The sequence below is a fragment of the Homalodisca vitripennis genome, unplaced genomic scaffold (genome assembly GCF_021130785.1).
Source record: "Homalodisca vitripennis isolate AUS2020 unplaced genomic scaffold, UT_GWSS_2.1 ScUCBcl_2411;HRSCAF=7150, whole genome shotgun sequence".
Classification (NCBI taxonomy): domain Eukaryota; kingdom Metazoa; phylum Arthropoda; class Insecta; order Hemiptera; family Cicadellidae; genus Homalodisca; species Homalodisca vitripennis.
The window spans coordinates 1-71,330 of record NW_025778534.1 but is presented as its reverse complement, the minus strand read 5'-3'; the positions used below and the strand labels follow the sequence as shown (position 1 = coordinate 71,330).

The window sequence follows — 71,330 nt, the reverse complement described above, 5'->3', positions numbered from 1 at the left end:
CAAGCCACACTAACAATACCTACTCTAGATCAAAACACTTCTACCTTAGATTTATCATTTTGTGTCACCCAATATGCACTCAAAGCTAGAAAAATTGGGAGATAATGCAAGATACTATGGGTAGTGACCATTTTCCTATAGTTATAAGTTTTTAACATGACTAACTTAACATGTAAATATAACCTAGATTGGAAAAAATATTAGTCATAACAAATTTAATTTTAAGAAAGCAAATTGGCTTGTTTTTTCTAAGACAGTAGAAAATAAAGTTTATGAATTAAAATTTTCAACATCCTTTAAATAAAATGGATGAGCTATATAATATAATTACAGAGGCCTGTGAGACAATCCATACCTAAAATTAAAATGCCAATAAACAATAGTAGAGGGTTTTCTCCTAAACCCTGGTGGACAGATAATTGTTCCAGGGCTATTGCTCAAAGGAGACTGGCATTTACAAGATTTAGAAAACAAATGACGGCAGTAAACTACCGTACATTTCAGATAGCTCAGTTAAAAGCCAGAGAGGAAATTCAGTTGGCCAAAAGATTGAGTTGGGAAAAAACGTGTCAGGATATAGGGGAGAAAAGGACAAGCTCATTTGCCTGGAAAATTGTAGGCAAGTTAAAAGGTAACAAATGTCATAACAGTAATGACACTTTTATAAATAACAATGAAAAATTATGTGAAGGTTTTATGAAACACATAGTCCCAGACTATGTGCCCCATGTCAATGAATTGCAATATATTGACAGGAAATTGTACAGACCTTCTGATGATTCACTAGAAAAAGACTTTTCTTTTCAAGAATTACTGATAGCTATCAAAAATAAAAATAAAGACACTTCTCCAGGTCTTGACGGTATATCGTACAGAATTATTAAAAAACCTGCCAGAAAATGCCCTTAAAAAAATGCTCCTTGCAATATTTAATGAAATATGGAATGGACATATAGACATACCCACAACATGGAAGGCATTTCAGGATTATTGCTTTGCTTAAACCTAATAAAAATAAGAACTCAGAAGAATCATACAGACCAATTTCGTTAATATCTTGTTTAGCTAAGCTTATGAATTCACTAATTAAAATAGGTTAGAATGGTTGGCCGAAAAACTCAATTTGGTCTCTGAGACTCAATATGGTTTCAGAAAAATGAAGGGTTGTAGTGATTACCTATTACATTTTGTAACCGACACTCTAACAGCCTTATCATTTAACGAAACAACTGTTGCTGCAGCATTAGATATTTCTAGTGCATATGATAATGTTTTTATACCGGCATTGATAGATAGATTATCTAGCCTAGGTATTCCATCTAAGTTCTTAATATACTGCCACAACTGGCTGATAAATAGAAAAATTAAGCTTTATTAATCCTAAGTATACTTTCACTAGGGTAGTAAACAGAGGCTTGCCACAGGGCTGTGTTCTCAGTCCCTTGTTATTCTCCCTTTATACATCACATATAAAATATGCTTTACCACCTCAAGTCAAATCTGTGCAATATGCAGATGATATACTGCTATATTCCGCACATAAAAATTATGACATGGTTCAAAATCATATGCAACTAGCTATTAATGGGCTGGTTGAATATTTCGAGATCCTACACATGGACTTCAATGCAAAAAAATGTAATATACTAGTTGTATCTAGAAAAAAAAATAATGACCCTAATCTACAGTACTTTATAAAAGATCAGTGTTTACCTGTAGTAGACACAATTAAAGTGTTAGGCATATACATCGACAATAAGCTAACTTTTAAGACTCATATCAATAGTATTCTTCAACAATGCTGGAAAGACTTGAATATCCTTAAATCTGTCAGTTTGCAGAACTCAGGGAGCTCACCCTGAATTTATATTACAGATTTATAAGAGTGTGATAAGAAGTAAGCTAGATTATGGATGTTTCCTCTACGGACATAGCACTAAAACTGAGTTGAATAAGATTGATAATTTACAAAATCAGGCACTGAGAATTGCCCTTGGGGCTTTTAAATCTTCCCCTATTTGTAACATTACATGCAGAAGCATCTGTAATGCCTTTAAACTTAAGGCGACAGCTACTAGCCGATAGGGTAGTTTACAAAATAGTTTCGCAAAATAATCACCCTGCTTATACAAGTTTAATGTATCTTAGCTCCAATATATACTGACATGCAATATTGGGCAAACAAAAGGGTCCCTTTATTTCTACAATCCTTGAATAATATTAGTCAGATTAATATAAACATAATTACTGATGTAGTATTTAAGAATATTTGGGATTTTGATGAACCCCTCTTTTTAATAAATAGAAAGGTAAAACCTACCAGTAATGCATTTATACTAGACAACAAAATTATCAAGAACCAACAAAATGAAAAGGTTACAAAACAAATAGTAAGAGACAAACTAAAACATAACCTTCAAAGATTACATTCGTGTTTACACAGATGGATCCAAATCTGTAGAAGGGGTTGGCTCTGCCTTCTGGATACCACAAACTTAATATCTCAGCCAAATATACTTTAAATAAGTACTCTTCAAGTTATACTGCGGAGTTAGTAGCAATTTTGAAAAGTATTCAACACATAAGTAATCTAAATAACAACGATTTTATAATCTTAACTGATTCTCAAGCTGCAGTAATAGCCATAGAAAAAAAGCATGGAGGGGTCGAATAATGATAATCAAAGTATTATTATAACAATAGTTTATGAAATATTAGTGACAAAGAAAAATATCATTATACAGTGGATACCGGGTCACATAGGTATCGCTGGAAACGAAAAAGTGGACAGTTTAGCTAAGGAAGCAATAACAGATGGCATCAGACTAGTAGAATTTAAACATACCATTTGACGATTTTAAGGCGTATCAAAAAATACTATACCATGCTAAATTTAATGAATACTTTTTAGGTTCAAATAAAGCAAAATGGTACAAACAAATTGTAGATTCAGTCCCAAAACAAAGTTGGTTCAAAAATGTCAAGTTTAAAAGATGGGAGATAGTTAACCTACTTAGATTAAGAGTTGGACATGCTAATACAAATAGTAGTCTTTTTACTATAGGTAAGTATTTTACGCCGTTATGCTTAAGATGTACTTTGGGTAATAACGAAACTTTAGAGCATATATTTTTCAGATGCCCGGCAAATGACCATGCTAGAAGCACAAAATTTCAAATTAATTAGTAAAACAATTTGGGTGTAAATAATGTGAACTTATGTAGAGTATTACAAACAATGATAGTCAAATTTTCAAAGAACTAAATAGTTTTCTAGTTGCAATTAAACGAAGGATATAACTAAACTGAATTATACACAACAGAAATCAACATACTACATACATGTAACCTTGGAATAGGCACTTCAACCGAGGCCCTTCCTTTCGGGATAGGAATGCCTGATGGGCCCCTGGCGAGAAGCTCTCCTAACACCCCACCATTCCCTATCTTCCCACCTATGTCTTAGATTCCCAAACTCCCATCTTTTGAGTGACTAACGAAACACTACAGTACACTACTGAAACATTCATGTATTACCATTAATATCTTCGATTATGTCTATTAGATATACATGTATATGGACTGACTAATACTGCTGAATACCTTATTAACATGACAAACCACAGAATAATAGTTATCGCACATCGAGGCTTCATGGATTCCCCAAAGCCTATTAGCCTTAACGCTAAACAAAAAGATAAAAAAAAAAAGAAAAAAAAAGGGGAACCTAACCTCACTTTCTTGGTTTCGCGCGTATTCAATATGGCTGCGCCCATGATGAATTGGCGGGAACAGGGTAAACCTAACCTCACTTTCTTGGTTTCCCGCGTATTCAATATGGCTGCGCCCAGTTGGCGGGAACAGTAGAACATAACCTCAATTGTGAAATTGGCGGGAACAGTAGAACATAACCTCAATTGTGAAATTGGCGGGAACAGGGGAACATAACCTCAAATGTAAAAAGGGCGGGAAAGTAAACTAAACAAGAGAAATAAAGACGAATCGTACCTTATTGTGTGATGCGGTGAGTCGATGTGGGCCTGGATGTGGTTTCGGAACATCCGCACTACGTATAGTACCCAGGTTAAACATTATCCAGTATAAGAATCGGTCCAGAGAACTGGTAGACATCCTACGACTGGATAATGTCCCGTCCCTTTGGAATTTGGAATATAAATTTTGAATGTGAAGCCAATTGAATAATTAAGATAGAGGTAGAGAGAGATCTACCTGGGGAGATATATTGTGAATCTTCCCACAATCAGCTCACGGCACGTGGGGCCATCTATCCCCACTCTGTTGGAGCATGGACGGCAGAGTGTATGCCCACACAGTCGAAGAGCGATTGTTGGTAGATTCGCAAAGCAAACGGGGCCAGGACACTTCGCGGGGTTGAGTGGCAGGGGTTGATCCGTTGGACGGCACAGCGGTGTTTCTACGTCGGGAGTCCTCCTCCATGCGGGTAGCTGTCTCGTATAGGAAATCCGCGAGGATGCTACGGATTTCCTCCCAAGCGGCTGGAGCGACGGCACGGAACTCCTCCTCGGGTCTCCGCACCATCCACCGTTCGCGGGTTTCCTCCCAAGCGGCTGGAGCGGCGGCACGGAACTCCTCCTCCTCGGGTCTCCGCACCATCCACCGTTCGGTGTCGTAGACGGCCCCCTCACTGATGCCCTGCACCTGAGCGACTATACTCAGGGACCTTGACACCGCCCTCATTGCCTCCCATTGGGGATCTATGTCCTGTAACATAGGTAACGAATTAAACAGATGAAACACTACGTAGTGGCATGGATAATGTAGGGAATGAAACGTACTGCAGATGGTGAGAGGAGGGGTGGCGAGCCGGCAGCCACTTCCATGGATATGAGGGACTCCTGTGAGGTGGGGTCGGGGGAGAAACCAGAGTGGAAGGAGCCACTACTGATGGGCGAGACTGTTGGTGGAGTAGACTGATTCAACCTCCGATAGAACTGAGAGAGATCCTCAGAGGACTGTCTCCGGGTCGAGGGGTTGCGTCGGAAGTCCCAAGAAGTACTCAACTGTCAACAAGAAATATCCATTTTTTGATTCTGTAAACAGAGCGAAACCTGCAATATAATATGAATGCCCTATATACTAACCGAAATCGCCTCATCTGAGCTGGAATTAGATTCCTCCATCACCACCCTTTGAGTCGCCTCGTCGGGAAAAGTCGACGCCTCGGCTATAGCCCTATCGGCAGCAGCGATTAGACTCTCCTCAGAGATGTCAGAGGGGAGAGTGATGTTTGGGTTAGCATCACCGGTCCACCCGAGAGTCGATGGTTGAGACTCATCCTAAAGCACAAGTGAATTAATACATGGCGGGTCCCGCCACCGGTTGCGGGACTTAGCAGACACGAATACTGCACGAATGGAAAATAGGATAATGGTAATCACCTCTTCAATACCGGCGCTTATGACATGCAGTCGGCCGCGTCGAGTGGTCACCCATTGCCCAGACCTGAACATCCTCTGGATCTGAGCCTCGTACTCGTTCTGAAATAGAGTTCGATTATAGGGACTGCAGTAATGCGTAATTAGTACAATACAACGGTAACAATAGTGTACTGACCCTGGTCACCTCACGCTGAAGGACAGGAAGTGTAGCCCGATCATCACCATTATTCTGAAAAAGAGAAAAATAAAGTTAGAAAAGCTGCCACACACCTAAGGAGTAAAAATTAGAGTATTGAAATGTGAGCTAACCATATTCAGATGGACTATAGACCCGCTATCCGTAGTAAAGTATCGATCCCGGATAGCCCCGGGCACAGGGATCGGTTGACTCCTACGCAAACCGTTTGAAGTGGATGGTTGTTCCTAAAAAACACTTTACAAGTTAGAAACAGTGTTGAGGGACAACTCGATAGAACAATAAATAATCAAAACAATAATTACCTCGAGATCGTTGCCAGCCACCACCAACAGCAACATGAACGAAAACGGTAAAACTAGTTTGCCACAGACATAGCAAAGCTATCACAGCAAGTGCAGCTGCAGCCGATGCACCGCGCTTTTATACGCGGACGCCTCTCCCCCACCGAGACTCGCACTTGCACCGCATTAACTGCAATTTGTGACCCACGTTTCCACACCACGGTAAGCCAGAATGGCTAGGCCGTAGGGGTCCCAGTGCGTTTTTGATTATAGTGAAGTTTTCCCCAGTAGCCTATTCTCACTCTTTCACTTTACTAATCACTTTACTCGGTGAAGCCTTTCAATGTGACCAGTATTTGTGTACAGCCCCAACCACCGCTGTACACGATAGCGATTCACTCCATTACAATGTATCGCTCCTCAACATATTTTTGTCTCCTGTAAGTTTCAATAGCCACTTTACTCGGTGAAGCCTTTCAATGTGACTCAAAAACTTACCGGAGAATTTTACATTTTTTAAATTTTTTTATTTTTTACAGCATCTAGAGCGAGGTACATACCCTGGACTTACGGAGTTTAGGCCTGCCATAGAGGTATCTGTCACACACACACACACACAACTGCTCCCGGTCTTACGGAGTTTAGGCCTGCCGTAAGAGCAGTAAAGAGCCCCAGGACTTACAGGTTTTACGCCAGCCTTAGGAGCTTACCAATCATTCACCCCGCTCTAGAATTTTTCGTATCTAACCTACAGTCAAAAGTCACTTTACTCGGTGAAGCCTTTCAATGTGACCCGTCGGCGAGTCCTTTCAAGCCAACCACGTCGGGATTCTCAAACTAAATGCCGAAACCCCTCCGCCCCTTTACTAATCACTCGCCGATACTAATAAGCGTTGGTATTGTGCAGCTGTTTGTTAAGGATCTCGAAACGGCACTTTGCTGCAATCATTGCGCATTTCACATTGGGATCCTCGGTTGACGTATGTTGTGGCAACGAGCAAGCAAACCTGTGTGTTGTTTTACAGCTACACGGATTGCCGGCCTCCTCGCACACTATATCGTCCAGTTCACGGACATCACTGTGAAACTTTCTCAAGAACTCTGCCTTCTCCAACCCGCGCGTGTAAATCACGGCAAAGGGTTTGCATAGAGTGCGAAGTACATTAGCTCTGTAGGGATAATCACCCTCCTCCCAAGAAATCTTATGGTAGTTATCTTCAAGCCAGCGAGCTGTTGTACGATTTTTGGCGCTCAACCGTTCTCTAGGAAAAGGTGGTTTAAATATAATTTGACATTGAAAAGAGTTTCCCACGATCGCGAGCTCTTTAAGAATAAGGGTTTTTTTATTGCCTTGAAATGCGTGAAATTCAAACTACTGCCACATCCATGGGGCCAACGTTTGTACAAGGCCACTTCAAGAGCTAATTTATGAGCTGTGGAAACAGAGGAGTCCCTGACTATCTGCTTTTGCAAATACGTCCTCCTCTACCAACCCTGATGCTAGTGCGTGAATAGTAAACCGTACAGACTCTTCGATAATAAAATTGTCTCTGAGAGCAATGTACATCAGAGGAAGGCTGTTTGTAAACTGAGTCCATTCGGCCTCGTTAAGCGTTAAAGTATGCTCCCCGTCAAAGAGAAACACGTGCATACGACCGAAAACATTTGTGACCTTGATATCCTCCTCCGTGTCCGATTTAATATAAAATTTGGTTTTATTCTCCAGAGCCAGGGTTATGGAATTGAAATGAGGAGTGATTTGATTGAACACATCGTGTGACCAATAAAACGCATCCCTTTTTACCCTTAAAGAGAACCCGAGAGAGTCACCCCGATTCTTAACAAACCCTACAATTACGCATTTTGAAAGATCACTATCCAAAAAGTAGACAGATCTAAGAAAAACCCCGGTTAACGCATTGATACGCTCTTTACGTTTTGGGAATCCGCGTGGGTTCCACGTCCATAGTCTGCGACTCCATCTCAACGTCTGACGTAAATTCTCAAAATTTTACTTTTAGACAGGAGCATTTCGACCAATCAGAGACGCGCTTATTTCGACCAATGAGATTTTTTAGCAGGTGGTTCTTCCCCCTCCACCTCCTCCTCCTCCCATTCGCATGTGTAAGGACTTATCAAAAATGAGACTTGAATTTTGTCACAGTCCCTCACATCCCAAGCGACGCCATGGGATGTTAAATTAGTACAGTCGAGGGTTTTAATTGTTTTCAATTTTCCGTCCTTCGACAAGAAAGCGTATACTCCGGCTTCGATACCCTTTTTATACCCATTCAGCTTCACATCATCCTCTCTGCAAAATCTAACCATAATTCTGTCAAACCCCGTCACATCATAAAACTCGCTATTAGATGTGAAATTAGTACAGTCGAGGTATTTACATGTTTTCTTTTCTCCGTCCTTCCACAAGGAAGTGTACACTCCGGCTTTGATACCCTCTCTATACCTATTTAGAGCCTGTTTAATAGGATTATCTTCATCATCCGTGTCGTATTCCTCGGGCTCATCGACTACCTCAAAAACAAACCTCAATCCTGTTAAAGTCCTTAACATCGTAAAAGTCGGCATAGGATGTAAAATTAGTACAGTCGAGGTTATCCCAATAATTTCCCTCTCTTCTTCTTCCTTATAACTGTAAATGTATAGCGCCATCGTTGCGAGAGTGTTCAACACTGGGTAGGTAATGTACGTCGGCGTAGGAGTCGCTCAATTTATACAATTACCCCACCCTAACAATTACCCCCACCCTAAACAATTACCCCCACCCTAACAATACAGCCCCTGTGTTGCGGTATCACGGAAGGGTTCAAGTAGAACCTGTAATCTCGAAAAGAAACGGATCGTTCATTTCAGCTAACTGATCCAAAATCGTAATCGATCCCCTAATGTATGAATCCATATAGTGACACTGACAAGTGTCAGGACCTGACGTAGCGTCGGGTCGTGCCCACGCGCATTCCTTGAAATGGCCGTATCTATAAGAGTCACTGGGCACTCTAACTGTAGGTCTAAAGCGAGCAAAGAGTCTTCGCATGCCCTCGACCTTGTAGAGTAGTTCGTTCTTTAATGTTAGGTATCGAGTCGCCTCGACCGAGTCAGGCTCGTTTAGAAAAACTGTTTAGCTTCTCCATGACACAGAATGAGACACATGTACAAAATTTAGCTACTTATAAGTGTTTACCCCACCACCGCTCCTACACCATCCGCTTTAACGTTACCCGTGAGCAGAGTGTATGCCAGGTGTGAGTCATATAGTACTAAGCAGTAAGCCGCAGTGTTTGCAGCAATAGCGTTTTTAGTCTCAAACTCCAGACGCACGCACGTCTACGGGGCCAGTTTTTTATTGAATCATTCTGCTTGGAGCAGTCAATAACATAGAGAGGTACGTTACTTTTAAACGTGTTGAAAATCAACTGTAGGGGCACCTTGTATCTGGTAGTATGAGCTCTGGAATCTGGTAAACATGTCGTAGAAAATGCGTAGGTCACCATGGATGTTATCGTACGGGAAGTACTGTGAATTCAGAAACAGTTTGATATTGAGTAGATCGCAGTGATCAAAGCTGGAAGCGTCTTTTTTCAAATTGTTCTTCCTTCCAGTCTGGAAACCTAAAATCACGTAACGAGGTTTTTCAATTTGGTACTCGTTTTTTTTATTGTCCAACTATGACGTGTTGTCAGCGGCAAACTGGGGTACTCGTGAATTTCCCATGATCGAAACGGAAGGTGAATCAGTGTATCTTTCTCGACCATACGCAACAGCTTTAACCTGTGGCTGTCTGATATTGTAATGTAAGGAACCCTCCAGTACAAGTCAGTTATATCAAGATCAACAGTAGCAGCGTCAGCTGAAGTTACAGCATTGTTATCAGAGGCGGCTCTCAGAAGAACCAACTCTTGTTTACTGTTTAAACCACTACCTTTTTGTAATCTTCGAAAAATCCCATCAATGTCCTAACGGGAACGGCGTAATTGAACTCTTTAACAGCGTCCTGCGGATTTATTCGCCCCGAGCCACCCTCCGTTAGCCAGACTCATTTTTTCATTTTCCTTAAAAGATACCAGTCCTTTGATCGTCGTAGTTATGCCGACACTGCGTGTTTTATCGATTACTTGACCGTTCAACTCGTAACGAATCTCATCAAATAAATGTGCCATCGAGTTGTTCACTAGATTTACATTGCAAGCCACTGCCGTCAGCTTTTTTTAGCCTGCAGCGTCCCTTTAACATGTATGAAGCTTTCGAACGGTGCTGTGATTATGTCTTGCTGACTAATCGGTATTCTGATTTCATCGTTATTCTTAAATGTAGACGAGGCGTTACGGTTTATGGGTATGAAATTCCCACCCCGTTACGACTTCATCGTACATTGCTCCGGACTCTATCGATAGAAGCGCCATACTTAAAGCCTAGAGACTTTAGAAACTTTATGTTCTTTGATGTTAAACGCTGCCACCTTTCGGTGATTACTGATCAGTGTGTGGCTCGGCAACTCTCTAAATACTAGACCCATTATCGTTTTCTTATATGCAAGCGTAGTGTGAGACTATCTCGTCACGGAAATTAATCAATCTGCCGTCCTGGTCCTTGAGTGTTACGGAAATGTTGTTCACTCTACGAACGTTCACCGGTAAAATAGATAACATTGGTGGGTTTCTCAACTATTTTATAGCCTGGGGCCACTTTAGGATAGAACTCATGCAGCACGTGTACCCTCTACACCGTTTGAAAAGGATCCTCGTGCGATATTGCATTCAACGCGTATAGTATTTACATTCATTATGTTTATGGGGACATCGGATGTGTGTACCCTGCCTGGCTCAAGTGGTTTTTTACTGAACCCTAGTAGGGGAGCGATTGTCTGTTCTCTGTCAAAGTGTATGATTTTATTACAAGTGATTTCGGATTTTAGCGTATTATTGTTTCCTTTCAGACTAAATGTCACATCCGCGCCTAAATGGGATTTGATGTATTCTTCGATATTTTCAATTTCGTACGACCCCTCTGCTATCTTGATTTGTTTATTGTCACCGTAATAAAACATATCGTTTATTCCCGTTTCAATATTTGGAATCGTATAGTATGTGGAGAGGTCAACTAGACCAATTTCGTAATCACCATCGCTCACGTCCATTGGAGGAAATACCTCGCATGATACCTGTGGAGCAGGACCGCTAAGTGAAAACATTACTGCTGAGAAACTTTAAACACAAGTGTCCGCAGACTACTGAGCCCTCACTCTGTCTTCTCTCGTAATTATACCGTACGTTAACGTCTGGTCCTAGGTATGATATAAGCTCTATTGGTGGTCTTAGGTTACCAAAACTGTCAAAGTAGTATACCCTGTTACCTAACTTCCTGTAACACACCCAATGTGTACCTTCACCGGCCGAGTTATCCAGATTAATTATGGCCGATTCATACGATCGTGGGCGTTTGGGTAGAGCGTCTCTCATATAAACTCCACGGAAATTCGGAATATTAAGTAGTTTCGCGTAGTGTACTAGCTCGTAATTTGATAACGGTTTTACTGGTATCGACGTTTTTTTTTATTGCAACACCCCCTCTTCTTTTTCTTACCCCACCGCCTCTCTTTGGATACGGCTTGAGGTACATACCCTGACCTTTACGTTTGGGCTTCCCTCGCTTGCTCTTCCGCCTCTTCCCTCCACCGAGGGCTGTTTTGGTCTTCATGGCTCCTGTTACAGCTAAGGCTGCGGCTCTTTTCCCCAATACTTGCGTCTGCCGATTTGACTCTTTCCCAGGCTCTTTTGGCTAATTCTTTGTCGGCTTCTCTTCGGTGTTCGGAATCCCTGTATTTTGAGTACGCTATATCGTGATTTTTACAATATTCGTCCAAAGGGATTTATACCCTTATCACCCCTTGCCAATCTCACCCCTAATTTCGTACCTGGACCACAGTATCGGTACCCACCAGGTAAATGGAGTTTCGACAGGTAGAGCGTCAATTGCACGGTTCAAAAGATTTCCAGCGACCGATCCGTGATCCGGCGTTTTGCAAAGCGCTCGAAACCAGACCTCTTCCTCGCTTGACGGTTCGTTTCAATCTGTTTGGCTTTACTTTGTGCTTTCCCATTTTATTCCCTTATATACCGTAATACGTTATAGAGTTGCCTGAGCAGGGTCTCCCTAACACATGTGATCTGCAATACGTCAAAGATATCCGCCTCGGATCTTGTAACCACTCCTGTAAACTCGTCGTACTCCAGAACGTGACTGTCTGTTATATAAAGTACAGACGGCCATTTATATATCTGAAACCTCCTCTAATTCCATCAGGGACTCCTGGCAACACGCTACTGGTCATACCCAACATAGTGCCTCTGAGAGTGCATTCGTTAAGTTCTACAACAAATTTGTCATCGGTAAAAATAAAGGTCCTACCTGTATTACTGTTCAACGCTGCGTTCACTTTATTTATTCTGGAGTGTAAGATTGTATCAATTCTTTTCTGTCTTAAAAGTACGAGTGACGGATACTCAATAATGTACAATGTCTTGTCCACAATCAAAGCCACCTCTCCGTTCGGTCTTTGGTACACAGCCGAAATGTTTGTAAAGTCTGACGGTAAAAAACGGCAACCAATCGGTGATTATTAGAGGATTGGTAAACTCCTCACGTGTTCTAAGCGCGTGATTCAGACTCAGAGCCCATACATACTTGCCGTAAAATGCGTACAATCTATTTTTTACAATAAAAAATGTATTGATTCTATGTCTCAATGTACAAATGTCCAACTCTGTAGGTATTGTAGGGGACGTAGAGGTTGACGTGGGTGTGGTGGTACTGGTAGTAGTGGTAGTCGTGCTCGAGGTTGTTGTAGATGTTGTAGTAGTAGTGGTGGACGTGTATGGAGGAACAGGTAGTCCGTAAATATACTGTACTGCCAATTGATCATCTCTGTCTAAATCATATTGGTAAAGATTTGAAATACCATTGGGTACAAAATAAAAAGGATTACATTATAGACGACGAAAGTGATGAATGTTGCAAACCTAGAAGCGTGTCCAATTTTCGTGTAATAGAACCAAAAAGAATGAAACTTTTCCAGGTGCAGGTAGATCCATTGTATAATCCCAATCTTCGTCACCGTCCATATGAATATCTGTCTGGTTCATCCCCAATATAGGGAGAAAGGCGTGACCCACTAAACCACCCCTACCATCAAACACTCTACTGCAATTTTTCCGTAGATAATACGAAAGATGTTTCCTGGGAGCGATACTTAAAATGATTGTGGGGTTTATAGGGTTCCGCCGGAAGGTCAGGTTTGGAATGTCTTGAGAATAGGGCGAACGCATCCCGGACATAGTTGGTCATACTGATAATTACTACCGTACATAAACCAGGTAATATCGTTTTTTTTTTCCGCCATCCGTAGTTTGGGTTTGCAGTGAAAGACGCTATTAATTCGTCCGAATTGCCGCATCTGGGCTGGTTCATTAAGTTAGTCGTCTCCTCATTTACATATCCGGTCACATTCAAGCCGAACGTCTCCTGAAACCTAATGACCGCCTGTGTAATGTCTGTGGATAGCTCTGAGGTATTAGTATCGAGATAGCCGTATCTCTCCAAGTACAACAAAGTTTCATTAGCAGCTATCAGAGGAGCTACACATAGAATAAATACCAAGAACCTCATCTCGCCAGGTTCCAAAGTAAACTGGCGGTAAAAAATGTCAGCTGCTCACATATAAATAAAACCATCACGGTTTCGATCTCACCCTGCTCACTGGGTCTTTAAAGTATGGTTCGACAATGTTGAACCTAATCCACTCGTCTTTATCGGTTAGGTGTATAGCGTCTAGCGTCGGAGCCAGTAGTTTGTACATACCGTAAAAGACTTCACTCACTACTCTCACCAGATAATTAACAGACACAGCGTCACTCATGTCGACAGGGTCGCCCACAAGTTTCAATCTTTTATTCCTACAATTCCACGTGTCACCGTCGAGTATCGGAGTGTTCACTTTAAGGTATCCTCTATTAACAGCATCTCCGTCATACAGCGGAGAAGCTACTTGACTTAATCGTTTACGTCCAAATAAACCATTTATCCTTATCCGTATCCGGTGTTCTTTCCTTCACATAATTTACAGTGCAAGCGTCGGTACCTTTCTTTAGGTTCGGCAACATTAGAAACTCTGTAATTATTAAAGATAACTGTTCCGTCCGCAATAACTTTTAGTAGCAGGCAATAGATTTTGACACTGAGAGAGTGTAACGGCATCGTTTGGTCCTTGACCATCGGCTACATTCACTAGTCTCCTCTTTTTTAGCGTCGATCGTGTCCTTGTCTATCGCCAGCGTTTTTTCATTCAGTTTCCTGTTCAAAGTCTGTAGGTTTACACCGTCGCCAGCGAGAAGAGGATCAGCCATCTGTCCGAGTCTTTTGTTAATCACATTCCCAGACTTTACCATCACTACTTCTTTTTAGAGTGTTCGTTTTAAGATATTTTAGCGTCACTGCATCTGTATCCCCAGTGGGATCACCTATCATGCGCAACCTGTAGTTGTCAAACCTGTAATATTTGCTGTTCGTGTCCTTATAGGGTACCTCCCTAGCAAGACGACGAAGAGTCAGAGCATCGGTCCAGAGTAGAGCATCACCTATGTTGCTAATTCTGTTACCTTTAGCGTCCATCACATTTTTCTTGGATACAAGCGAAACGTCAGACACAGTCTTGAGGGACTGCGCTATCCACATTTTTTTTCAAGGTCTGCAGGTTTATAGCGTCTAGACTGTGCTGGGCGTCGGCCACGTTACATAACCGCTTGCCCTTGATATCGTAGTTGCCGTCGACTGTGAGACTGAATCCTTGTCCAGGCGGACCTCTCTTACTTCCTTCACGGACCGTATGACCAAACTTGTCAACACTCATTGTGCAAGTGATGAAGACTTCCTCCTGTACATTGCTCTTTATAAATATCTTATCCCAGTCAATATATGTGTTTTCATCAACATCTAAGACGCCGTGGAAGCGAGCTGGAGGTACGGTAGTGTGTATCTTATTGATCCAGTGAAAATAGTTGAACTGCTAGACGTCTTATAACTTCTTCATTTGTATTTTGTAAGCTGTTTATTTGATTCTGCTGAATAAGCGCTTGATTCTGAAGGATTGCAATTTGAGAGTACAGTCTTCTTACATCTTTCTTTAGATTTTTTGTTTACAGTATTCGTAACTCTCTGAATGTCTTGCTTCTTCAGAGATTGTGGCCTCTGACCAAACTTATTGACGGTCATCTCATCAATGATCTGAATCTCGCGTTACCATCACCTGATATAGTCTTTGATTCTTTGAGTTCTTCGATAATGTTTATTATTTCGTTCCTATGTCCCGTGTTACCGATCTCTGCTGAGGACACGAGGAGTCTGAGTCTGTCACACAGTTCGTTTGGGTCATCATAGTAGATAGGGTCTGGTGCTCCTACATCCTTATACCCGCTACCGGTCTTTGGGAAGAGTTGAGAAATAATGACTTTGTATTTCGTTGAAGCGTTACGGTTCACGTGATTTTTATAATTGTAACTTCTCTTGTGAGCAGACGACAGTGTCAATATATCCTTGTAAGCTCTCATATCGTTTACGTTGTAACGTTTGTCATCAGGCAGACGATTAAAAAGCAATTCATAAAGTCCCTGTGTAGGTCTGTAGGACCGTTCACCTACGAGTATGCTACCGTCATCTCCAAATGATAACTTCTTATCTCCTACCATTAGCGTATTGTTGTCGTAGCGTGGTCCGTACGTATGGTCGATCTTACTATGTTTACCTGACATATCCTTCATCATACTTGTCATGTACCTTATGGTTAGTGGATGGGAGAGAAGAACGTGTTCTGTATCCATGCAGATGCTGAGAGTTGTGTCCTTCTTTCGTGCTGAGTATATCACTGACGTCTGGTGACGACGGTCCTGCTTCAAGCACATCATCGTCCTGCAGGAACGCAGGTGTTTTGGGGGTTGACATAACGTCCGGAGTGAACTGTACGGCTGCCTCATCTTCATTTTCCTCTTCTTCTTCTTGCTTTGGTTCGGTTTTCGGTTCAGTTTTTACAGATCCTGTTGTTTTTCGTAACTCTGACAGGATAGGTTTGTACTGTTTTTTCTAGAAATACGTCTGTGGCCAGAGTTCCTTCTCTGAACTGTTTATACTTTTGCTTTATAGCTTTCCTCAAACGAGTTATACTGAGAGTAAGGTTCCTTCTCCTTTGAAGCCATTGTTTAAACTGACAATGTGACTCGGTTTTAGTACTTTTAATACTAACTACTTTATGGCAGTTCAACCTGTCTAAAGAAGAGGGCTCGTTTTTTATGCTTTCTTAGAAAGCGTACGACCTGCTTTAGTGACACCACGGTACCTAGCCCTCTTAGGTAAACTGTTCTCGGTATCTGTACAGGTCTATCAGGGTCCCTGAACACACAAAGGTCCTTTTCCATCCGTCTCTCCACTGGGGTATCTCAGCTACAGTATACTTGTCACTCTCCACGTGCTTTTCCATATATTGTTTCAGATGCTCTATAGGTCTGTTCACCCTACTGTGTATGTGAATCATGTAAGAGTTGAGTAACCAGAATTCACTTGGATTAGCTCCTGTAAAACTCCTCCAAGCCTCAAACTGTTTGGTATTTGTAATTGAGTAAGTCCCGTCACGCAGTGTTATTCCGAACTTATCGCAGTACATTGGTACGGTCGGTAAAGCCAATTTGAGAAATTCTGTCGTAAACAGACTTTGACAAAGATTGTTTACACCAGCAAAATCTTTCTTCCTTTGACCTCGCGGTAAACCGTCTGGGACGGGGCCGTAACCTACGTTGTAGCTAATGTCAATGTAGCACTTTGAAGCTAGAGCACGATTGTAGATCTTGACAGGGTTCCTGATTGGTATTGTTCTCTCTGTAATGAGAATACAGCGAGCTGCATGCGGTATGTTACACCCGTACTGGAGCATCCTTATACAGGTCTGCGCAAAGTTTACACTACCATGAGCGTTTCTCAACGGTACGATTTGACCGAATTGATCGGGAAAAACGGTCTGAATCTGGATAACATGTTCTGTGGATTTCTTACCGTACTATTTAGCATGTCCTCGTGGTACACCACGAGTTCGAGCGGTACCCCTTTGTGTTTGACTTCTTTTCACAAACTCTATCCATATATCGCGATTGTAGAACCGTTCGCTTGCTGAAATCATTAACAAGATTACGGGTGGTAGACTAGCACTGTACATCCCTACACGCTTATGTCTCCAGCACCTCCTATTGAAGAGAAAACCATGTGGTCCGCGTCTGCTACAGTAATTACCGCAAAACTTTTTCTTATCGGCATAGTACCAGGTGCACAGGTTTGAATGGACTTTGTTGGATCTCTGGATTGAGAAAACCTCTGAGGTCATTGTAGTGGTATATCCTTACCATCATAGATCTTGAATGAAACTATCGATTCCGATACGATACCTGCCTTTATCAATGTCACAGTCCTTGCATATGACCAGGAAGCCGTGTCTGTCTTTCCACGCCAGAGCACACATTTGTTTAAACTTTTCAAAGTCTATATCGGTATTGACGTGGTCACTGTATGCATGGTGAAGGTTTGTTTCGTCTTGTTTGAATAGTACGATAAAGTTGGCATTGTCTCTAACGAGCTGTTTGGGTATATGGCTGTAGGTCTGACCTAGGTAGAATGTGTCAATATTCTTGTGTCTACCCATGGTGAAGTAGTTTCGTATATTGTTATGTTTTTCACAGGCTATGTCGTCGAATATCATTACTGAATTATGTTTAGCCTCACTCGGGTGTATGACAGATGCATTGTCATCATACGCGTGGTATCCGATCTCTTTCGGCATAATCTTGGATAGTAGCTGGTACTTTGGTTGGTAGAGTGATTTTGAAAAACACGTAAACATTTTCAAATCTCAAACCGTTAGGATCTACCAATAGGTTAAACAGTACGTTCGTTTTAAAACCGCAATTGGACGGTCCAACAATTAATCCGCGAATCGTGTCAGGTAGCAGAGGACCGTTTTTATTTGTACGATTCATACCACCACCTACAAACTCGTCAAAGTTTCTCACTGGTAATTTCACAGATTGACTAATCAGTCTCATTGTCGAAGATAAACTAGTTGCACATTATTATGACATAGTATATAAAGTAACAGAGCTGAACTGGTAGCCCTCCTGGACGTTGGAGCGCACAGCTGCATCCGCTCCCACGCAGCGGCTGGTGCAGCTGCATCCGGTCCCACGACTGCAGTTGCAGTCACACTCAGTGTGTGGTGATGTCATGCTTGCTCACCCATGTGTCACTGTTTTTATCGAACCCTTGCCATCTAACAAGTACTTTGTCTCCTTTTCCTTTCCGCCTCAACACTTTCTCAACTAGATATACATTACCAGTTTTGGACCTGAGGAGTTCTTGTTCATAAAACCCACCTTTCAATACTTCACCTTTAGAGTCTTGTAGAATGTACGTTACGGGTTTTGTAGGTTTTATTGCATATACTGTAAATACTTCATTTGTCCAGTTAGGCAGATAACCTTTTTTAAAAACTCCTTTGTATTTGCTAATCCTTACCTTATCGTTTAGCTTGAATTTAGTGATTTTAATTTTTTGTTTTCTTTTTGTGGTTTTGTTTAAACGGACAAGGATTTGTTTTACGTGTTTTCTGTTTAACGTCTTTTGGTTTCATACCGATTGTTCTGTGGACATTATTATTGTACTCCTTGACTATATCAGAATAGAATACTGAACCATTCGTAACTTCCACGTGTCGTGAATTTTCTATATACATTTTCTCTTTTAATGTTCTGTTTAGGACGCTCTACAATAGAGCTTTTCAGATGTGAGTAGGTCGAGTAAAGGTTTATTTTATATTTGTCCATTAGCTTTTTGACGTGAGTGTTGTACCACTCCTTACCCTGATCAGTCTGAAGGTTTTTCATCTTGTGTTTAGACAGTATAGGTTCTAGTGCATGCGCGACTTCTGCACCGGTCTTGTTTTTTAAAGGAATGGCAAACGCAAGTTTACTAAAGCAGTTTATCATTGTCAATATATACTTGTAACCTTTGTTCACCCTTGAATACGGGATCATCTCTACTAGGTCAGCCTGGTATAGATCATTGAGTCCCTTCAGCGTAACCCCTGCGTCTGGGATAGTTTTTTCCTAGCCGGTTTGTGCAGTTCTTTCGCTATAGCGTCCATTTTGTAAATGAAGAAAAAAATCTGTATACCGGTATTTATATTAGTCTAAGTGGTGTGGTTTGGAACACCCACATCGAACACTAGCATGCTCGATGCCCAGGTTAAACAGTATTTGATTTTGAGGGCCAGTCCAGAAGTAACTGGTTGTCGCCCAGTGACCAAATACTGTTCCATCCCTTGTTGCTTAGACAATGGAATAATCGCACATGCAACGCCCGGTCCTATAGTAAAAGAGCCGATTGTTACACGATGTGCACTCCCATAAACTACGCATTGTGTAAAATGTATCTTCCGTGAAGTAATACGCGGTCGACGATTCTTTTTGCCAAACAGCTGAACGGTCTCGAGCACACATATGACAAAGTCTGCGTAGTCCGCGTCCGTCGTAAACTTCTTTGTATCTGACTACCAATTCAAAGCAGCATTCGCGATGTTTAGATTTAATTTCCGACGGATGGATTCGGGGGATCTGGATATATCGTAAGAAGCGAATAGGATGTTGGGCAATTTGCCGCAGACAAAGGTCATAGAGGCTCTTTGGGTTCCACGCCATGATTGAGAATGAAGTGCTCTCCCACCACCACCACTGCCTCCACGGTTACTCTCCCACCACCGACTCCCCCACTGAGACCTCACACTTTGCACAAAGATAAGTGTTTACAACAGTATTTACAATTTTACAGTAATATCAACACTATATACATTTGTAATCTGCCATGGCTGATCCGGGTCCATCACTATCTCCCACACATTCACACTCGATCCCAAGGAATTATGGGGTTTAGTCCACCTGAAGGATCACATTCACACCCCCAAGGCCACGAACCTCTCGGCACATTCACGGCAAGAGTACATCTATGGGTTTTAGCCCGCCTCGTTGCCACACACATTCACACATGATCCCAAGGAATTATGGAGTTTAGGCCACCTGAAGGATCGCAACCACTCCGTCCGGGACCTCAGAGCCCATACACACACACACTCAGGCCTTTGGGTCTGCGAGGGCCGGTAGCAAGCACAGTGACAGGAAGGTGATTTTGGTCTTGGACGCTGTGTGGTAGTGGGGGTACACGGTTGCGAGGAGAGCGTTCAGTCTCGGTCAGTGATGGAGGAGAAGCAGCATCTACTCGAGCAATCGCGGGAGAAGTTAAAGAGGATGAGGGGGAAAAGCATTGACCTACGAAGGTTATTGTTTGTGGTGTCTGTGTTTAGAAGAGTGAAGGAGGCTGTATTTACACCTACTGTAAGTATACTACAATATACTAATATTTAGAAACTTTACTATAGCCATACGGTAGTGTCTCATACTCTCCTTCCCGCTTACGCTTAGGACCGGTAATTTTAAATAGTTTAGTCTCTTCTACGGTAACTATGTTTTTTGTCTTTTGTCCGTCTAATACGGTTTTCTGTTATTTCTAGAGTTGGATCCGTTTCACTAAGCACCATTTCTTTTAATTTTTCAAAATTTAGACGTTTACTAGTTTTTAAATTTAGAGTGAGACCTTTAATTTTACAGACTTCAACTAACGAATTTTTATTTGTGGACCACACTAAGTAGGCATAGGTTTTAGGACCACCAGAAACGAATTCTACAATGTATGACCCGGGACCGTAGTCGACCAACTCATCGGTCATCTCCCCGAGGTAGTCACCGGTAGGAACTTTATACATGCCGTTTTTATGTATGTACAGTACACTGTCTGTGTCATAGTAAAGGACTTGAGATTGTAGCTGTTTCCAAGTGTTCATACAGTTTTAACCTCGCGTGAGATGTGGTAAAAGCGGCCAAGACGACGTTGACGGTTCTGAGGGACTCGCTAACCTCTTCTATGTTTTGCCAATTTACGAGGAGAACCTCTTCGTTAATTTCTTGAACCGTATTTACTTGTGTCCCGGGACTGGTTAGTAGTAGTTTGAAAAATGTGTCGGGTGATCGTATTATCGATGTCTTTGTCTGGTTCTCTCTCTGTCCGAATTTTCCCCAAAACGAATTTAGCATTAATTTTGCTAGGGAGCGAAGGCCCGCGTTCTTTTCAATTTTTGTTTGGTCAAGTCTGATACCTTCATGTTCAAAATATTTTTTAATGTACGTTTCTTTGTCCTGATCAGTGAGACACCAGGAAGGGTAGCCCGATGCCTCCTGCTTGATTTTTAAAAATTTATTTACAAAGTCTGTGAAGAGTCCGCCATCCTCATAGGTCACTACCTCGTATTCCCATAATTCGTACATTTCTAAAATGGTATAGCTTTTTTCTACAGCTTTTCTAATTTCCTGCATCGTCCATGTCCCTGTCAATGCTCTCTCTTCCGTGGTGTGGGCACAGTCACCCGAGTACATGTCCTCCCCACACGTCCTACATAAAACAAACATTAATTTATCGTTCATGCGTGTAGGGAGAACCGGGTGATACAACTTTAGCGGAGGCAGGACTTTACATTTAAGAAGACCTTCAGCCTGCATGCCTCGCCCCCTACATTCTCTGTCACCCACATAGATTTTAGGATGAGATTTTACGTACATTTTAAAATTTATTAACAAAAGGATAGAGAGAGCATACGTCCACATACTGTATAGACTCCCCCTCTGCACACTTGTGGTATGTTCTTGCGTTGCCTGTTCTACCACCAAAGAAGGCGTCTCTTGGATTAAGTGGGAGCGTGTTTAGAATTGGTAATGAATTTAGGTATGCCAATCTAGGATCTTTTTTTCATTTTCTTAAATTCACACTCCCACATCTCGATAACTTCATATCCGGAATTTTGGAGTTTAGCTATTTTGGATTTGGTCCTTTCGTACCTCAGATGCAAAGAGTCTGAGGGATCATCTGATAAGGGCACTTCCCTCTCATACTTGTAACATTTAGGGCACCCGTGGAAATAACAACCCTGAAATTCATACACGCGTTCACCGTCGAAACCGTCTACTTTCATACCGGCAATTTTGACTTCTCTTTCCCGCCCTGCATGCTGAATTCGGACGCCGCGCTGATCCTCTCCCAAGTCAGCCACTGCAAAGCGATGGGAGATTGCATGTCAACAAGTCTGTATCCATTGTTAGGGACCAGGCCAATAGTATTGGGTTTTAAGAACTTACGTCTAAACACCAAGTTACAGGCACTGGCTATGGTCACGGCTTCCATGAACGGGTCTACGTTACATTCTTCGAGAAACATTGCTCTGAATTTTATACACGCCTGCGCCAATATGTCTACATCTGAAATACAATATTCAATAAGTTCTTTTGGAAATCAAACACTACGTTTTTGTCGACCTGGTCATTATGCCAATTTTCAAAATCTGTATAACTTTTTTCGAACATCGATTCAGGGCAGTAGTATTCCTTGGGTGGGATGGGGCCTACATAGTTTTGGTTTGCCAGAGTGTTAAACAAGTGAGGGAAGTAACCCTTCTTCTTCTCTGGGGGTAGATCAAAGGCTTTGTTGAGTGCTGAGGAGGGCCATGGGGAAATAGTTCAGTGAGTCGATAAATCTCACGTTGTCCAATTCCATGAGAATGACTTTGGTGCCACGCATAATTAGCTCTGGACTGAATTTTGTCTGTTCCAGTACGTATTTTAAGATGAACTGAAAATCAAAGCCCTGACCGTTATGAGCCATTACACAAACGTTTTTGAAATTTTTTTCTAACATCCATCACATAATCCATGAATTTAACTACAGGATCTTGTCTGAAGACTCGAGTGCGGGTATTACAATGTTCACAATTTCCACCACCGATACATTTGAAACAGAATTGTTGCGAGACACATAGATTTACTTTATGAACTTTTTTATCATCAATGTACTCGTCCTGTCTTGTTTCCAGATCGAAAATATGAATAGATAATCTTCTGTTTTGGGCTTGCCTGTGTCGACTCGCATGTAGCACTGGTGGTTTGGGGCCTTGAAATCATTACAGATTTTACAGAAAACTTCCCCCGCACACGTGTTTCGATTTACGCTGTTTCAGAAATACGAGTCTTTGACATTGTTTGCATTTATTAACAGATTTACACCGTTCACCCTGGTGAGCCGCGAAACATATTTGATTTTTTAGAGTTATGTTACAATTTGGACAAACTATTCCTCCATGCTCCTCTTTACAGGGCGGAGAAACTGTCTGACACGCAGGACAGATGTTTGAGCATCTGTGATAACCTTTGTGGTCGTAAGGGACATGGCACGCCTCACAATAGAGTTTTACAAGCAAAGGCTGCAGTGAGGGATGTGATCACATTGTAGTGGCCGTTATGATACAGTAGGTTAATTTTATACAGAGCACTTTCATTATTACCGTTTAAAATACACGTCCCTACCCTTACTGTTATAGTTGTAAACTGTAATATTATATTTTTTGAGGTGCTCTTGAAATTTTGAAAGTTCGTGGACCCCCGCTCCCTGTTCAGAAATTTGGACCCCGGCTTTGGTCATCAATTTTTGGGCTCTAAGAGTTTGTCGCTTACCCTTGTCCTGCCTTATTGCTTTGAACTGAGGATATTTTTTGGCGTAGGCTTTTGCTACCACTATAGCTCGGGGCAGACACAGATTGTCCACATTTTCTATCGATACAATACCTGTTCGTGCTTTACATTCTTCGTGAAAATTATTGTACAAGCCAGGTCTTCTGGAACCACCACTACCAACAGGGAGATTGACACGCGTACATTCGACTTTGAACGTATCGGTAGATTTTACAGAGTCCGCGTTACTTTGAATTATCCCCCCGAAAATTTCAAAAAGGACATCGTCTTTGACCTGATCAGCTGGTCGAAATGCCACGTAGCCCGGATCTTTACTTTTTAAATTTAGACTATGAAGTGTAAATCCGAGGTAGTCCGAATCAGTGCAATTTGCTTTCATTTCATTTACAATTTTAGAAAATCCCGTCCTTAGCCAATCGATTTCATTAATGTTTTCAGGGACGGGATTGAATTTAAAGGTGGTCTTAGTACCGTATAACCCTATATTTTTTTATGTAAGTCTCGTTTTTACCTAGCGTTTTTACAGGATCCAACTCCATATCCATATATACAGGTTCAGAATCTACTTCAATATTTTCGTAAGACATGTTTACAATATGGTATTATAGAAACGATATTACGTTAGAAAAGCAACTAAATGATTAAAAAGCTTAACTGCTACTAGTAACGATAATTTCTATTTAGATTAAGAAAAATAATTACAAGAATAGTATTAACGGTAATTGAAATAAGTATTAGTAAAAGTAAAAATATTTTAACGTATTAGATTGAATTATTTTACTCGAGTAATATCAAAAGATCGTAATTGTTTAAATAATTGTGTAAAACTCAGAGCGACACACGTCCTATCTCCCTGACCTCCCGCACGGATCTGACGGGGAGAGAGAGGAAGGAGTGCCGGCCTCTCAGGTTCCACCAATCAGAGCGCTTAGATACTATTTACATCCAATCAAGGACGCGCTTATTCCAGCCAGTGGGGAAGCGCGGAATTTTCTTGTTCAGAACTGGCTAACTCAGGTCTATTTATGTTACAGACTTCCTCTGATGACGTCACCACCACATATTGCTATCTGTGTGGCGGGAGTGAAGAGTGCCAATGTGGATAGTTGTTTAGAAATAGTATAATAAATTAGTTTTTATACCCAAAAAAATGTTTTATTTTAAAACTCCTGGAACCCCTATGCTCAGCTCTAAATCATCACACAATAAGGTACGATTCGTCTTTATTTCTCTTGTTTAGTTTACTTTCCCGCCCTTTTTACATTTGAGGTTATGTTCCCCTGTTCCGCCCAATTTCACAATTGAGGTTATGTTCTACTGTTCCCGCCAATTTCACAATTGAGGTTATGTTCTACTGTTCCCGCCAACTGGGCGCAGCCATATTGAATACACGGGAAACCAAGAAAGTGAGGTTAGGTTACCCTGTTTCCCGCCAATTCATCATGGGCGCAGCCATATTGAATACGCGCGCGAAACCAAGAAAGTGAGGTTAGGTTCCCCTGTTCCCGCCAATTCATCATGGGCGCAGCCATATTGGAATTCCCTCCGTCCCTCGTTTCTCCCTCACCGGACCCAACAAATCACCGATTTTACCGAAAAACACCGATTTTCACACCCAAAATCACCGATTTTACAGAAAAACACAGGTTTTGGACACCCCAAATCACCCCAAAAACACTAGGATAAGAGTGTGAGCAGGGAATTTCTCCCGCACATGAGGGAATTTCTCCCACACCACTATTTTTTGATCACGTGATACATGGGCGCCGCCATCTTGGATCACGTGACCCCCTCTCGACCAATCAGAGCGCGGGGCTAGATCGGGCGAGGTCTACTTATGAGGACACAGATGGCGACCACCGTGTAAGCCATCAGAGTTTCAATAGACATCATTATCAGTTGATCCAGATTGAACAGAGAACCAGTTATAGCTGCAACAATATCAGGAATATATCTAACGTTTTACTATAAAAGTAACCTGAGTATGAGGACACAGATGGCGACCACCGTGTAAGCCATCAGCGTTCCGATGGACATCATGTCTATCAGCTGATCCAGATTGAACAGAGAACCAGTTATAGCTGCAACAATATCAGGAATATATCTAACGTTTTACTATAAAAGTAACCTGAGTATGAGGACACAGATGGCGACCACCGTGTAAGCCATCAGCGTTCCGATGGACATCATGTCTATCAGCTGATCCAGATTGAACAGAGAACCGGTTATAGCTGCAACAATATCAGGAATATATCTAACGTTTTACTATAAATTTTAACCTGAGTATGAGTACATCTTTGTTATCTTTTAGGTGTGTTAATGATATCAACTCTTTTAGATCAAATCACACCGTTTCCAGAAATCCTTGAATACTACGCGTTATATAGCATATATCTGCAAATATTTACATGTACTACGTGCGTTCTAACTTTTCATTTGGAGTTCTCGTCTAATGATTACTCAAAGTTAAATTTTTTCTGAAAACGAAACTTTTTCTTCAAAATTTATGTAACATGTAATAAAATATACTGTTATTAAACAGAATTTTCTCATGACCACAACCATCTAAAAATATTTTTTGTCAGACGCTTAAGTAATGGTCCCGAAAAACAGTAATAGTTCAAAGTAAGTTTCGTATAAAAAAACTATACCTAAAATTTCCCGATTTGCATTATTTACACATTTTTATTATCATTAAAGCAAGGTTAATAACGCCGTAAAGGGGGAATAACTTAGTTTGTGACTTTGAAAAACCCTTTTTAGGACGTGCAACTTCTATCCAGAATACTAAGCAGCATCATACTATTTGTATGGTCGCAGACATTCGTATTTAGGTTACCTAGAATTTTGATGATACTTCTGCAGTGAGAGGTGGTCGCTTTATCGCCTTATTCTATTCCTTATCTTACTGTCCAGTTATATCTGATTCAGTCGCTTGTTATAATTTTATTTCTTGCTTGTTCTTTATTGTTGTTTTGCTTCCCATAATGTTTTTGGCAATATTCAAAATTATGAAGTAAATTTTCCGGGTCTTTTCTAATATGTCCCCGCATTCACAAAGATCGTAATTAAAGCGGTTAATTCATTGTCAATTGAAAAGCGGGAAATCCTGAAACTCTGGTTGGTCACTTTTAACTGACGAATCACGAGTTTGGCCACCTCCTACCTATATAAGGTGCGTTTTCCACTCGTCTTATCTTATCAGTGATAAACGCGCGCCGCTTGATCTGGGCTTGGACTTTGCAAACTCGAGTTAATTTTTTTTTCTGAAAGAGCAAGCAGCGCGAAGCGCTGGGAAGCGGGCAAGCATCGCGTGATCTAACCCATTCTGAAAATTTTGTTGTTCCTACAACAGGAGCACACACACACAGAATCGAATCGCTCTGGGCGTCGGCAAAACGGCGTAATAGGAACGAATGCGGTACAAGTCGCAGACTCATACTTGTGTGAGTTTCTGTGGAAACATCGCCACCAAAACACAGATTTGTTTCGAACAAATCCTGGAGGACATTAAAGCGTTCTGGCCACCAGAATAGTATATTATTTTAAACATCTTTCATTACTAATTTGTGTTTTTTTCGTACAAATTAATAAACTCGTTTTTCAATTGTTTTTGCAAATTATTGTCAAAAACCTAGCTTAACCTAACCTCAATTACCTTTAGAAATTACATTTGTAGCTCTAGTAACGTAATCTAACTTATAGAAAATTAAAATAGAGAATGCGGGGACATACTAGAAAAGACCCCCATTTTCCGTATTATCACCCATCTCCTATTATCTCAAATAAATATAGTACTGTGTGAAAGACATATTCGAGTTTAATATAAGCTGTATGCGACTTACATTTAGGTGATGTTGGTATTTGAAACCTTGGTAATCCGTAAATTAACAATCGAATGCCGTAAAAGAACGTCAATGGTTACTTGAAAAAAAAAAAAAAAAAAGAAAACATAAAGGACTTTGATGCTAGTTAACAACCAACTTTAAGGATGCGAATAAAATAAGCGACTGCGGCACAATAAAATTATTAAAAATGTATATTTTAATAATTTAGTTGCTAAGACAATTATTGTCAGTCACGGATTATCAAGGTTCTCTGTTTACATATTTTAAATTATAAACCTGCGAGGGAGCCCGCCGAGAGAATCGCCAGCAACGGAGTGTGAGTTCTTGCGTTTAGTTTACTGAAGGCGAAGAACAGCAATTTGTCTTTGCCCATCGCATAGAGAACTCGAGGCACAGGAAATATACATCCTACCAAGCTGAAACACGAATTCGTTTATTTTTTTATTACAAAATAAGCTTGGTATATAATATTAAGCTACCAAGTTACTATTTTAATCGTCTATCTGAGTATGTGTTTACATTATCACACATGTTAGTTTTATGTACATACAGTATCTTTAAAATGTCGATTTGTACTATTTAAATTAATAATCGTGACATGCCAACGAAGCACAAATTATTAAAAAATAATACAAAACTAAGACATTGTTTGATTTTGTTCATTCTTAATAATTTACTATATTGGTTACTTAAGTTTGTTTCAATTATGTGCTTCAGTTGTTATAGATATATTTGCTAACCCACACAAAACCTGTTAAAATCTTAAATGTGAAACCATTACACTGAAAGACTAGCAACCTTCGGGCACCACTGCTGCCAACATCTGCTGCCAAAAATATAACTGAAGAGTCGAAGCAAACCGATCCCGGTCTAACAATAAAATACTTTAATTTAACAATAAAATACTCAATAAAAACAAAATGCACTCTTAAATCTATACTGTGTATAAAATTAATAATATACTGGAAAATAATATTGATAACCTTTAAACAGAAATAAGGTTAATACGTAATATCAAATAAAAAAAAAAAACCATTTTTTTAATTAAAAGTGTTTACTTTCACTCACACATTCATTCTGTCTGCATAAAACCAAGACTAGCAACCTTCGGGCACCACTGCTGCCAACATCTGCTGCCAAAAATATAACTGAAGAGTCGAAGCAAACCGATCCCGGTCCTCCAAAGACTTTAAAGGAGCTGGGAGGAAATTCCAAAAACGGCAAGCTGGTACTACAAATGATTTATTGAAAACAGCCGTTCTGTGCCACCTTTATGGCGACAAAGACAAAAGAAAAACATCCTTCTACTCAACCCCAAACAAGGATGTAAAATTCTGAAAATGGACTTACAACCCCTCATAAATACAACTTGACTGATTGTTTCAGTTTAATCCCCATTGAAAGATAATTTATTAAAAAAATCATTACAAATTAATTAACATACTAAATGTTTAGTATTTAAATCAATGGTCGCATTATTGGTTGAGAGAGGGAGTAAGGGTTGTATTGTTTTGAAAATATGTGTTGGCTGACTTTTAAGGATGGTTTGTGACTCACAACTTGTTTTTCTGGGAAGAGCATAAGTGACCAACACGTTTCTAATATTGTCAGGCTTCTTGAATGTTGCTCATACTTAATTGGAGCCAATATAAATACTTCTTGTAAATATACAAAACATGTCTCCGTTCAGGGTATTGCTCCATAAACCTATTCATACATTTAAGATGCAAGCTATTAAGGTCTTTGATTTGTTTACTGGTTCCGGGGTCCTTACCGAGAATGATTTATTTATTAGAAGTTTTTTTACGACAGAAGGATTGTGAAGGAAACAGGATTTTGCCGGACATTTAACATCGCTTAATGACACAAAAAAATTACTAACACTACGTTTCGAGACCTGCAATCTGAGTGTCACAACGCTTTTGGTATAATTTGTTTATTTTGACCTAGTTTGTAATTGTGCCAGGTTACCTGAAGAAGAGATCAGATTGCAGATATCGAAACGTAGTGTTACCAATTTTTTGTATCACTGAACAATGGCAAATATTCGGAAAAAATCCAGGTTCCTTCTATTTACGTAGATGGAAGAAGAGATTAGATTGCAGATTTCAAAACGTAGTGTTACCAATTTTTGGTATCACTGAACAATGGCAAATATTTGGAAAAAATCCAGGTTCCTTCTATTTACGTAGATGGAAGAAGAGATCAGATTGCAGATTTCGAAACGTAGTGTTACCAAATTTTTTGTATCACTGAACAACGGCAAATATTCGGAAAAATCCAGGTTCCTTCTATTTTACGTAGATGGAAGAAGAGATCAGATTGAAGATTTCGAAACGTAGTGTTACCAATTTTTGGTATCACTGAACAACGGCAAATATTCGGAAAAATCCAGGTTCCTTCTATTTACGTAGATGGAAGAAGAAGAGATCAGATTGCAGATTTCGAAACGTAGTGTTATAATTTTTGTATGACTGAAAAATGGCAAATTTCCAGAAAACCCCTGTTTCCTTCACTATCCATACAGTTGGCACGAATTTAATGAGTAAATGTTAGAAAACTAAACGTTGTATACTACATCACAGCTGTTTCCTGTACAAGGAAATTAGTATAAATTTGGTGTATCTTACTTGGTGCAGAGCGCGAAAATAGCTCCGCCCGTCACGATGAACTTGACGACAATAATGTCCGCGCTGTCGAATACGTGGGGTAGAGGAGCGTCTTCGTCCTGCGGTTCAGAATAGATAGGTAGATTAGGTTTAGAATAGATTAGGTTTTAAAATTAACTTATTATTAATAACCTCATAGTAGTCAACTATAGTGAAAAAAGTACCACCCCCTAGGATTGCAAACTTAGGATTATGATGATGCACAACTTAACTGAAATATCTCGGTATCATATTCTGAGAGTTAAAACAGAATATGATGATCTAGCACGTGATCTGAGTTCGGGAAAGTACCGATCGGAAATGCTCCTTTCCGTCAGCGTGGGCTTCGCCAGGTCCACCCCACACTGGAAAAAGAAACACATCCCTCGAGATAGTACCCAAATTCATCTTCAGATCTCTCTGCTTCTAAAGATTGGCTTATTCATGAAAATAGCCCCTTAAAATACCAGTCTTATCAGGTATTACGTATACTCGAATAAGTGTCGAAGAGCCAGAGCCCTCACGATCTTCAGACGTCGGACTTTGTGTGAGATATAGATCGCACAGGTAAAAAATTCTATAAGTTTACTGTAGCACTCTATCAATACAGTCGATAACGTAGCTATGTAGGAAGGATTTATTCGATGTGAACGTTGAGGTTAGCTCCAGTTCATCCAGTTCGCTCTTAGTGCAACGTCTGGAGTCACTCAGCAGGGATCACTTCTGGCTGGTTTATACCTTCCAGTTGAACCCACCACTGTGCACAACAAAAAACCGATGTGTCACTTCAATCTGGGCAACCTTATGGATGTCCAGGAGCGGCACATCACTAACCGCAAATGCCATGATTCTGGGGTCTATGGGCAGTTCGATAGGTCTTGTCTACTGTGGGAGATGACTGTTGAAGTTGGTGGGGTTTATTAACCAAACTTCAGAGGTTCTTGCTAGCCTCTAGAAGGTTTTCCGCCCCCTGCCTACTTTGACCGGAGAGGTTGGTTCAGAGCTGGCCTCCCCTTTTTCCCGGGGAGACATGACTTTCAGATGTAGTGCCCTAATTCTTCCTCATGGATCTCGATAGGTGGCGGCCCCTACTCCCTAACCTTACCCATACAGAATATCCTGTCACTACGGAAGCAGCGTAAAGGTTCTTTACAGGACTAAGTGCAATTTATAAGCTTCTTCTGCTAAGAGAACGAAAAAAGTGTGGAGTCTAACGCTATCACAGACTTGATTTCTAGAATCTGTAGTCATGTGTATCTGAAGACATCAAATAAAAGTGGGGGAGAATAAGAAGCTCAAATGAACCTTATCAATTAACTATGTCTGTGACGGTATCAGGTTTCTGATGCTGCACTAAGAGGAAGGTGAGCTGGAGCTAAACTCACCATTCACAGTACTTGGTCATGTACTTTACCGACTCTCCTGCTTAATTTGCGTGATAAGATCCTCGCACAGGCTTGTGCCATAGGGATAGGCATAATACGGGTGAAAACAGATTGACCTCTCCTTTATTTAAGAAAGGCTCACAAAGGCCTCCAGAACTGCTGAGGATGGTGGCACAAAACCTGTTGGGAATTTAAAAAATACATTTGATTCGGAAACCAAATGGAGAATAAAACGTGGAATTTGCATTTTTTAAAAATGATTACCTGACTGGAACAATAACTTCTTCACGAAGGGTAAAAAATAAGTGGAGAATCATTCTTGTCTTCGTTTTGCTAGCGTTTTGAATAAGGTGAGGTGAAGAAGAGTTGTGCGTGAGAATGGTTTTAACGCAACGGCAGGAAGTCGTGCCGAAGCAGAGTGGAGGTCCATCATGGTTCAGTGGAGAATTCGAGGAGTGCCCAAATTATAAGAGCTGATGTGCGGTTGGAGAACAAAGGTCCGTGTGCACGACGTGAGTTCATATTCAGAGTAGCTTGAAGTGTCAAGGCACAAAGTTGTTGGAACAACACTGTTTTTAAAGGAGGATAAGGCGGTGTTGAGATATATAACATCATACACTGTGCATAGAGATAGTGGACAAGGACAGAGCGACGAAGGGCTGAGGGCAGTAGTTAGTCCAAATCTTCGCTCTTTCTCCCGGTTGTATGAACTAAGTATAAGAAATGAATGTCTGAACTATGTCACTACTAAAGATTAACGTGCCTAAACGTAAAAGAATTAAGAAACTAGAGTCCAGCAACCAGCCGTTTTCTGGTGTAAGACATCATAGCTCTACCAAAATCGACCAAGAAGAGTTATTTTTATTAATTCAATTATGATTGAATATTACAATTTGTCGCCAACCTATTCAAAATTTTGTAATATTGAACCTTATTTTTTAAATAATACACCCTTCCAAAATCAACCAGATTAAAAGAAGGTTTGCAAACAAACTAAATAATTACAACAAAGGGTTATTGGACTTATCAAGAAATTGGGTACAATACAATTTATTTTAAATTTATATTTAAAAACAAAATTAAAACTAAAAGTTTTAAAAAATATATTATTCTTTTTAATAATTCATCTTGGTTAAAGAATAATTAAAACATTTGAAATTAAATAAAACAAATCTCTCAAGAACAGTTTGAACATTAAAATATAAAATAATTTGTACCTATATAATTGTTATGAAAATGGTAATAAAAACTTGCACACTATTGTATGCAGGCTATCCAGAAAGTATATTACGTTTTGATTAAAACAAAAAAACGAAATACAAGAAAAACATTGTACTCGTATTACATACATTTGAAAGTGACACTATAGTACCATACAAATTTAGACACTATAGTACCATACAAAATTATCATAGCGGAGAGATAATTTTGAAAGTCCAGCGTAATATACACACCTGCAAGTAGTAGGGCAGCATAAGTGTTACAATGCTGGCTCCGCTCACATACGCTACTGTGATCACGATCACAGAAAATAACAAAAGCCAAAGGAATGTCTCGCTTAGGTCTCTTAGCTTCCTCGCCTGAAACAAATTGTCGTGTACTTCACTGCTATCTGATCATAGTAGGTATAGCCTTACACTAAATACCTTGTAATTGTGTTGTTTTGGATGTGTCAGCTGCGCTGACTGTAAACTTCTGCTTTTGAACTGCGTTGTAAATTGACTCTTTAAGATTGTGTTATGCCTTAGTTGAAAACACTCATATAATAGTCAATTGTCTTGTTGTTAGTTTAAGCAGAGAAGTATTTTGGGCCATTTGTTTCTATTTTGAACATACAGCAATAAATATTTATTGAATTTATATAAACGACAATAAGCTAATTTAATTTCAATAAAAATTGAAACAAAAAAATGTTGCTCAGCCCGGGACTCAAACACGGATCTCTCACTTGTCGGGCGAGTATCCTACCACTACACTGCACAAACCCCCTTTTTACGATTCAGTTATCGTGTATTTGACCGTTTTTGTGTTTGATTAAATATTTATTTAAATATAAAATAAATAAATGTATATTGTTTATAATATATAATATATTTGTTATGTTTGTGTATAACAATGTGTGTGTGTGTGTGTGTGTGTGTGATGTGTGTGTGTGTGTGTGTGTTTTATACGTTTGTGTGTAACCAACGTCTTCGTTCTGTAAACAGATATGTTCTTCAAACATATTTTACTTTTTCGTTTTGGTTTATAACTCACAGAACAATATAAACACAGAGACCTCACTAGAAAGTCCATTTTGGCTTTGTCCCAAACCTTTTAAAATCTCCATAAAATTGTGGGTTTGGGCAACAGAAGCTCAAACTTGTGTTAGGCTACAATTGATATCTGAGTTTGGTTAATTTATTTCTGTTAGTTGCTTGCATAAATTCTTGCTGCTAATCTTGTAGCTGCATGAGGATATTTATAATTATTTCAATTTTTTCGTAACCTTAGTTTTTAAGAGAAAAATAAATAAACTGGCAGAACAGAAGCAGAAACAATCACCGCCCAAGTATGATAATCATGTTTTCTGTATCATTGGTTACTAGTTTTAATGTTATTTCAATTTATCACAAGTAGATAATATTGATGTATCCTAACTAACACCAAAGCCTTCTGGGTTGCAGAGCTGCTAAACATTCCTTACACAATTAACTTTAAGAATATTTCGGTTTCACTTTGGAAAGTTATCTTCAGACAGCAGATATTAAACCAAAACTGCTACAAAACACAAAACCATCTGTATACGCTAGTTAAAGGAGCAAAGCTTTCTCGTAATTAACTGAAGATTAACAAATCACCGACTAGTAATGGTCAAAGTCTTTGGTGATATCTGAATTTTTAAACACCTTCAATTTAGAATAATATCCATTAAAATATACTTAAACATAACCTAACAACGTCTTTCTCCACAAACTTTAAAACTATGAATGATCAAAATAGATTATTTAAATTTCTATTGCTAATCAAACTAAGTTTTTTCGTTAGCGAATGATCCAAAATGGCCGTTCAGCACGATCTACCCTTGGTATAGCCTTCTAGTCTCTACCATAATCAGTCACTCAGCAAGCAAGGATGTAGCTAGCGAAGTCCAAGGGGTCCGGACCACCCCAAAATTTTAGATCATAGTTACAGTATTTAAATAATTTAGTATTACTGAAATGTACTAATGAAAGAACTTTCTCTACAAAGAAATGGGTTCAAGAACTTTGTAAGGAACAAAATGGGACCTTACTCTCTTGTCCACCACGGGAAAAAATCAGTTGTCTGGCCCCCCCTAACAATTATTTTTCCTGGCTACGTTCTTGCACTCAAGAAGCTTATGTTTATTAATTAACATTAATTATAATTTTAATATTAAATTTTGTGTCCGCAACCTGTTCAACATTTGTAGTTTGTAAACCCTAATTGTAAAATAATCCATCCTTTTTAATTTTCATGTTCCTGTAAGGGGAGCATGTACCTTTTTCGGGTCCCATGTTATTTAAATGGGAGTACACTGCAACATGTCGGTACCATTTATCTCCTAAACTATTAGACATATTGACTTTAAACTTTAGGGTTTTGTTCTACATTATATTTTTTCATGCCTTTTTTTTAATATCTCAATAAACAAAAAAAGTATCGTGGTAGCAATTTAACAAAAATTTTTTTTTTAAATTATGTAAAATACAATATTTTTTAAAATTATAAAAAACATAATATATATTGATAAAAAAGCATGAATCTACTCACCAAATAGTCTGCAATAAGTATGTAAAATTTGAAGTCTGTAAGTCTAATAATTGTTTTCACAACGTTTTCCGAAATGTCACAAAACGGTTTTTCGGTAAAACAGCTTTAAAGTTTTAGTTACACTTCAAAACACATAATCACTTTAAAATCCACCTGGACAGTAATCATCTTCTTCATTTTTACTCTTTTTTCCTATCCTTCTTTTTATCCTCTTCTTTTTTTTTCTTCTTGGACTTCTTTGTCAGCTTTTTTAACCCTATTGGAATCGATTTGTTGAAGGCCTTCAACCATAAAGCGTCCTGGTTGGATGCATAATCGTTCCAAAACATTCACTTTGGCCATTGCTCCTTCATTAAAACTAAGAACTGCATCACAAACCCCTAATTTTAATGTCTGAGAATGCCAACAAATGTGGTCTTGGGTAGCCTATTCCAAATTACGCTATTGATGCTTTCATTAGGGTTCTGTGTTTTACCGTGCAGACACCTCTTTAGTAGGGCTGGGGCTGATAAATCCTTATAGATTGGTTTTATTTCTTCCATAATAGATTCAGGCAATGAGTTTGTATGTTTGAAATCATCTAGCTTATTATTTGCCTGAGCTTGTCTGTATTTGCACACCAAGACTCAATCCCAGGCGGGCATAGTTCGTGCTGAGGTTTTGCGTCAGTCGATAATTTGTGATAGAACGTAGCCCATATTGCTCTCTTCATTTTTTCAACATCTTCCAAATTATTCCTTATTGCCATCCCATAAAAAACGTTGTAAGTGATCTATCTCTACATCAGTCAACCTACCTTGTCCTCCAAGTCCTTTACCATCCTTCAATTTGATTCCTTTTTTTATCCCTCTTCAATCGCCGCAGTCTTGTTCCTAGTCGCTTCTGAATATGGCCTACACATTCAAGTTTTTCTAACAAAACATCATCACCATAGGGATTGTTTGCCACAACATGAGTAAACCCCTTAGAGTCCCCATCTCCAAGGTATTTTGTGTATCGCACATTGAGTTTAGCCTCAGAGCGGCGACAAAGAGTCAGAGCTCCCGCCACCTCATTCCACCACTTGTACCTGAAAAATTTGCCAAACAAGTACCAGAATTTTTGTGCTGTTTCAATAGGGTTTTGTCATGGCTTAGAGGTTTTTCTGACACATTTATTACAATATTTGCTGAAACACTCAAAGTCCATAATCTTTCCTGTATCGAAGGATGTTGCTGTCATTACGCCGTTCACAGAGGTGAAGCCTCGCTTCTGCCAGGTACCGTAAAAAGCGGCTGCTATATGAACGACAATCATCATTTAGGCTACGAACTTCATCAGCTGCCTGTCTAAGTGAACATTCACTTACCTCTGTTACAGCAGTAAGCAGTTTTTTATTATATTTTTCAATTCGGCTGTTTGGTGGAGCGATATTCATCACAGCAGAAAAATACCCTACCAGAATCTAGGCCTTTGCCGATTGAACGTAGAGCATAAACATATCTTAGATTCAACTCATACATATTTCTAACACATTTGGAGCTTATTACTGAGTCAGTATGTTTACATACATTGCAACAAATATTTACACGATGTACTATTCCACACTTGAAGTCTTCATCTAGGCTTATGGCAATGCAATCGGAACTAACTACAATATTTACATGCAGTGAAAGATTTATTAGGCCAGAAATCTGTTGTAAATCTATTATAATATTTACATTGTTTATGTCATAATCACTAAATTTAGGCAACTTTGAATCATTAGTCTTCTTAGAACTAGATGATTGTTTAGGCCTAGGCCTATTAGATTCACTTGTACCTGGAGAAGCACTTAGTCCTTAGTTCACTTGAATTTTTACGAAATTGGTTACCTCTGTAAGACTGTTTATTGAACCTTTTCACTCTAGGCATGGCTAATACACAATAATATCACTTATTTATATAATAAATACACACTAAGAGTCCAAAGTTTTGATCACTGGCACCAACACAAAATAGAATTACACTGACAAACACTGTTAGTAAACATAAACAATAACAATAATATCAATAGTGTAGGTTAGGTAAGTTACAGATGACTTACATCCTTCAAATGTATCTAAAGCAAGCAGTGCTACCAACCTAAAGGGGACAAACTTAATAATCATACAATTGGAGCAAGTAATATGTATATAATACATTCTGACACTAACAATCCATAGCGCGCCATGTTGTCAGCTGAAAAAAAGCGTGGCATACATTTCTTAAAAACACATTTACACATATTTCTAAACCTCTCAGATATAGAGTGTTATATATTTTTGAAAAGGGCATAAAACATAGTATTTTTTATGATATGTGTTTCAAAAAATCGATTATTTTGGTGCCAAAAAGGGTAACATGCTCCCCAAGTATAGTATAAACGTAAACAAACTTACTGTATACAAACTTGCTTACTTACAAACTAACGTATCTACTTATTCCATTAGCGTTTAAGTATTTATTTAATTTAAGATAACCATTTTTCAAGTCAGTTAACTAACCTGTAGTTGCAACAGCGTCGAACCCCACGTAACCATAGAAGCACCTGGCAGCCCCTGCCATGATACCAGATACGCCGAATGGCATGAACCCTCCTTCCCCTGCGTTCACAGGTTTACTATCGTCATCCTCCTTTGGAATCTTATCCTTGGCGATCGACCAGTTGTCAAAATTAACTGAAAATTCGGAAATAGTCGCCCAAATTATAACTCCAAGACTGTTTTTGTGTTTACAAGTAACATCTGTTGTGAATGTTTAGTTAACTTCCTCTTAGTGCAGCGTCTGGAATGTGACCTTGAATTCGGGAATGTGCAGTCATGTTTGTCCGAAGAGATAAACAAAGTCTTCAAAACATCAGAAGAACATTTTTTTAACACCAGAGACTCGGACTACAAAATCACGTTGCAGATGTATCCTAATTGTCTCTTCAAGTGCACAATTGATCTCTTCACGTAGATTACACTGTATTTTGTAGTCTAAGCGTCTCCGATGTCGAAACTGTGCAAAGAGTTAGTTTTGAGCTTCTTCATCATGGACTTTGTTGGGATCTCTTCAAACACTCCAGGAGTCAAGTCTGTATCAGTGTTAGATGTCAGACGTTGCACTAAGAGGAAGGTGAACTCTAAACTCAACATTCACATTGAATCACCCCTTCCCACCATTGCTTCGAAAAATCTGTTGTATATAACAGCTAAATGTTGCATTCATGTTGTAACCGACCTTTTTGAGAGCGAGTCAACCTTCTGGGCAACAATAGAATACTAAAAACAATACTTACAACTGAAAAAATAACAGATGTTAACGCAAATAACACCTTTATGCATTGTAACAATAGTTCATTGCCTGAAATAGCTTCTCAATGAATGGCTCCATACATTGACTTTATTAAGGTCTTAATAATTTAAAACTTTAAATTTCTCCTTGGGTGCTACGTTATAATAATGAAATAGCAATAAATAACATGTTTGCTTCTACATGTCAATGTAGCAGGGAAAATCTCTTAATCGTTACCAAAAAGCGTTACTTATTAATTATTAGGAATTTATTTAATAAGTGCTCTACTAAAATTTCTATTGTTCTAGAGACTTAGAAGAAATATCGACCCATTGTTAGTTGTGATAGGGTTTCAGCTGTCAATGTCAGATATATCTTACTATTTCACGTATGTGTTAATTTAGTAGTAGTCTACTAGTAATATAGAAGGTCAAACAGAACGGCCAGTTAATTGTATCAAATATAATGATGAGTTTAATTGTAAAACAGAAACGGCGAGTTATTGTATCAAATAGAATGATGAGTTAATTGTCAAACAAAATGGTCCAGTTTCTATTTGATGTATTCAACTATTGTTTAGATCGGAATGTAATTAATCTTTTTTTAGGACACGGTCACTTGTAACAAGAGCTGAAAATGCCATGTCAAAATGTTATCTAGTATAAATAAAAACGTCACTGATACACTTAATCTTATTCAAATACAGGTTGCAAATGTCTTGATCAATTCTGTATAAGATTTTATTTCATTCAATAGATTAGTTGGGAGGGTTAATAAGTTAATGATGGTGTGTAAAAGTGAAGAAACTCAGCGTCGATATACTCACCATAGAAGGAACCTGTGGCTATGACAATATACTAGAGTCAGCAGGTTTAACCGTGGTAAACACAGTGTTCATAAACGTTGATTCTCTCACACACCCCAGGCAACCAAAACTGTTGAATACAAGATAAAAGTGCTTTAAATTATAGATACTCATCTTCGTATTTTGTAATTACACGTCTATGTTATTATAATATCCACAGTTTCCGAGTCTATGTATAATTAATAATATGAGCACTGAAACATTTTTGGAACGAGTAATAATATTTTTATTTACTTTGCAATACAATAATTCTGTAAACGAAAAAGGCAATAATACTGGAGCATTTAAAGTAAAATCAAATTAAAATTTATGAATACGCACAGATTCAAATGGCAATTTCCTTATTGCGAATGCTGAATTTAGCTCTATTTCATGTTCCACTTAGTGCAGTGTCTGAAATCTGACAATACGATAGACTTGAGTCCTGGAATCTGGAGTCCACGTCAATCTGAAGAGATCCACAAGAGATACAAAAGAGCTCAGTTTGGTTTACCCCAGCAGACATGCAGTGTAACCTAGATGAAGAGGGGATCTCATTGTATCATCAAGTGCACTCCAGATTTCAGGAGTCAAATCTGTGACAGTCAGATTTCAGACTCTACCACTGAGTAGAAGGTAAAATAGACCTAAACTCGAAAATTCAACACTATCCACCTAAAGCCTTAACTTTCTTTTTTCCTCTTTCTCTCGTTGTTTTTTATTAGGGTTTTTTGCTGTTGTTACTTGATTTATAATTATTGTTTACGCGTTTTTGTTATTATTTTTATTCTTAGAAATTCTTTTTGCTGTCCCTTTAATAAATGTATTACACTCATTTGAACCTTTTTTCCATCAAGGTTAATAACGTGGTATACTTTGTTCAGAGAGTTACGGGACACCCTGTATAATCGATAAGTTGTGTCACACAATCTCATTGAAGAAACATAAGAAATGTATGCAACTTGTTTCATGAATAAAAAACCTTTGAATTCTGCAGATTAATTACACATCGTCCGTTATATAAACTAAAATAGATGTCACTCGAACGGAATTTACTCATACGCGTTTTTAACCGTTACAAAACGTATAGTGGACAATGGTTTACAATCGAAACATAACTGAAAGACAACACTATTAGCAGAAGGCCTGCACTGATTACGCAATTTGTTTAAAACGAAATCCGGCAACGCAGGACCACTTGTTACCTGATTTTGCAGGCACTGAAATCAGTAATAACGTCTGCAACATTATTGCACACGATATATTCCCACGAGAGTTGATTAGCGCCTTCAATTTGCCGTATGCAAATATACCAAGGGTCATCTCGTGACTCGCCTACAGTATTGTCAATCGAGTGGTATCAGCTTTTATGAAATGGGTTGTTGCTCCCATCGCATGTGCAATCGTGCCTTTAAGATGGTGTTGTTGTTTAAAATCATAAATACATAAGTAAATACGTCTTACTTGCAATGACTACAACGAAGGTGAATGTCAAGAAGTCAGGATAAGGACTCAGGAAGGACACCCCAATTGGTAGTATTTCTATCAGATATTTACTCATCGCCTTCCAAACAACGAGTCAAATGTAGTTGCTGAGTCCTCTAGCAACACTGGCTGCACCTGGAACACTGTCTTTCTTATTCTCACATCACATTTTCCAATGATGACTTCAATGAAACAAAGTCCCGTGAAAAGTATTCAATTCTCTGAAATTTAAATGTTGGACAAGACTAATATAGTCTGAAATATAAATTAAACTATTTGTAATGGTTTTATCGTATTATATCATGTTCGATAACTAAACAGAAAGTGATTTTGTTATGTAGGCTAATTTGATTAATTACTGCCATTTTCAGTGTTATAGACAGGATGCCGTAATCTTAATATGAAGATTATTTACAGCAAAACTATTCTGACTTATTAGCTTTCAAACCTTAAAAACTACAAATGTTTGAAAATTGTAAGCGAACATACACATTAGTGGCCCAAAGTAAAGAGTTATTTGTTTTATCGACTAATTGTTTGTAAAGAAATTTTATACACAAAGCATGTATTTAAAAAAATACTATATGGACCATTGTGACGGTGTTCAACATTATGCAAAAACTGTTTCAGGATATGGTGACACAAATTTCTGTGGCTGATAGTACTCACGAATTTTAAAACAACCATCACCTTAAAGGTACGATTTCACATGCCTGGAGCAACAAGCATGTCAAATCAGCCTCACGATTGACAATACTGTAGGAGAGTCACGAGATGACCCCTGGTCTCTTTGCAATCCGGCAATTGAAGGCGCTAATCACCTCTCGTGAGACTATAATCGTGTGCACTAATGTTGCAAGACATAATTACTGATTTCAGTGTCTGCAAAATAAAGGTTATTACCACTACAATACACAGCTATTACCGTGTACTGGGTCATTGATCATCTCGTGACTCGACTACAGTAAATGTTTGTTGCTCCCGGCTTGTGCAAGCATATGTATAAAAGGACGTCCTGCCTTGCCGGATTTCGTTGAAAAAAGCGCGGGGTTTGAAAAAAAACTGCAAAATAGTTGGTATGAAATACATTTTTTTTTTATAAATACCGGTATACTTTTTGGATAGATTTTACAAAATTTACAACAACATATTATTTTATTTTTTCATAAACTGTTTATTTAAAAAGTTTGGGTATCTCTAGCTTACTGGTTCTAGAGATAATTAAAAAATACAAAACTGTGGCTAGCAGCTAATCTACAAGTTTCATACTCACCTATATTTAAATGGCAATGTTTGTTTGAAATCATGAATATGGCTACTATCAGCCACACAGGTTTGTTTGTGGTATCCTTTTCTGAACATCCTGAATAGAGAATTATACCATTTCTTGAATAAAAGACCAACTAGCCTACTGTGATTTACCCAATAATATAACTCTAAGATGAGGTTCCAGCCGATGATGAAGGCTGCCAACTCCCCGACAGTGACGTAGCTGTAGACGTAGCTGAGCCGGCCTTAGGAACTCTGGCTGCGAACTCGGCGTAGCACATGGCTAAGAAAATTTAATGGAAATTAGTAAAGTATAACAATGCAATGAGGAAGTATTCCTCCATGCACAGTATACCGGTCAATAGTCGTGACCCAAAATCCTAAATTAAAGCAAATAACAGTATTAAAGAAAACAAATAATCTCAATAAATATTGCCACTTGAGAGTTGTGAATGTGCAATTCCAAGATTAAGATTCTGCATTTTGTACAAGTCCAGTGTATATATTATAATAATATTATATGATTGGATCTTGCCCAAATTACCTCCTCTCTTTCCCCCTTGAAAAAGTGTTTTTGAACAGAAGAACACAAAACCTTTTGATCTATGTTCCCACTTACATAGGAATGGAAATACATTTATCTTTGTTGGGAGATACCTTCTTTTTTAGGTGCGAAAACTTCACATCAACCATAGTTGAACCAACAACCTACCACCAGATCAAACCTCCCAGCCACAGCACCAGAAGTTTTCCATAACTACCAGAAATTTAGAGGCTCTTGGCACTTGGGCAAAACTCTATATCATACTAGATCCTATACTGTCATTTCGGTATATAATGACACAATTGTTGAAAAGGTCATCCTGTATTCAGTAGTTATTTTATGTAATTTTAAGCTCGATAAAAATTAATAAACAATTTTTAAAGATAATTTTCTTTGGCAAATCAGATATTCTCAGTTACCTGCAAAAGCTGAAGCCACTGCGGCCACAACGAAGGAGACGACCACAGCAGGTCCTGCGTCAGACTTGGCCACAGCCCCTTGGCAACACGTAGGCTCCCAGACCCCAGCGTGGCATTCCCTATCCCCAGCATGGTAAGGTCCACTAGACCCAAGACGTCTCTTCAGTCTGAATGCCGTAGTCCTCTTCGGTCTTCGATGGGCCTTTGCCTCATGAGGGTCTTGACACAGCGCCGTCGCCAGCCTCTGCCCCATGGAAATGAAACGATTAAGGCAAGGCTATTGCAATGCGAAGAAAATGGGCCGGTTATTTACCGACCCATTACTCTCCTGTTGACTTTTTTGAGAAAACCCGAATTTTTAAAAGGCCCATTCCAATGAAATTTCGAGAGGTGAGACTCAATTTGCACGTAATCGAGGACATAACTTAGTTTTTCTTTGAGAAATTTCTCCAAAGAAAAATAATGTCACTTTGGTAATATCCGGAGGCCTCTATTTTTGGGAGAGATTTTCTCACCAGAAACCTTAAAAAACATATACTATTAGAAAGAAAAGAATTTATTATGAGCTACTGTGAAAATTACATGTCATTTATGACGATTTGTTCTTGTTTTCTGCCAACCAAAAGGAAGGCGATGTTTGGCAAGAAGGAGGTCACTGTGTCCCTATCTACTACTCTTATTAGCTCACGTGATCTTAGCGTGAATTTGGGTATTATTTCGAAGGATGTTTTTCTTTTTTCACAAGAAGTGCATGGGACGGAAAGCCCGCACTGATGGCCAGAGGATAACATGATCGAACGTCAGAAAAGTTGGACGGTCTAGGGACATTATCTGAGGTCAAGAAAATAACTAATCGGAAATGCCCTTGTCATTAGTGCGGGCTTCAGTACCGCCTTCGGCGTCACCCCTAAATTAAGATCAGATCAAGAGAGCGCTCGTTAACATTTTATATTTAAAACACGTACATTAAGTATTTACCCTGTAGCCTAATAACAAATAGTATATAGGACATAGTGGCTCCTCGCCATCATCGTTTTTTTTTGGGGGGGGGGGGGAAGCCGGAAAAACCAGAGGAAAACGATCGTCCATAAGGGTCATGGAAATTTCACAGTAACTCAAATAATAGTCTGCTCTTTCTAATAATTTACTTTTTTTAGGTCCACGGTTAGAAAAAAATCCATAATAAAACTCCTCTGAGCAATAACCAAAGTACAGAAAAGAATTGACCTTTTGCCACTGAACTGTCCCTCTGGAGCAGCGCTATGTGGTAGTTCGCTCTGCCGCTCTGATTTTGTGTTGAGTTAAATAAGAATAGTCACAATATTTCAAGATACCCTTTCCTGAATGCAGAAAAAAGAACAACCAAATTTTTGGACCACTTCACGAGAAATTTAAAAGACATTTGAAGTGTCAATTTTTGGGTCCTTTTTAATAATCCGGAACCCAAAGGAAAACGCCTGATGATAAGGATTTTAAACTTTTAAGTAATGTACGTGAAAATGTGATTGGAGTGAGTGACATATTTTTTTATTTTGAATAACATGAGTTAGATTTTTCTACTGTGTTATAAAATTTTAACGGAAAATATAATTAATGTTTTTAATATTTTGGAATTATAGATGTTTACTCCCTCTGGGAGAATGATATCTACAATTTAGAGTTTTTAAAATTGTAAAAAACCCATTTCATAATGAATCTGTGTTGATTCTTAAAAAGACACCGCGCGCCTTCGGAATTTTCAGTCTTCTTCTTGCCTCGTGGATGCACGAGCAGGAGCGCCACTCGCCCGTCTTCCACACAACGGCAAGCCCCTTACACCGGTCTTACCCCTTCCAGAATTTCTTCCATTGTTTTTTCCCTGTAACATTCCTGAAAATTATTGCCTTTATCCTTGCAATCATAAATTACCATTTGCAAGTGTCTATCACCTCTAATGTCAACAATTACGAGTCATTGTTTCGCTCAAATAAGCATTCAAATAAGTCATTGTTTAATTTCTTAGAGTTAATTTAATTTTTATGTACGATCTTTAGTTTAGGTTTACTATGGTGAATATCTACAATATTTTATAACTACTTCCTTCAAAATCGAAATGCAGCTTACCATAATTTCCGTTGATTTTAAGTAGCACTAACCAAACGCAAAAATGGTCAATGTTTACTTTAAAACAGTATTGATGACAAATTTTTAACTATTTATTTAACTACTAATTGTATATTTTAGAATTTTCATAAGACATGATTTTGTAAATATTGACATGAATCCCTGTCTTGGAGTGAATATTGGTAAAATAAATGACAAATAATCTTATCATATGTTTTTGAGAGACATATGTTGTTTTAATATTGGTAAAATAGTCAACAGAATTAGGTGAGTACCTCTTCACAGTCCGACGACCGAATTAACCGAAAATGCCGTCGGGGGGGGGGGGATGGATCGTTCAATCGGGTGTGTCTAATTGCTTGAAAATAAAAATGTATTGTTATTTAAAAGTAATCAATTTATATTTTGAAAGTCAAGTGTTCGGAAGAACAACCAGAATTTGTATTGGCAGTGTTATTATTACTAGGAGTAATGCAGATAGCAAAGACAAATTATCTAACTTTTATACATTGAACCTGCACCAATGACGAATTTAAAATATTATAATATACGGGAATATATTATTTAACCACTCTTATATATTTGTATAAAACTCCCCCTTAATGAACAAAGCTGTTGAATGTTTGCCAATAAGATACTCGAAATAGTTGGATTCCTTGAACATTATCATTTGAAATTTTCACAGCGACTGTAAGTAAAAATAGGCACAAAACATGCCTAAACGAGCCGTTTTGCCCGAGACTGTAATCCAAAAAACAAGACATATATCAGCGCAAAAACCTATTATAAATTATTATTTTGAGACGAAATGAAATGCATGAAATTAAATGAGGACTTTTCCCTCCGTTCTCTAAGTAAAGTAAAGTAAAATAGGTAATAGTAAAAGTAAATAAAGTAAGTAAAAGTAAAGATATCTTATTATGTTACCAGGCAGAAGTTAGTGGCTAAGAAGCCCGCTCTATAATACTTAACTCTGGGACCAACGGCCTAAAGGTGACTTCCGAAACCACCACCAACGGCCGGGCAAGCGGGGTTGCTTGCAAGGACATGAATCGCTCCGCGGTCACTCATCCACCAGTAGCCACGCTCGACGTTACTTAATCCAGTTATTTTGCGGTAACAACCATTGATGTACCCGCTACACTGCGCTTATTGGGCATTTTCTTAACACAACGCCCGGTGTGAACTAAAAGAATCCTCTTATTAGATGGATATTTTATCGAATCAGGCTTCTCAGTAGCACTATATATGCATGTATGTTTATTTGACTAGGGTAAACAAGTGCAAATTCAAAAGCTAGTACCTGTAAACATTCTTACACCGGCGTAATACTAAAGAATGCCCAGAAACAGATACTTTTTTTAACTGGAGTAGCTTTTTTTAATATCTTCCAGGGACTATCACTTACATCAGGAGTGTTTGTTATATCTTAATTTAAAAAGGATAATGCCCATGACATGTCTGTTATACTATACAGCAGGACGTTGTGTGTGAAAACGGCGGTACCGAAGCTGAATACGTCAGCCTGTCAAATAAACGCAAACAGAAATACCCTTGAAACATTGATTTATCGTTAACTTCTGCTATTTAAAGAGATAACATATATCAGACTGAATTTGAAGCATTATTACAAACATTGAAAATAAGAGAATTTCAATTTTGAGTTGAATCAAATGCTTCAAAAAGGCTGATAAAACGTTAATGATGTAAAGAAACAATCCGTATAAAGAGGATAGAGGGTTTAGTAGCAACTTTCTCAGTTTCATACTAGTTCAGTATCCTTAACAGTCTATGAAAATTATATTCATAAAGTCTTGAGTTACTGATTACATGTAATATACTTATTTAAAGCAAACGGTTACATTAAACCACTAAATTGCGTTGCTAAGTCCTCGAAAACTGACCAAATTTAGCAAGTTTTTTATAATATCCGTTGGAATACAAGGAAGGCTTATGAATGATGAGGTATATATGATGTTATTTGAAATATTTTATAATTTTTTGGTAAAAATGGTAATTATTTATGTTTTTCATAATCCAAATTTAACTGACACTAAAACAGCTTGTTGATGCTTTCAGCTGAAGTTCGCCAGAAAAGGTAGAACAGTTTGTAAACTGGAACTACTATAACTGTTTTGTCACATGTAGTTTTTAAGGTATTCGCGTCTAAAGTTTTTAAAAAAAGCCACAATATCGAAAATGAAGTTTGTAATACAAATAAATTATGTATGTTTTCAAATGGAAAACTAGATGGGCGGGCTGGTAGTTATTGAGTTTTTGGAAATGTTTGAATGTATGCCTAATCTTTGGTAATCTGTTTGGTTCGAAGAATAAATGGATTGAAAAGTGTGGCAAAGAGATTCTCAGGCCACAACCCTGTGATTTGAGTTACAACAGGATGTTTTGGAAGAAATGTATGTACGATCGGAAAGAAGGTGAAGATGCTTTAAGCACTTTTGAATAGAAATTTTACGAACCATTAAAAGTAGAAATGCCCAACATTTAAAAAGCTAGTTCAATGAACCACACCACCATAGGGAACAGGTACTTTTCACCACCTTATAATATTAAATAACTGATAGATCAGGGAGAAGGTAGAAAGAAAGTCACATGTTTGGTAGCATAATTAATTTTTTAGTCGCTGTAAAAAATTTACAAACATATATAAATAACTATTTACACAATAAAAGTACATCGTAAAGTATAGTTCATAGATTCGCTGATCCATTATGTGTTGGGTGCTTTGGCGGCAACTGGACGACCATCTGTGGCACATGCAGCTTCGCTTGAGCGAGCCTGGCCTTCGCGCCCTCCACGCTGTTCGGTATGCTGTAGAATACATAGATGAGCATTTCCTGCAACCAAAACAGTCACTCTTAATGAAGTGTTGCTTCAAAGAAACTAAGAAACCGTTAAATTTTACAAAAGTGTACGATTCTATTTGTAAAATAGATATGCTAACAGAATCTTTGGGATAGCATTAAAAGTTCTTGAGATATTAACCATTAACGCCCAAGTCTGAAAGCCTGACCACAATCCACAAGAAAGGTTATGTGTAACAATATCACGTCATAAAGAGTCATCTTACAAATTTATTACAATCTTAGGTACTTTGGGATTATACCGACCACACCCAGACATGAATCGTTATTTGACATTTTGCTTCTACTGATTACTAGATTAGCGTGGAACAATATTTCGTCCAATATAAAACAGGAATTGTCTTATCGCAAAACCCCTCCCCGCCCTCAGACAGAGGTCAAAGTCGAGCGGTCTAGTAGATAAACGTGATTGCAGAGTCTCGCCGCCCGTTCAGCTGGTACGTCGCTTTGTTATTTGTTGTACTTCCGTGTTTTTACCTCTACATTTTCTCCAAACACAAAAAATTCAACAAAAACAAACATTACCAAACTAAAACTAAACTCTTTAATCGAAAAAACACCTAAAAACTTGTTTTTATTCTTAATCACACTCCGCCACCCAAAATGCGAGTGCCTCCGGTCATCAGCGCGGGCTTCGGCAGGGTGCTGCCCCGCGCTGATGTCGACGAAAGAAAAACATCCCTCGAGATAGTACCTATCAGTAAAAAAATATCAAATTCTAGAGGGGCTTATCAGAAATATAAAATTGAATTGTAATGGAAAGGCAATTATGTACCGTGCAAATGATGTGATGCCGCTCCCTGCCCTAATCGGGATTCTCGAGAAAAGATAAGATAACAGCGACAACAATACCGATCACAATACCTGGGAATGCTTGTAATTTTGTAATTAAAACAGTTGTTTTTTCGTTCTAATCATATTTGTTTCTATAAATGTATATTTTTTGTGTTCTTCATACTGGGTGTGGTCGGTTATAATCCCAAAGTACCCAATCTTATCTACAAACTGAAACCCTGAAAACTGTCAACAAACCCACATGAAATGCTGTGTATAACCGAATATTATGCCAGAAAGAATTATCTTAGTAATTTATCATAATCTCGCCCACAACCTGAAACCCTGAAAGCTATCAACAGCCCACCCGTAAGGTTGTGTGTAGACTGAATATTATGCCATAATGAATCATGCTAGTAATTAACCACAATCTCACCCACAACCTGAAACCCTGAAAGATGTCAACAACCCACCAGAAAGGGTTGTGTAACTTAATATCAACGCCATTAAGAGTCATCTTACAAATTTATTACAATCTTATCCACAACCTGAAAACTTGAAAGCTGTCAACAACCCACCCGTAAGGTTGTGTGTAACTTAATATCACGCCATAAAGAGTCATCTTACAAATTTATTACAATCTTATCCACAACCTGAAAACTTGAAAGCTGTCAACAACCCACCTGTAAGGTTGTGTGTAAACTAATACTATGCCTTAAAGAATCGTGCTTAGTAATTTACCACAATCTTACCCACAACCTGAAACCCTGATAGCTGTCAACAACCCACCCGTAAGGTTGTGTGTAGACTAATATTACGCCTAAAGAATCGTGCTAGTAATTTACCACAATCTTACCCACAACCTGCAGGGCTGAATGTAGTCAACGAACCAGTGTGTTTTTTCAGACCCCCTTTCATATCTAGATAGGATGATAAGTCAAGGTCACATTAGGTCCTTAAGGTTGTCCCTATGTCACTATCACAAAGTCTGACCGCTAGATCGCACGAGTATCGGTCCGTTTACTTTTTTCTGCCGTTCCAACGATAACGCAGCCCGCTGGCCCACCCCGCCCCCCACTCCGGGGCATATTACCAGGAAATAGTTTTATCTGTGTCCCCACCTGTCTTGATCTCTTTTTCTTTCAATCCTCTTGAACCCTAGATCTGGTAGTTTCTATTTGTAGCAGAGCATTATTTTATGGTTTGCAAGCTTTCTTTTAGTAATTAATTACACATATTTTGTATACTAAATCCTTTAAGTATTTGGTATTGCTGTCTTCCTAACATTCTTCAGTTTATTTATGTACTTATAAATATATATATATATATAATATATATATTTATAATATATATATATATACAACTTGTTATATATCAATTTTATTAAGTTATACGTATACAATTTTAACATTTGTAAACAAAATATTGTTTAGCATAAAATGTGAGATAGCAAAATGTTGCTAAAATTGGTTTCTACAACTTTACGAAATAAGACGATTAAAAACTTAGATATAACTGTCCTTTTTCCAAATATTTAACAGCCGATCAACTTTAAAGCTTAAGATAATATGTAAATATAATAAACTTGTCAATTATTACGTAATATTAAAAAAAATACTATATTGATATATTTTATTGGTAAATATTTCAATTAAACCGATTCAGTTTTGAATTATATTCAAAAACATTGCGGAAATAGAGGAGAAATATCATAATTTCTAGCCAATTCAAACTAAAATTTGTGTCAAATCTCAACCAATAAAAGGTTTTGAGGTAACGTCGCCCTGGTAAAAATATGATATCTTCAACTTTTTAAATGTATTAGTCCTAATACAGCGATTTAAATCAGAGCTGTGATGCTTTTCTGAGACTACATATCAACCTGTTCTAATTTATGTTATTTCCTTCTAACGGTCAAAGACCACTTTATAGCTATGAACATACTGCAAGGTTTTATTCTTGAACTATCGAGCTAGTTTTTCAACAATGACTATTTATGTGTGGCCTCTATTAGATTTTTTGTGTAATAACCGCACAATTTGACTGATTAAGCGTGTTGTTCTTATAAAACCATAATGTTGACTAAATACTATTCTGTTTTTTTGGACTAAATAATTTTGCAACGATTCAGAGAGGCAGACTTTTACTAGTACCATATTTTTCTGTATCACAAATAATTCAGGATAAGATGTGTTAAAAAAAATGATATTTTGATATTATTGTTTGCTTTCATGGAAACCAAATAAATTTTAAAATGTCCGTATTGTTAATTATTTCCGTGGAAACTAGGTGTCTTTTAATTAAAGGCTTGAGCTTGTCGCACGTGTTTTAAAAGCTCTTAAACTGTAAACAAATCGCGGTTCATTCTAATTGAAAGGTAATTACTAAAGAGGGGCCGTAAAAAGTTAAGGAGGTACACAAAGAAGCTTTCATCTATCCGGCTGTAAGAGAGTTCCAACCAAGAAAGACTTTTCCTAGACTTCGCTACAGCTTCGTCTTCAGTAAGGAAAGGGAAAGTCAACCAAAGTCCTAAACACCAGGGTTTCTTTTTCCGGAAGAGAACACAACCCAGCGGAGAGGACAGCAGATCAACCAAAGTCCAAACCACCAGGGTTTCTCTTTTCGAAAGAGAACACAACCCAGCGGAGAGGACAGCAGATCAACCAAAGTCCAAACCACCAGGGTTTCTCTTTTTCGGAAGAGAACACAGCCCAGCGGAGAGGACAGCAGGTCAACCAAAAGTCCAAAACCACCAGGGTTTCTCTTTTCGGAAGAGAGAACACAGCCCAGCGGAGAGGGTAGCAGATCAACCAAAGTCCAAACCACCAGGGTTTTCTCTTTTCGGAAGAGAACACAGCCCAGCGGAGAGGGCAGCAGATCAACCAAAGTCCAAACCACCAGGGTTTCTCTATTCGGAAGAGAACACAGCCCAGCGGAGAGGGCAGCAGATCAACCAAAGTCCAAACCACCAGGGTTTCTCTTTTCGGAAGAGAACACAGCCCAGCGGAGAGGACAGCAGGTCAACCAAAGTCCCAAACACCAGGGTTTCTCTTTTCGGAAGAGAACAAAGCCCAGCGGAGAGGACAGCAGGTTAACCAAAGTCCCAACCACCAGGGTTTCTTTTGCGGAGAGGACAGCAGGAGGTTTTAACTTCAACAGCAGATCCGAAGAGGCTTCTCGAAAAGAGCTTCTTTGAATTCTCGTCAGCAGAGAAGAGTCCTTCTATATCCACCTATATTTGTGAACTTTAACAGGACAGGCGTTCCCAGAGAGTCTAAGGGAGATCTCCAGGCTTTCTTCTGTGAAAAAGGACTTCGTTGTCCTTGAACTTCGCCCTACTAAAAGAAAAGCGTCCGGAAGGTTTCCTGCGGCGATCTGCGGCGATCTTTACAACTCCTTGAATCTTGACGATTCTTTTTAGAACCATCTGTAAACAATCGGCCACAGAGTATAATACAGAAATGTGGGGCGGTGTGTTTGAGTATGCATTCTGGAAGCGGTATTAGATGGACAAAACAGATAGGATGACCGCTACACTACGTCGCGATGGTCGGGGCGGCGTAGACACGGGGGGTAGGACCCCCCAACACTACCAAGAGACACTCCCACACACCAACAACACACCCAACCAACACCAGTACCATTGGCGAAGATTCTAAACACTAAATTATTGTTATTGTAAGCCAACTAAATTTATGTAATAAAATGAAAATTCCTATTTTGACCTTTTAATAAAGTTTGAGGGTTCTAGCATATAACACTTTTGTAAATATTGCATATTAATGCTAATAATTTTGGAATGTCAGCTATGAATATAACTTATAAGTGTGAATAGATTATGGTCCAAAAAAACGAACATTCGAGTACTATTTAGAATGATGAAAGGAAATTGGTTCATAAATAAAAGAAATACACATTAATCTGTATCAGATTAATGCATGATTATAATCTTTAACAATTTCGTAAAAAGTGAAATTTGGTAACGACTCACTAAAGATACTATTGCTGATTATTGAAATGTACAACGAGTTATTAAGATATCTATTGCGATAATACACCACGAAATGTTATTGAATATTGTTAAGTTTTAACTATGGAATAACAATTTCATTCATGAAAGAACTTCTTGGTTTTTTTCATTGCGAAACATAGATAAAACACATCCCAATTATAAAAAAGATATTCTTGCGTGGTAGGATGTTTCCGTAAATTACAACTAAATTACATTTTTTACTTGGATATATATTTTTCTAAAAAAGAGCAAGTTGAATTCTTAGTAATTTCAAAATTTCAAGAATAGTAAACATGCAAAATTTTGTTTGAAGTTTATACTGTTATGCCATAATTAATTGGTTATTTAGTCAAATGAATACCTGCAATCGACAATCTAAATAATAATCATTTGGACTTGAATCTTGGATTTCTTGGAACTAATTTTCACTGATTTTCACATTGCCACCATAGTTATCCACAAGACGAATGTAAAAACATTCGGTAACGCTCAGCCAACTCCCAAGGTATGACAAGCCATCATCGAACTCAGTGTTTCATATATGGAAATGCGGGTTCATACAAACATATATGGACTACATCAGGTCGTTTTCGAGATAAAGCGCGGGCAGAGCAGACAGAAATGAATTTTCTAGGCCCTTGAGTGGATTGACTTCGCTAACGCCATGTCTATAGACTTACCGGCTACAGCGGAGTTTCAAAGGGCCCCGATGGAATTTAACGAAAGTCCTACCAACAAAATTTACGAAAATATCAAATTTCCAATGTCATATGAATAAGCTAAGTCTGTTTACAAATGTTTATTCTAAATTTTCTCGTTTCCATCATGGTTGCCTCATTCGATAATTTTAAAAATATTCGCGAATGCGAATTTGAGAAGTGATCGACAACTTCATATCAGTTATAAACATTAAAGTAGAAAATTTAGGTAATTGTGTAACCAGGCTCAAATAAAAAACAGCTGAAGATACATTTTAACCTTTTGCAGTATATGTGAGATATGTGTTGAACCTATGTGTGTATTAGTTGTGTACCTAATACTATTAAACCACATACTATAGATACTGCTATAGAAATATATATATATATATAAGTAGATAGTAATATGGGGTTCCTGGCGCACTTTCGGAGCCAAACCGAAAAAGCAATGTAAAATACTGTTCAATGTACCATAAAGGAAGCTGAGAAATAACACAGCAAATCTCAATGAAAAATTAACCGAATCTACAGTCGATTCGTCTCCAAAAGCGATCGGTACATTACTATCTACTCTGTGGAATGAAAAATTAACCAAATCTACAGCTGTTTGCTTCTACTTTCTTAAGCTGTGCTTTGTAAAATGTTGTCAAATCTGCTACGAATAAAGGAACAATCTTCAATGACAGTCGAGGTGTGCTACTACAGACCGACCATCACGATAATCGCTTCGCCTGCGTCATATCCGTAGTGATATCACGCCGTGAGAGGCGCAATCGTTGGTTTACAAGCACCATTTAGTTAAATAAATTTTTCTATCTAAATGGAGCGCGATAAAATATCATGTCCGTTCTGCAAAATAGAAATTTTAAGAAACAACTATGATCGCCATTATAATTCTAAAAGTCATGAAAAAACAAGCAAATTTACAATAATGAACTAAATTATTTAAGACAGTGGGCTAGAGAAAATAAAATTGCCGATCACGAAAACATGTTTAATATTGAGAAATTACGTGAATTAAAGAGAAATTTCAAAGTTGAAAAGAAAAATCTCGACCTATTTAATGATGAAAAACTTCATTCAATAGCTGAAAAGTTGGCTATCGGTACTAACGATAAAACCAAGTCTGAAATGATCGAAGAAATTGATAAAACTCTTAAAGTAAAATCCGAAAATATCATTTGATGTAGAAGTTTTATCCTCAATACACGGTCTTTTCAAGCAATACATTTTAACAAACTTGAACGACAATTCCATGTCAATTTACAAATATCTTTCAATTATGCGGTCAGAAATTAAAAGTTTAATCGAGAAATTTCAAGAAAATGTTAAAAATATGAAGGGCTATCTCTCTTTGGAATGTGAATACGAAACGAACTTTAGTGAATGGTGAACCGCAAAAACATGTCTAATGTATTTTACTATCAAAGCAGACGAAATCTTTGACGTAAACGACTTTATTACTAAGCAATTTAATAAATTAACACATCGAGAACAAACGAATAACCCAAATAAAGGTTCCGGATGGACATTTAAAAGTTGTAAACAACTAGTTTTGAGCCTTAACAAACACGAAATGATGAATGCAGGATCATACATCGATTTACCAAAGAATATCAAAGATAAAAAAGCTTGTATAAATATAAAAAATAGAGATGATTTTTGCTTTATTTACTCAATAAGATGTGCTATTGAAAAACCAGAAAGAGACTGTGAACGTGTAAAGCAATACGAAAAATTTGTGAATGACGAAATATTTTCAGGTTTTGAGTATCCAATGTCTCTGAAAGATATACAAATATTTGAAAAACGAAGCTACAATTCCAAGTATAAGTATCCAACAATGTCTATCAATGTCTACAGTTTTGATGAAAATATTAACATTGTTCCGTTACAAATTTCTGAAAAATATGACGCTGAAACAAACATTGATTTATTGTATGTTAAACAAGATGATAAATCTCATTATGTTTTGATAACCGATTTAAATAAGCTTGTTTCTTCGCAGTTGTCTAAACATAAAGAAAGAAAATTTTTGTGTAGAAGATGTTTAAGCCATTTTTACAAATCTGGAGATTTAACAGATCATTTAGAAATTTGTAAAAATCATGAAGTTTGTAAGCCAATTATGCCATTTCCAGGTCAAACAACTAAATTTACTAATTATCAAAAGAAATTTAAACCATCCGTACGTAATTTATATGGACTTTGAGAGCATATTAGAAAAAATTCCGACATGCAAGAACAATCCACAAAGATCGACTACAACCAAGATTCAGAGGCACATTCCTTATGGTTTTACTCTATATTTAGTGTCGAATGTGACCAATCGCATGTACAAACCGATATGTTATCGTGCCAAAAATGAAGAAGATTTGAAAAACGTCCCGACAAAATTGTTTGAAGAACTCAATAAATTATCGAAATACATAGCGAAAAAATATAATTTTAAGAACATGAAACCTATGAAATTGACAGAAGAAGAAGAAATTTCGTATCAAAATTCAAACGTTTGTCATATCTGTGAATGGTCTGCTTATGATGTTGGGTCAATTCAGTATGGTTTTACTCCTGATAGTTGGAAAAGATAAGAGTTATAATAAAGTGAGAGATCATTGTCATTTAACCGGCAAGTTTCGAGGCGCAGCTCATGCATGTTGCAATCTAAATTTGAAATTTCCTCAGAATATTCCCGTTTTCTGCCACAATATGTCAAATTACGATACTCATTTGTACATAAAAGAATTGGCTAAACAATATGGAAATGTTGATTTGATTGCAAACACCGATGAAAAATATATATAAATTATTCTGTAAATTCTGGATATGGCTATGAATTCGAAGGTGATAAGCCAAGAAAATTCATCAAGTTTTCGTTTGTAGACACGTTCAGATTCATGGCCTCGTCTATAGAAAAAGTTAGCTAAAAATCTAAAGAGAGAAGACTTCAAACATACAAATCATTTTATACAAGATGGACTGAATGAGATAATAGAAAGACAGCCAAATGACGACGACGAGATTTTTAAAATTCTATCTGGAAAAGGAATATTTCCCTATGAATTTATCGACAGTATTGAAAAACTTGATTACACAGAAGGAATTGAGAGAATTCAAGATTTCTATTCACTTTTGACAGATGAGAGCATATCTGAGAAAGATTATCAACACTACTTGAGCGTTTGGAACAAATTAAAAGAGAAAAATCTTGGAAATTACTCTGATTTGTACAATATCCAAGATGTTTTATTGCTTGCTGATATATTCGAAAATTTCAGAAACATTTGCCTTAATTGTTATAAACTCGATCCGGCACACTATCTAACAGCTCCCAGTCTCGCATGGGACGCAATGTTAAAATTAACGAAAATTGAGCTTCAGCTAATTAACGATTATAATATGTAATTTGATGATTGAAAAAGGCATTCGCGGGGGCATTTCTCAGTGTATTAAACGATATGTGAAAGCAAATAACAAATATTTAAAAGATTTTGATAAGACAAAGCCCGAAAACTATTTGTTATACGTTGATGCTAATAACCTTTATGGGTATGGTCTAATGCAAAAACTGCCGTTTAGTGATATCAAGTGGATGGATCCAAAAACTTACACAAACTGCAGAATGGAAAGAAACAATTTTGGAACTCACTGGCGACGAAGATTATGGCTATATTCTCGAAGTTGATCTTGGATATCCAACGAATTTACACGAACATCACAAGGATTTACCTCTTGCTCCAGAACATTTTAAAAACAAACTTTGCACAACTCTACTGGATAAAACTGAATACGTTGTTCATTCGAAAAATTTGAAGTTCTATTTGGAACAAGGTATGATTTTGAAACATGTGAATAGAGTTTATTGCATTCGATCAGAAGCCTTTTATGAAAGAATACATTGATTTTAACACAAATCATGAGAACCAAAGCTACAAGCGACTTTGAAAAGGACTTTTATAAGCTGATGAACAACTCAGTGTTTGGAAAAATCTATGGAAAATGTGAGAAACAGATGTGATATTAAGCTTGGAAATGAAGAATTTTCAATGAAACAAGCTAAAGAAAACAAATTTCAAAATGCTTTAACATCTTTGACGACAACTGTATAGCGAGTCACATGTACAAACAAAAGGTTAAATTTAACAAACCGATTTACATAGGATTTTCAGTTCTCGACCTCTCAAAATTGCTAATGTACGAGTTTTATTACAACAAATTAAAGAAGTTTGATCCAGATTTGAATCTGTGTTACATGGATACAGACAGTTATTTTCTAGAATTGAAACGAGATCCTTTTAAAATTATTAAAGAAAATATAGATGACTTTGATACAAGTGGATTATCCAAAAGATCACGAATGTTTCACTACTAAAAATAAGAAGGTAATAGGGAAATTCAAAGATGAGTTAAATAGCGAAGTTTTAGAAGAATTTTGTGGTTTAAGGTCTAAGATGTACTCGTACAAATATCTAGATAAAAACCCAGTTAGGTGTAAAGGAATTAAGAGAAGCGTTGTAAATAAAACAATAAATATCGAAAAACTTGAAGAAATGTTTGTTCGAAGATAAAGAAGAATTTAGGGAGATGACAGTCATCAAAAGTTATAAACATGAGTTGTACACTGTTACCATAAACAAGCTGGCACTGAACGCTAAAGATGATAAGAGAATTGTCCTAGAAAATAAGATCGATACAGTACCGTATGGCTATAATAAACAGATATATTAGACGAATTAAATAAACTTGGAAACTTTGATATGTAAATGGAAGATGATTTAATTCAACTGTCACAAGTGTAAAAAGAAAACGAAAAATATAGATTCAAAAATCGTTCAAACTCAAAATGGATTGTATAGAATTGCTGCAAAATGTTTCAAAATGTAAGACAAACAAGAGTAAGTTTATAAAGAATCCAAATCCAAAACCTGTTAAGCAAGAATTGAAGACTAAAGATGAGATAGAGATTGAAGCTCGAGAAATTCATGCACCAGTACGAAAAAAGTTTAAAAAGAGAAAAATTATAACATTAGGAATTGACGATTTATGGGCAGCAGATTTAGTTATAATGTCTAACTATTCAGATCAAAATGATGGATTTAAGTATATGTTAAAATGTTATTGATACTTTCTCAAAATATGCTTTGGTCAAGAGCTATCAAAAGAAAAAAACGGCAAGGATATTTCAAAAAGCCTTCGAAGATATAGTAAAAGACGCGATAAAGATCAATCACAAACCGCCAAATCTACTTTCATAACAGATAAGGGTTTAGAGTTTAAAAATAAAGAATTTAACGAAGTTTTGAGGAAATACAACATTAAGATTTATCATACTGAAAACGAAGAGAAATTCAAGTATTGTAGAGAGATATAACAGAACTCAAAATGAGAGAATGAAAGTAATTTTTGAGATTAATAAAAACTTTAAATGGATCGATATTCTTCAAAAAATCGTAAAACAATTATAACGATACAGTTCCACAGCACAATCAAAATGAAACCGAAAGACGTAGATAAGGATGCAGAAAAGGAGTTATTAGAGGACCGTTTTCAAGTATGTTCCACCTGAAATTCACACGAAAACTAAATTTAAAGTCAATGATCATGTAAGAATTGTTAGTAAAAAACAAACATTTTCGAACAAATATAAGAACAATTGGTCAAGAGAAATCTTTGTGATTTATTCAAATTAATAAACACAGATCCTGTAACTTATAGTATAAAAGATTTAAATAATGAAGAAATAACCGGAAAGTTTTATGAATATGAATTGAAGAAGTCAAAACTGTAATATAAATTTTCTATATATAAATGGCGCATCAAAAGAAATGTACAAAGTGCAAAGAATTTAAAGATTTAAATGAATTTTATAAAGATAAAAATAGGAAAGATTGGAATGCATTATAATTGCAAAGATTGTGAAAGGGGAATATCATAAAGAATTATATGATAAAATAGAAAAATTAACTTTGGAAGATAAAGAATGTCTTAAATGTAAAGAAACTAAAAAAAATTTCAGAGTTTAATAGTGATCACTATAGTAGAGATAAGAAAGACTCATATTGTAAAGATTGTGTAAAGAAGAATCACCATAGATTATATTATGAAGATACTCAATGTGAATGTGGAAAGAACTATAAAATGGTTAAATAATTATCAAAAACATTTACAAACAAAATATCATAATTCAAGAGTTTAACATTTTCATCGTGTAATAATTTTTTCTATATAAATGGAGTCTCAAAAGAAATGTACAAAGTGTCAAGAAGAGAATAGAAAAGACTGTTATTGTAAGGAATTATACGATAAAATGAACAAATTAACTTTAGAAGAGAAAAAGTGTTACTTTTGTAAAGAAATTAAAAATATTTCTGAATTTAATAACTGGCAGTATAGTAAAGATAGAAAAGATGCTTTTTGCAAAGATTGTGCTAAAAAAATTTTCAGCGAAAGTTATAAAAACGAAATGCCTTGTGAATATGAAAAAAAGATTTTACAATGGTTACCTAGTTATGCTAAACATTTACAAACTAAATATAATAAATCGAGAGGTTTTTAGTAAAATTTAGAAACATTTTCATCGTGTAATTTAGATATTCTATAAATCAGTCGAGATTCTGCCGATATTTGTAGTAAAATGATTTCCGTTTGTATAAAATATTCAAAGATTCTTTCATTTGGTTGTAGAGATTTATACTATTTTGGATCTCCATGTCTTAATAAAATTTCCATTTCTGGTGTAATCAATTTCAAGTTCTTTCAATCTTTTCGGTATTTCTCTCTTTTGAGCTCTGATAACGTAATAAGGATATTCCCACATGTGATTCTTCTTAATTAATTACAAAAACATGGTGTTTTTTCTTATCAAAATCTTTACATACCATATCTCTCTTCATTAATTCCATTCGCAATTCTTGATTCTCTATTTTCAAGGATTTCATTTGACCTGAAAATTTGTAACTGTTTTATTTCATCTTTTAACTGCTTATTTTCGTTTTCAAGTTTGTACACACCAAATTTACGAATACTTGGTAAAACTTCTTCTAAAACCCAATCTTGAAAACATTTCTGCTATTTTCATTTTAGATTTCAAGATTAAAGAATATATGCCTGCTTCATTGATGAAAACAGTGTTTTTTTGAAAGTTTGAAGGCGGGGGCGAATCACCCCTACCTTCAGAATGTATGTTTTCGAAGGTTTTTTTTATATTTTTCTTTGACATGTTCTTTAATTGCTTTCTTCGTATCTTTATATTCTAACACCTCTGCAACATCTTTCGCCTTAAACCAAAAATTCATTATTTTCGTCAAACAAATGTTAAAATTTCTTTATTATTGAATTTGAGTAGATTCACAACTGACTCCATTTAGATAGAAAAAAAAATTTAACTAGTAATTTTTATTTCGAGAATAAAGGCCAGATTCATTGATAAAAACAGTGTCAGGATGAAGATTTTGAAAGGGTCTATGGCATAGACTCCTGTAATTTATACATTCAAAAGTTGTTTTCTTGAAAATTTGAAGGTAAGAAACGATTCGTTCCCCCCTTGATTCATCATTCTTTCGACAATCTTAAATATATTGTTGTTTTACTCTTCATTATTTAATAGATTTCCTTCAGAGTCTTGAATAGTCAGAACGATTTTTTGAATTCTTTTAATATTTTTTCTAATTGGAATATAATCGATTTCATTTGGTTTTTCACTGATTTTTGATCCATAAGCAACATTTGGGAAAAATGTGTACAAAATTTCAGATTCTTTGTGTAAATGTTCGGTTATGATTTTCAAAACTAGGTTCAACGAGATTGCAGTGCACTTCAATTACATCAAACGGTCTAAATTTTGGCGTTTTATTTCCTAAATATACCTGATTTGGCTCAATAGTTTCTGAACAAACCCTAACAATTCTACAATAATTGCTGAAAACATTATTCTTACTGGTGATTTTATTTGAATTTTATTAGAGAGATAATTTTTTTGCATTTCAAACTTGTTTTTCGTCAAAGTTTAAAAGATTTATCTGATTGTTTGAATGGTTTTCAGATAATTTTTAAGGGAATTTTTAATTTGATCGAAAGTATAATATCCTTTGTTTAAACCATAATATTTTGTTATGTTCTTCTCACTAAATCCTATAACCAATAAGGAGAACTTTCACTAATATTTATTACAAAATTGTCAGAATAAAAACCGCTTAAACCGATAAAATAATTTGATTTCTTCCTCTAAGTGTATAGGATGTTCCAAAGTTTTAAAACTAATTTAGAGCTTTCTGAAGTCAACTTGAACAGCTTCATTTTCGCAAGCGTTGCTTCAAGATGAAAATCTTCTATTTAAATGGAGAAATTTTTAAAGCAAAAAGATCAGATAAAACTTCAAACGTTTGAAGAAAATAAGAAAGATCAACCAATCAGATTGTTAATTGTTGGTTCAAGTGGATGTGGAAAAACAACTTTATTATTGAATTTCATCTACAATAGGTTGATTCCTTATTCCAATTTGTACGTCTTTAGTAAATCTTTAGAACAAGACGCCTATAAAAAATTACAAGAAAGATTTGAAAATATTGAGAAAAACTTAAACAAAAAAATATCACATTTTTATAATGCTTCTGAGGACATAGTTCCGTTAAGCGAATGTAAACCCAATTCGTTTAATCGTTTTTTGATGATTGTATTTTGGAAAATCAGGACGTTATTAAGGAATATTTCGTAATGTCTCGTCACAAAAAATATCTCTTGTATCTATCTTTCCCAATGCTTTTCAAAGGTTTGATAAACAAGTTATAAGAAATAACCTGAATATGTTGTGTATTTTTAAGCAAGATGATCACTATTCGAGAAAGATTTATAACAATTATGTTGGGATCTGATATGAGTTTTTTAACCACTTTATTGAGTTATGTGATAAAATTTGGAAGGAAGACTACGGATTTTTAACTATTAATCTAACTTTGAAGCCTAAAAATGGCAAATATTTGAATAAATTTTCCAATATAAACGTGTGATAATCTAGTTGTTTTCATGTTTTTACGTTCACGTTCCACGTTTCGTGTTCTCGTTTCGTGTTCACGTTTCCACGTTCCACGTTCACGTTTTACGTTCCGTGTTCTCGTTTCGTGTTCACGTTTTCACGTTCCACGTTTACGTTTTACGTTCCGTGTTTCACGTTTCGTGTTCTCGTTTTCACGTTTCGTGTTCTCGTTTCGTGTTCACGTTTCCACGTTCCACGTTTACGTTTCAAAAATTTTCCTAAATAAATGGCGAACGTAACTTCAGAAGAAGCAAAAAAACTTGATCAAATAGAAAAGAAATTAATCAAAGAATTTAAAGAACAGATTCGAATTGAATGAAAAAGAACAAGAATTTATTCAAAAAATTAATCAACCTGTAACATCTGCAATAAAAAAATGTTGAGGGCAAAATTGAAAATGTTTTAAGCGATAATCAAAATTTGATGAATTTGGTTCCAGTTGTACGACAATTTGGCTGGTATTTCGATACCAGAATCTGAGTTTGAATTGCCAAAATTACCATCTTCAACACCATTTAGACCTCGAATCATTGAAGACTCTACCATAGTTGAACCAATAAGTCCTGGAACAACGGATAATAATAATTGGTGAAATTGGTAAAAAAATTTCTTCCTAGAGCAAAGGATGATAAATTTGGTTTGTATTGGGGACAGAAAAAAGAAAAGTTTTATGATTGGAAATTTGCCCGTGAATTTTGAGCATAATGATATCATTATTAATGAAAAAACATATGAAGGAACTCAAGGTTTATGGAGATTATTAACAGGCACTGATGTTCCAAAAGACGGTTTATATTCTGAAGAAGACTTGAAAAAGTATACTGAAATTTTATGGAAATCTGATTCAATTTACAAAAATAATGATCCATCAACTAAGAAACCAAAGTCAAGTAAAGGTAAAAAATATCTCAATTTGATTAAACCAATTTGGGAAAAAAGAATCGAAGGATCAGGTGTGAGAAAATACAGTGATAATAAGATTGAATACAGATATATCGACGATTTGACAAAACTCGATGGAATTATAAATTATATCTATGCTCAAGAAAAGGCTGGAAACAACAATTTTTTGAACGAAAAGAAAGCGATTAAAGATTTTATTTCGAACAAACTTGAATGAAATGATTCAAAACCTGATGGAATTAAATATTTAAAAACGAGTTTTGCCGGCAATAAGTTCATCTATGATTGAGGGTAGTGGACTTTTGAATGATTTTATAAACAAATTTACCTTTTGAATTACACGTACCAACTTATCAGTATCTGGGGCCTGGCACAAAACTCGAAAAAAGACTAAAAAGAGGAGATCCTGGTATAAATAAATTAGATCAAGCTGCTATGGAACACGATATTTTTTATGCAAAACATAGAGACACAAATTCCAGACATATCGCAGATAAAGTTTTGCAAGATAAGGCAATGGATAGATTTTTATCAAAAGATGCTAGTTTAGGTGAAAGATTTGTTGCGCTTCCAACAGCTGGAGCAATGTTTTTGAAGAGAAAACTAGGAATGGGAATCGAAGAGAACTTGAAATTTTAACTATATAAATGGAGGTGAACGTAAATTTCAGCAAAAATCAGGAAAAGAAAAAAAAAATAAAATCCGCTTTTAAGAAGAAAATACCCGTTAGTATTCAATTTAAAATAGATCAACTAAAAAATGGCGAAGATAAGATATTTTTAACAAATAGACAATACAATAAACTCGAAAAACATAAGAAAAACGATAAAGGTGTCAGAATAGAATTTTCTTATAATCAGTTGAAAGAACTTAAAAATGGTGGACTTTTGAAAGATTTATTAGATTTTGGAGAAAATATTCCAGTTGTTAAAAATGTTGTTCCTTATGTTCGTAAAGCTGCTCCAATCGGTTAAAAAGGATGTGATTCCTATTGTTCGAAACATTTTAAATTGGTTAGATAAAGAGTTGGAAGATGTTACAGGATCTGGATTAGATGAAAAAACTTTGAATTACGTGAAATCAAACATTGAAAAAAAAAATTTAAACCTTTAACATTCGGGGAATTGGAAGAAATCTGCAAAAATATTAAACATTTTAGAGGAATCTTCATGAGAGATACATTACCTGAAAAAGTTAAGAAATTTGAATGTGGAATTGTGAATTTAGACTCGATTATTGGGAAGTGGAAACACATTGGATTTGTTATTATAAAAATGATAAGAATGCATATTATTTTGATTCGTATGGAAGAATTGAGGACAAACCACCTATAGAATTGATTAAATATTTGAAAAAATCAAGCGTTTATTATAACGATTCTCAAATTCAAGACTACAAAGATCCCCCAATTTGTGGTCATTTATGTGTTTTTGTGTTGAATGAACTGAGTAATGGTAAAGATTTTTTAAAGAAGTTGTTAACAAATTATTGCTTAATAAAATATGGATTCACAAAATATTTTTGACGTATTTGGTACACAAATTATTCAAAATGTAGATAATAGTTTCAAATTTTGATAGTTTGAGAAATGAGTTTTGATAACAAGTTAGAAAATTTATTACAAAACCTTCCAGATTCAGATTATGTTTGCTGTCGAGATTGAAGATTTTAAAAGCAGCATATGATAAACAAACTTGCAAATTTCATGAGTTCAAATGAAGTTGCTGATAAAATAAAAACATTGGAAAAAGAAGTTGATGATGGTGTAAAAAAATTATTTACCAATTTAATGTCTCATATCGAAAAAGCTGATGAAATTACTGAAGCAATCAAAGTTGAAAAGAATTATGTTAGTTTAGCTAATAAGAAAAGAATTGTCGGTGTTCGACCTGGTATTGACAAAACATGATGTTGTTGTTAAAGAACAAATTTTAAAACCTCTAAAATTATCAGAAACATCGATATTGTTTGATTTACATGATCCGAATGTTAAAAATGCCTTAGATTTTAAAGGAAAAAGAATTAGCGGTGTTAGTAAAGGAATTAATCCATTTGATGTTGTTGTAATGATTCAATTAGAAGATCCTATTAAAATGTTTAATGAAACTAAAACAAAATTATGAGAATCATAAACAGCATGTTAAAGATTTTACAACAGAAGTCTATGAAAAACTTGATGAAAGAAGTAAAAGATCAGTAGACGATGTTGGTGAATTACTTGATAAAGTAAATAAACTAGAAGAAAACTTTAATACATATAAAAATGATGTTAATGTATTAGTTGGTGAAGTAATTAACAAAATTCTGGAAGATTTTTATACACATTTCAATGAGGAAGTAAACTTTTTTAAAAGATTTTGATACACGTTTCAATGAGAAAATAACACATAATAATGAATTACTTAAAAGTATAGATGATCGATACTCTTTATATCTCGATAAAAGTAAATAAACTAGAAGAAAACTTTAATAAATTTAAAGAAGATGTCGATAAAACTTTTGAAAACATCGACAACAGATTTAATGGAGTAGGCGGCTATGATGGACTAATTTTCCTTATATAAATGGCGCTCATATACTGTGTGAGGTGTAAGGCAAAAACTGAAACAAATGATATTAAAATACTATGCAAACATTAACGGAGTTAAGAGAATTTCTGGAAAATGTGCTGAATGTAACTCAAAAAAGAGCCAATTTATAAAAACTTGATTTTGAAATTTTTTCTTAATAAATAGAGATGGCGGGACATTACAGTGCTTTCGATCTTTTTATCATGCAACACGAAAGAGATTTGAAAAAAGAACATTGGGATGACATTTCTCAAAAATATGAATTATCCGAAGATATGATGAGATTATACGTAAACAAATTGAATTGGTATAACATTGCTAAATATCAAAACTTTATCATCAGAGTTCATTCAAGAAAATATACATTATCAATTAAAAGATCATATGTCTGTTCTTTGTCTCTATCAACACTTGAGTATAAAGTTTTTTGGATGAAAATAAAGATACAGTTGATTGGAACAATATTATAGATAGCGGTTACTATCCTGTGCAGATTTTATTGAAATATGTGACCGAGATCGCAAAATTTAAGGAAGAGAATCCTGAATATGGACGAAGTAGATCATTAAAAATGACTCTAATCTTTTTAATTATTTTACTAAAATTTATATCTTTTTCTTATAAAAACGTACATTAGATCGATGAAAAAAATGATACATGATGTTTAAAATTTCTAAATTTTCTCTTATTAAATGGCGGACTACAGAAAATATGCTAGTGATATTGAAAGGGCGGAGTTTAAAAATTTCTATCCAATTAGTAAACAACATTTGAATGAACCGAATAAAAGAACTGAGTTTAATATTGATTTTGGAGATAACTTTTGCTCGTCTAACTTCCAGTTTTATATTTCTGGAACTTTAACAAAACAAGATGGTCAAGCATATCTTGGAACTGATAATGTTAGATTAATCGATAATTTTTATACCGTTTTTATTTTCTAAGATTGAAGTAAGAAAACACAATAAATTGATAGAAGAAGTCGAAAACTGTGGCCAATTAAGCACAATTAAAGGAACTATTTCGTATTCAAAAAGTGATGTTATTTCTCAAACTTCTAATGGCTTTGAATCAGATTTTTAAATTTGGTGTTTTTTGAAGCAGCTGGAAATTTATCTCATTTTGGATTAGGATTTTTTGAAAATGTTACTATTCCGATCTATAAAGGAGGATTTTATCTAAGTTTTATAAGAGCAGAAGACGATGATGTGATTCTGAAGACTGCAACTGGAAATGTTATGCCTGTTGATGGAAAAAATAACAATTACAGATTTTTTTATTAGAGTTCCAATGATTGATTATAAAATCACGAGTAAAATAAGGTTGATTGATGAAATTACAAAAAGTCAAAACATTATGTTTAATTTTCTAGATTGGCAATGTATTGAACAAAAAGGTATTTCCGGAACAACTTATTCGTTCGATATCACAAATATTTATAGAAATATCTTCAATCCCAAGTTCGTTATCATAGGTTTTCAAACAGATAGACAGAATAAATCAAGAAAAAAATCCTTCAAAGTTTGATAGTTTGGATGTAAAAAATATCAGAGTAAAATTGAACGGTTCTTATTATCCAGATGAATTACAAAATTTAAACATTTCCGGAGGTCTTTTCAGAATCATGTATCAGATGTATCAAGATTTTAAGAAAGTTTACTGTAATAATAAGGAAATGTATTACAATCCTAAAGAATTTTTAGCGAATAGACCCTATTTATGTCATTGATACAACTAAAGAGTTTGACAAATATTTCTGGTTTCAAAGAACGATATAATTATCAATATGGATTTTCAAAAAGCTGTTACAAACGCGATTTGTTATGTTGTTGTTGTCTCTGAGAAATTTTTAGCCTATGATGTGATTAAGAACGATATTAGAGAAATTCAGTAAAATTTTTGAAAAAATCGTCTTATTGTCTATATTATTCATTGGATAATTCTACAACTTTACAGAATTGTTAAAGACATTGATATAAGTATTCATTTTTAATTTCAAAAGAATATCTTAAAAAATGGGGATGATATTAACAAAAAACTATTCCAAGGTCATCTTAAGGGTTGGACCGGAAGTTATGATTTTAAAAAATACTTTAATATTTACTGATCCTATATACCAAATTTCAGCAAAAAAGCTCCAATAGTTCTCGAGATATAAGAGTTTTAAGATAAGGGATGATTGGGGTAGTATTTTGAAAATTTTGTTATTTTTCTATGAAATTTTAAGTTGAACTTCGCTTTGTTTTTGAAGTTTCAGATTTTTCTGATAATTTTTTTTATAAATTTTTTCATGAATATTAAGAAATAGGGTGATGATTTCTACCCTTATGGATAAGTTTTTAAGTTCGAAAGAGTATGTTTACTATATGTGTACCAAATTTCATTAAAATCGGTTATTGAGTTGGTTTTTGAAATATAAAATTATTAATAAATTTGTAAACTGAGCACTCCTAATTTGAACCTAACTTATATATGCAGAGATTTATAGCTTATAACTTTCGAGACTCTCCGTAGGCTCAAAGTTGGTAAGACGCTTGCCTTCAAACGCCCTGAGGTTTCTGGGTTCAAATACCCAGAGCTTCAGGCGCGCTTTTTATTGAGGAATGACATGGGTTTTGTCGTTCAGTGGTTTGGGGACAAGTCTATTTACAACACGACGTTGGCCCAGTAGTGTAATGAACTATAAGAACAAAGCCGAGATTAAGTAATGACATACCTGTGGTTGGCGCGCCATTTGCTTCCTCACCTTTCCACTTCATTCCTTAATTCCTTCTCTTTCCTTAACTTCCGTACATTTCCATTCTCTGTCCTTAATCTCGTTTCATTACCATTCATCATTCACATCATTACAATTAATACAACATTACACTTAACAAAAACATCCCGACACAAAATTCCCTAATTGCTTATCTCATCCCATTCAACTTCTTACACACAGTAGTTACCAAAGAAAAAATGCAGACTTGGGAACAAAAAAAATTCCAGAGTCTAAGGAACCACCTAATTTACAGCTCCTAAGCCATTTATACTTGCGATTGGCGACAGTAGCAGTGGCAGGGCCAACGTCTCGTTAAACAATAGGGACAACCGATAGGAAGTTGAATGTGATCGTGATTCCCCAGTAGCGCAAACACGCACACTAACTAACACTACACCAAAGACAACAATCATTCATTTTGTCTTTTTACAATAATTGAATGCACTGTTCAATTATTATTCTCTTTCAGATTCCTTCTAATAAACCTCTCAAAAATATACTCATTTCGCTGATTGAAAAATCTCGATTTTCTTCCGGAATAATCTTTGTAATCCAATAGGACCAAAAATAATCCCTAAATAGTAGTTGATACAATAGAAATGAAAATTATTTCTATTATTATCTCTGTCTGTAGAATCATGTAAACACAAACATTTGCGGCTGAGAAAAATTTATATCTCGGCAGAGACTTAGTTCCATTATCTCCATTTATAAAAAAAAAATCTTTTTGTTTTAAAATTGGAAAGTAGTATAATCGCCAACTGTTACAAGCTGTTCTTAATAGAGGTAGAAATTATCGATAAAAGACTATTTTAGTTTTTGTACGAGGGTTGTAATTTAAATTTTGTGTAGAAAGACCTTTAAACCTGAAGAAAATTTCGAAAATTAAATTTAACACCATTTTGAATAACCTGCTTACAAAATTGCACAATATGGAGACAAGAAGCAAACAAAATTTGTTTACAGAATTTTAGAAAACAGAATAAAAATTTTTATCTTATCTCTTGCGAACCATTCGACAGAAATTTTTATTTTCCTTTTCAAAGAATACATTTAGGTTTGTAGTGTATCCGATACACACGTGTTACTTACTGAAAAGATAATTACCTGTATTTTTTCATTTATATGGATTGTTTGAATTTGTTTTATGATTTTGAACCAGAAATCCTCGATGATTCTTTAATAGGTACATTTGGAGAAATTTTAAAAACGAAGAATCCTCTTGAAAAGATATGCGGTTTTACTCACCCATTCTCCCCGACTTCTCGAGTGATTGTTAAGCAAATTTCATTTTTTTCCGGTCTTTAAATTTTTTTTTCTATTTAAATGGAGTTCTTGCAAAGAGTTATAATGATATTGGAGAATGTAAGTTTAAAGAGTGAGTAAGAGAGTTAAATGAATTGGGAAGCAAAAGGAGACAGAATCAACATAGAAATCGTGAATTTTGGAGAAAATGAAAGATAAATTCGGGATTTACAATAATTGCCGAGGTTGAGTGTAAGATTGTAAAGCTACACTTGCCGAAACAGATTTCATTTGACTGTTTTGGATGCCGAAAAAAAAAAAAGATTAAAGACATTAAAACAAAAATGAGAAAAATTACACTTGGTTGTTTACTGGAAAAGAAGGACTATTATACAAGATAAAGAAATTATAACAATTAACTTTGTAAGAATAAAGTCTTAACTCTAAAACTTGCAGTCCCTCCCCACGTCCATAGTACTGTTTTAGATAACCATAGTTTGGGTGTACTTTCTTCATAGGAATCACATTGGAATATTAATCTACAGTAATAACCTATTTTGTTTCAACACAAAATGGTGGCTATATTCTATAAGAAAAATTCTATAATGCTCTTTAATGAATTGTGTTGAATAAATCTTGATATCTCTCACAAAATATTCCTAAGAAATTCATCAATTCAAGTCTTGATTATCTTGAAAAGAACGTACTAATCATCGGGGATAAATGTCATTAAAAAAAAAACGATTGTGAAAACTCTCTGTTTGTTTATTTTTTTACTTTCTTTTCAATATCTTTCGTAATTATATTAAATATGTAATCCCTTATTTTTTTCGTTTTTTTGTTGTGTACCAACTGTGTGCAGTTTTGCGTTTCTTTCTCGGCCTAAAAGGGACTCTAACAAGTTCTCTGTTAACTTCTGTTTCATTTAAAGGACGGTATCAAACTGGTTGTTGAGAATAAACCGGCAATTCACTGAATTCATTCTTTGGTTTTGCACTGTTTTAATGCTAAGTAAAACTGAGAGAGAGAGAGCTTGGTGAGTTCATGTTGGTTTATTTAGTACGAAAAGTTTTTTTTATCATTAAAAAGTACAGTATGTTTTTAGTTAAAATATGTTTTAAATTGATTAAATCTTTATTAAGATAAAATCCTTCTATCTCGTAGCAGATTTGACAACATTTTAACAAAGCACAGCTTAAGAAAAGTAGAAAGCTCAGATTTGTTGGTTTAATTTTTC

The 71,330-nt window shown here is 36.4% G+C and overlaps 1 pseudogene; it reads right to left on the bottom strand.

Annotated features, from left to right (window-relative positions):
• Positions 1-25,753: 25,753 nt before the first annotated feature.
• On the bottom strand, positions 25,754-46,380 carry LOC124372043 (annotated as a pseudogene).
• Positions 46,381-71,330: the final 24,950 nt, after the last annotated feature.